Here is a 72,089-nt window from a genome sequence, read left to right on the forward strand (position 1 = left end):
TGGAAAGAAGCCTATCTGGCTTAGATCAAGGGTTGGTTAACTTGTACAAGGAAGGGCAAGATTCCAAATATTTTCAGCTCTTTGAGGTGCACAGTCTGTTATAAGGACTCCACTTGGCTGGTGTAGTATCAAAAGCAGACACAGAAACAATGAGGCAGATGAGCACAATTGCATTCCTGTAAAGCATGGTGTATAGACAGTCAGATTTGAATTACATTTGACTTTCATGGGTCATGATGATGGCTCAGTGCTATAGAACCCCGCTGCCAATGCAGGAGATATAAGAGATATAGGTTCAATCCCAGGATTGGGACCATGCCTTGGAGTAGGGCATGGCAACCCACTCTAGTATTCTTACCCAGAGAATCCTATGAGCAGAGCAGCTTGGCAGACAACAGTCCATAATGTTGTAAAGAGTCAGACGTGATTGAGCGACTTCCACCCACCTCTCCTCTCCTCTTCCACCCAAATTCTCCTGCTCTGAGCCACCACCATCTTTCTTCTGCAGCCCTCTGAGCATTATTTATACATAGCAACCTTGGAAGAAAAGTATGACCAACCTAGATAGCATATTCAAAAGCAGAGACATTACTTTGTCAAAAAGCTCTATCTAGTCAAGGCTATGGTTTTTCCAGTGGTCATGTATGGATGTGAAAGTAGGACTGTGAAGAAAGCTGAGCACTGAAGAATTGATGCTTTTGAACTGTGGTATTGGAGAAGACTCTTGGGAATCTCTTGGTCTGCAAGGAGATACAACCAGTTCATTCTAAAGGAGATCAGTCCTGGGTGTTCTTTGAAAGGAATGATGTTAAAGCTGAAATTAGTATTTTGGTCACCTCATGTGAAGAGTTGACTCATTGGAAAAGACTCTGATGGTGGGAGGGATTGGGAGCAAGAGGAAAAGAGGACAACAGAGGATGAGATGGCTGATGGTATCACGACTCAATGGACGTGAGTTTGAGTAAACCCTGGGAGATGGTGATGGACAGGGAGGCCTGTCATGCTGCAATTCATGGGATCACAAAGAGTTGGACACAATGAGTGACTGAACTGAACTGTAGTTAGAGGTGATTTTTGTGTGTGTGTGGGGGGGAAATAAAAGGGATATAAAGAAGTCTGCAGATGAATAAGAACTGTGAGAAATAGAGGACCTGAAGCAGAACCAAGTGAAGTGAAGGTCGCTCAGTTTGTGAAAAACTCTATATAGTCCATGGGATACTCCAGGCCAGAATCCTGGAGTGGGTAACCTTTCCTTTCTCCAGGGGAATCTTCCCTACCCAGGGATCAAACACATGTTTCCCATTTTGCAGGTGGATTCTATACCACTGAACCACAACAAAGGCCCAAAGTCAAGCAATTTATCCTGGGGTTACTAATGAGAATAGTGTAGTGTGTCACCATGCCCTCCTCCAGGGAATTTTCCAGACTCATTGATTGAACCCATGTCTCTCGTGTTGCAGGCAGATTCTTTACCAAATTGAGCTACCAGGGAAGCTGGAAGAAGGACCAGCTGGTCTGTTTATCAGTTACAGAAGACCGGAGGAGGAGAGAACCTTTTCTGAGTGAGGCAATCAAGTCTGGCCTGCTCGGTAAGAATTTTGTGAGAAAATTTTCCCTGGGTTTCCAGGCTGTGTGGCATTGCTTAATGAAGTCTTCCCATTTGTAGGGGTCCAGCGGGTGAGGACAATGAAGAGTGAGGCAGCATAGAAGGTTCTTATTTGACTTGGAGGCAGAGAGAGAAGCCAGGTTTTGTAGATGCCTTTCGAAGGCCATGGGGAGGCATTTTGTTGAAAAGCAAAATAGCATGACTTCACAGTGAGGGCCAGTCAGCCTACCCTGGAGCGATAACGTGAATGCCTGGGGAGAGCTTTAAAGTTCAGGTTCTGATCCTGTAGTTCTGAGTGGGGCTGAGATCCTCCACCTGTTTTATTTATTTTCCTTTCTTTTATTTTTAGGCTTCCCTGGTGGCTTTGAGAGTAAAGAAATTTTCCTGCAATATGGGAGACCTGGGTTTGATCCCCAGATTGAGGAGATTCCCTGGATGAAGGCCTGACAACCCACTCCAGTATCCTGGCCTTTGTTTTCTTTTCTTTCTTTCTTTCTTTTTTTTTTTTTTTTAATTGAGGTGTCATTGACTTACAATAGTGTCCTACTTTCAGGTATACTACACTGTGATTTAGATATTTTAGCAGTCTATATCATTCATTATAGGTTATTACAAGATAGTCAACATAGTTCCTTGTGCCATAGTTTTTTTTTTTTTTTTTATTAAAAGGAGGAAAAAAAATTTTTTTTTCAAGGATAGTGGATTTACAAATGTTCTAGCAGGGACCCAAGCGCTTCCATGGTGGTGCTAGTGGGAAGAAACCCACCTGACAATGCAGGAGATGTAACAGACATTGGTTCAATTCCTGGATCAGGAAGATCCACTGGAGTTGGGTCTGGCAAGCCGTTTCAGTATTCTTGCCTGGAGAATCCCATGGACAGGGGAGTCTGGCCCCTGGACAGGGATACAGTCCTTAGGTAGTCATAAAGCATCAAAGATGACTGAAGCAACTTAGCACACACACATGGAAGGGAGTGAATCTTTTTCTTTCTATGTATCAAGTGTGGGATTTTAATTCCTGTAGCAGGCATTGAACCTGGGCCCTTGGCAGTGAAAACATAAAGCCTACTGGACCACCAGTGAATTCCCCTCTGTATGCTGTAACTAAAAATCCTTGTTGTTTATCTATTTTAAGCATATGTGTGTGTGTGTGTGTGTGTGTGTGTGTGTGTGTGTGTGTAGTTTGTACCTTTAATCCTGTGCCCAAACCTGCATTTCTAAGAGGATCCTAGGTGACGCTGACTCTGCTGGTCTCTATAGAAAGCCAGGGACTAAGCTTTAATTTTTTTTTTTTTTGAGGTGGAATTTACATAAGCTAATGATTTCAGGGTGAGCAATTCTTTGGCCTTGAGTACATTCACAGCATTGTGCAAACTTGGAATTGTGCAAGGTTTAATACACTCATACGTTGCACATGTGTGCCAAGTCACTCAGGCAAGTCCTACTCTTTTCAACCCCATAGACTAGCCCATCAGGCTTCTCTGTGCATGGGATTCTCCAAGCAAGAATACTGGAGTGGGTTGCCATTCCCTTCTCCAGGGGATCTTCCCCATGCGGGGATCAAACCTGCATCTCTCAGGTCTCCTTCATTGGCAGGCGGTTTCTTTAATACTAGTGCCATGTGGGAAACTCAGGTACAAACCACTACCTCTAAGTAGATCCAAAACATTTTCATCACCTCCAAATTAAACCCTGTACCCACTAGACAGTCACTGTCCTCTCCCCTTCCCTAAGCTTCTGGTTACAACCAGTCTGCTTTCTGTCCTCAAGGGTTTGCCCCTTCTGCATATTTCATCTAAATGGAACCATAGAACATTTGTCTTTTATGTCTGGTTCCTTTCACTTAGCACAATGTTTTCAGAGTTCATCTACACTGTGGCCTGTGACACTATTTTTTTTTTTTTTTTAATGTCTGGCTAATATTCTATTGTATGTATAATGCACGATTTGTATATTCATTCATCTTTAAATGGGTATTTGAGTCATTTGCACATTTTGACAATTGTGATTAGTGCTGCTCTGCATGTGTGTAAAAATGGCTCATATTTCTATGCTTAGAGAGTCATTGTTTCTGCAAGTTACAAGTTTGTTTGGGAGTAACTGATTGGAGGAGACTTACCCAAGGTTTGACACTCTACTATTCCAATTCAAAAATGAGTTTTAAGAACAGATTTCCAGATGTTCTAAATTTTTTATGTGATGAACAATCTGCTTTGGAAAACAATAACAACAAATATTCCAGTTGTTTGTTCAGGAACCCTGGGGTTTCAGGCACAAAAGGGATGGTGAACAGAGCTGTGTGTAATGTCACAGGAGATCAAGAGAGATTTCTTCTCAGAATTCTTTCAAACATTCCCCTGGCTTCAGTGACAGCTGCATTTGTGCCCCACATGGAGCTGACTGCATGGCTGTGAAAAGTACAGTTTGAAGAGTCTCTCTCTTCCCCTCTGACTTCCCAGGTAGCTCCATGGTAAAGAGCCCCTTTTCCAGTGCAGGATATATAAAAGACACAGATTCGATCCCTGGATCAGGAAGATCCCCTGGAGGAGGGTGTGGCAATCCACTCCAGTATTCTTGCCTGGAGAATGCCATGGACACAGGAGCCTGGTGGGCTGCAGTCCAGGGGGTCACATAGAGTTAAAAGCATGTGGAAGGTCAGCCACACTGAAATGGTACATAAACACACACCTATCATCTTGGGACCCAGAGAGGCATCAGTACTTTTCTGGAAATTTGGTGCATGTATCTGTCTTACAGCTATACTGTCTTTTTCAAGCAACAGGGCTAATCTGCTCTGAGATATCATCAGGCCTCATCAGCTAAAGTCTGAAAGGGGCACAGTGTTAGGTGATGCTCACCCCAGACTGAACCCTGTGATTAAGATTCATCCTTGATTTTCTGCAGAGCCTCGGTTCCCATCTGGCCCAGAATTGGCCCCATATGGCAGGGCTTGTCGGCGGGGCTGGTGGGACTGTGTGCCCCCCTCTGTTGTGGTTATGGGCAGTGTGGGGAGGGTGTACAGATACCGAAAGCCCATCCAGGATGTTGTGGTGAGGTGGCTCATCCAGCAAATGGCATTGAGAGGAATCTTCAGGGGACTCCCCTGGTTGCCCAGTGATTAAGGCTTTACGTTTCCAATGCTGAGGACAAGTAGTGGATTCAATCTCTGGTCAGGGAACAGATCCTATGTGCTTTGTGGTCCAGCCAGAAAGGAAAATAATTGAAAAAAAAAGGGCGGGGGGGAATGGGAGGATCTTGGAGATTGAATGTGGAGTGTAGTCGAGTCAGAACCAGGGAGCTTGAGACCAGGGGGCGGTATCGGAGGCTGAGCTTGGACATGGACCACTTGCACCAGGACCAATTAATTCTTGTGCTTTGTCCTTGCAGCTTCCTGGCTGGAAGGTCCTTGGAGAGCAAGGCTGGAGTGTGGGAAATGCTGTCTTCTCACTATATGGACACCATCAAGTGAGTAGAGATGGTTGACTGCACACATGGAGATATTTGGATGCTGTACTTAGCATTTCATGGAATCATTCCAAGTCTCCCATGTAGAGACCTGGGGAAGTCATTTCAAGCCGGATGGATTTGGGCATATGCATTCTTGATTAGGGGCTTCCCTGGTGGCTCAGCAGTAAAGAACATGCTGGCCAATGCGGGAGACCCAGGTTCAATCCCTGGGTTGGCAAGATCCCCTGGAGAAGGAAATGGCAGCCTACTCCAGTGTTCTTTCCTGGGAAAACTCATGGACAGAGGAGCCTGGTGGCCTACAGTCCACAGGGTCCTAAAAGAGTCAGACATGTCTTAGCTACTAAACCATCACCATCACTGCATTCTTGGTTGGACAACTTGGGTTAACCATTCCTCCTTACAGGAGAGCATTTAAGACAGGAGTGATGAGAACCATTACAAATAAAAAGTGGTCTGAGTTCTCCTTGATGATGGTAAGGCTGAGGTTTACATTTGAAAAGTGTGTGGTTGCCGGTCTTAACTGTAGCCCATCAGTCTTCTTGGTCTCCTGAATTGCAGGCAGATCTGTTACCAGCTGAGCTACCAGGGAAACCCAAGAATACAGGAGTGGGTAACCTATCCATTCTCCAGCGGACCTTTCCAATCCAGGAATCAAATTGGGGTCTCCTGAATTGCAGGTGGATTCTTTACCAACTGAGCTATTGACTACATTTGTTGATTTTTAAAATGTATTTATTTTTAATGGTAGGATAATTGCTTTACAGTGTTGGGTTGGTTTCTGCCAAACATTGACATGAATCAGCCGTAGGGATACCTATGTCCCCTCCTTCTAAAACCTTCCTCATGTCTTCCTACCCATCCCATCCTTCTAGGTCGTCTCAGAGCCCCAGTTTGAGTTCCCTGTGTGAAGTCAAGTGAAGTCGTTCAGTTGTGTTTGACTCTTTTTGACCCCATGGACTGTAGCCACCTTCCTGGCTCCTCCCTCCATGGGATTTTTCTAGGCCAGCAGAATGGAGTGGGTGTCCATTCCCTTCTCCATAAGATCTTTCTGACCCAGGGATTGAACCCAGGTCTCCCGCATAACAGGCAGATGTTTTACCATCTACTTCACAGGTGATGATGTAAGTTTCCATGTTAGTCTCCCCATATATCCCAACCTCTCCAATCTAGCCAGGACTTCCTGCAGTGCAGGGTTATGGGTCTCCTCTTTGACAGCATAGCTGCATGGTTATTTTGCTCTAGTCTTCAGTGGCTCCCAGTTCACACATCTCAGGACGGTACCTCCACGGTCCCCCACTGTTGCAGCGACCCCACCCCCACCCCCAGCTCCTGATGGGACCTGGGACTGGGGTGATGCTGGTGAGCTTTCTCTCTTCTGCCCCAGCTTTAGCAGACTCCCCTTTCACTCACCTCTAGCATTAATACTCACAGGGCATCCATCTCTGCCTCGTTTCCCCAGTTACAGGTAATTAGCTCTTGGCTTCTCCAAGCTAGAGCTGGAAATTGCATCCCTACATCTGCCTTGTTATGAAACCACACAGCTGCCTCTAGACAAAACATCTTCTAAATGGGATTTGTTCTCAAGTTATCTAGATGTGTGGGGAGGAGGCAGCAAACCCAAACATTAGGGGTGGGAGATCTATCTGATGTGGAGAAATAAACCGCATGGCTGAAAAATGGTAACTGGTAAAGCTACGAATTCAGTATATCTTGATACAAGAAGCAGGATTAGGGAGTAAGTGTTTCTCTTTTGAACACTCCTTTCAGAGGTGGGGTGAGCCGTGTAAATTTTCATAGCAGTGATTTGTATATTTTATGATTTCCTCTCCTGGTGCTTTGTGTTTTCCAGCTCTCCAAGAGACAGGCTATTTGCCTTATATTACTGGCTTATTTAAACCTGTGCAGTTCAGATATGATTCTTTTAAAAAATAAATAAATAAACTTTAGTTTGTCACACATCCAGGGTCTCATTCTGGCAAAGGCCTTTGGTGTATAGCACTCTACTAACATTCCAAACACTAAGATCTGGAAAGGACTAGCTGTCTGCAGGCCATAAAGATTTTGTCTCTCATGTTTCCAGACCTGCAATCCAGACTTTATGGGAGATTGATTAGTACATCGGTGCCAAGTTCTGATGTAGGTTCTGATCCCAGCAGAGGTGGAGGGTAAAGGGGGCCGGGCCTCTTGGCATAATCCAGTCTGTCCTCATCTTCACTTTCCCTTCCACAAGTGGCTTTCCTGTCCCCTCTCCAGTCCACACCTGTCTCCCAACCACCTCTCCACTTGCTAGATTAAAAAAAAAAAAATTAAGTTTACATTGATAAGTGATGGATTCAACCTTTATAGACATACATAAAATTAGATGTGGTTTTAAAAAAACGTTTTATTTTATATTGGAATATAGCTGATGAACAAGCTTCCCTTGTGGTGCTAGTGGTAAAGAACCTGCCTGCTGATGCGGATCTTTCCTAGTTAGGAAAGATCCCATGGAGGAGGGCTTGGCAACACACTCTCTCAGTATTCTTGCCTGGAGAATCCCCATGGAAAGAGGAGCCTGTTCCACCACATGATGTCAATCCTTACCTCTGAGAAACAGACACTTGGATGTTATAACAACGTAAGAGAGGGCTATCTGAAAATTCAAATTCAAATGCGTCACCGACAATCTGATCCTCATTATCTTGGTCCTCTGCTCCTGGAGGATTTGCCAAAACATTAAATCCAGCCTTAATATTTGGTTCTAATAAAAATTAAAATAAGGTGGTCAATAAACTTTATCAGAATTTCAGCTGCCAATAATTAAATAGATGTAAATAAAAACATAATTTCCTAATGATCCCTGCTTATAGGACCTGACCCATCATCCTCTCACCAGAGGCGAGGTAAATATTCTATAACTCATTTACTCCCCAATGAGCTAAAAAAGAAAAATGTTTCTTACCACATACAGAGCTACCATAGAATTCCCAAGGGTGATTGAGCTCATAATCACTATAACTCTTTAAATAATCTAGAGAGGGGAAACAAGTTTAAAAAACAAATAAAATATTAAGTGATTTAGGCAGAACTGCAAAATATATAACATACAAAAATAAGTTGCAATTTTATTAACTAGGGCTTCCGTGGTGGCTCAGAGAGTAAAGCATCTGCCTGCGATGCGGGAGAATTGGGTTTGACCCCTAGGTTGGGAAGATCCCTTGCAGATGGAAATGGCAACCCACTCTAGTACTCCTGCCTGGAAAATCCCATGGACAGAGAAGTCTGGTAGGCTACAGTCCATGAGGTTGCAAAGAGTGAGACACGACTGAGCGACTTCACTTTATTAACTAACAAATAATTAAAACACAACTAAAACAATTCACAGCACTAAAGGATAGTCATGAATAAACTTAAAAACAAAGAAACAAAGACTTTTGCACTTAAAACTACAAAACACTGCTGAAAGAAATCTAAGGAGATTCAGATAAATGGAGAGATTCCATATCCACAGACTAAACAGATTTTATTGTTAAAATATCCCAATTACTCAAAACAATATATGAACAAAAGGCAATCTTTCTTAAAGCCCTAGCCTTTTTCCTTTTTTTCTTTCCTTTTTCAAAAATAGAAAAGTCTATAAAATTCACATAGTCTGTTAGGGATTCTATGTTCCTGTGCAATCCTAAAAAAGAAGAAAGTTGGTGGCCTCACTTTCTCATTTCAAAACATAACACAAAACAGTATAATATTGGCATAGACACATCAGCCTCCTCTGTCCATAGAATTCTCCAAGCAAAATACTGGAGAAGGTTGCCTTGACCTCCTCCACTTTATCTTTCTGAACCAGAGATTAAACCCATGTCTTTTACGTCTTCGTCACTGGGAAATCGGTTCTTTATCACTAGCACCAGCTAGGAAGCTCAAAATACACTGTTAAATAATACACAATATTTAAAAATACACTGGTAAATAATCTTTCACAAGGTAACAAAGGTAACACATGGAGAGAAACAGAATCTTCAAGAAATAGTGCTGGGAAAATTCCTGGGCCCTAGTTGTCTTGATTTTATTATTTACTTCCATACACAGGTTAAATCCCTGGTCTGGAGACACAGAGTGGGGTCAAAATAAAAACAAACAAAACAAAACATGTTGGAAAAACTGTTTCCAGATAGGAAATACAACAGATCAAAAGAAATTACAAGAAGCAACTTTATGCCAATAAAATGGATAACTTGGAAGAAGTAGACGAATTATTGGAAAAGTATAACGTTCTGAAACTGCACAAGAAAAGAAATAAAAATCTTAGCAGACTCATCACAAGCACAGAAATGAAACTACCACTAATCTTCCAACAAACAAAAAGCCCAGGACCACATGGCTTCACAAGTGAATTTTTCCAAAAATTGAGAAAATTAGATTTCTTTCAGCAGTTTTGTAGTTTTTAGTGCAAAGGTCTTTGTTTCTTTGTTTTCAAGTTTATACATGACTATTCTTTAGTGCTGTGAATTGTTTTAATTGTTTTTTAAATTATTTGTTAGTTAATAAAGTGAATTTTCTCCTCCAGAAAATTGCAGAGGAAGGTAAACTCCCAAACTCATTCTATGAGGCCTCCATACCCTAATACCAAAATCAGACAAAGATGTCACACAAAAAAGAAAACTATAGGCCAATATCACGGAAGAATATAGATGCAAAAATTCTCAAAAAACAAAATTCTAGCCAACAGATTCCAATAACATTTTAAAAAGATCATATATCATGACCAAGTTGGATTTATCCCAGAGATTCAAGGGTTATTCAGTATTAACAAATCAATCAATGTGATACACCATCTTAACAAATTGAAAGGTAAAAACCACATGATTATCTTGACAGATGCAAAGAAAGCCATTGGAAAAAAAAATCAACACCCATTTATGGTAAAAATTCTCTAGAAAGAAGGCATAGAAGGAACATATTGCAACATAATAAAAGTCATATACAACAAACCCACAGCAAACATTGCCCTCAATGGGGAAAATTGAAAGCATTTCCTCTAAAACCAGCAACAAAACAACAGTGAGAACTCTCACCACTACTATTGAACATTGGTTTGGAAGTCCTGCTGCTGATGTTGCTAAGTCTCTTCAGTCGTATCCGACTCTGTGTGATCCCAGAGACGGCAGCCCACCAGGCTCCCCCATCCCTGGGATTCTACAGGAAAGAACACTGGAGTAGGTTGCCATTTCCTTCTCCAAAGAATGAAAGTGAAAAGCAAAAGTGAAGTTGCTCAGTCATGTCTGACTCTTCACTACCGCATGGACTACAGCCTACCAGGTTCCTCCATACACGGGATTCTCCAGGCAAGAGTACTGGAGTGGGATGCTGTTGCATTCTCCTAGCCACAAGCAATCACAGAACAAAAAATATAAAAGGAATCCAGATTGGAATATAAGTAAAACTCACTGTTTGCAGATGGCACAGTCCTCTACAGAGAAAACCATAAAGATACCACCAGAAAAATAACCAGTGAATATAGTAAAGTTGTATATTATAAAATTATCACACAGAAATCCCTTGCATTCCTATGCACTAAAAATGAAAAATTAGAAAGAGAAATTAAGGAAACAACCCCATTCACTACTGCGACACAAATAATGAAATACTTAGGATATATTTGCCTAAATAAGCCAAACACCTACATATAGAAAACTGCATAACACTGATAAAAGAAATCAAAGATGACACAAGCATTTGGAGAAATATACCATGTTCATAAATCAGAAGTATCAATATAGTGAAAATAAGTATACTACTCAAAGCAATTTACACATTCAACATAATCCCTATCAAGCCACTAATGATAGTTTTCACAGAACTAGAACAAATGATTTCACAATTTTTATGGAAACACACACACACACAAACTGGAATAAACAAAGAAATCTTGAGAAAGAAGAATGGAACTGGAGGAATCAACCTGCCTGACTCTAGACTACACTACACAGCAGCAACAGTCATCAAGACGTTATATTCCAAAGAAAAATATAGACCAGTGGAACAAAACAGAAAGCCCAGAGATAAATCCACACACCTTTGGACACATTATCTTTGACAAAGGAGACAAAAATATACAATGAAGAAAAGACAGTCTCTTCCACAAGTGGTGCTGGGAAACTGGCCAACCATATGTAAAAAAAATGAAACTAGAACACTTTGTAATACCATACACAAAAATAAAATCAAAATGTATAAAATATGTAAATTTGAGACAAGAATTTATAAAACTCTTAGAAGAAAACATAGGCAGAACACTCTCTGAGCAAGATCCTCTATGACCCACCTCCCAGAGTAATGGGAATAGAAACTAAAGTAGACAAGTGGGGCCTAATTAAACTTAAAAGTTTTTGCACAATAAAGGAAATCACAAGCAAGATTAAAAGCCAGCCTTCAGAAAGGGACAAACTAATGGCAAATGAAACAATTGATAAAGGATTGATCTCCAAAATATATAAGCAACTAATGCAGCTCAATATTAGAAAAAATAATGAGCCAATCAAAAGTGGACCAAAGAACTAAACAGACATTTCCCCAAAGAAGACATAAGGAGGTCTAATACACACATGAAAATATGTTCAACATCACGCATTAATGGGGAAATGCAAATTAAAACCTCAATGAGGTATGCTGATTCACGCACATGTCAGAAAGGCCACCATCAAAAAGCCTACAAAAATAAAGGCTGGAGAAGATTTAAAGAAAAGAGAACCATAACACACTGTTAGTGGGAATGCAAACTGGCAAAGCCACTATGGAGAACAGTATGGAGACTCCTTCAAAAAGCTGGAAACAGAATTGCCATACAACCCAGTAATCCCACTGCTGGACATAGACACCGAGGAAATCAGAATTGAAAGAGATACATGTACTCAATGTTCATTGCAACTTGAAAGCAACCTAGATGTCCCTTGGCAGACGAATGGATAAGAAAGCTGTGGCACATATAAACAACAGAATACTCAGTTCAGTTCAGCCACTCAGTCGTGTTCGACTCTTTGTGACCCCATGAATTGCAGCATGCCAGGCCTCCCTGTCCATCGCCGAATCCTGGAGTTCACTCAAACTCATGTCCATTGAGTTGGTGATGCCATCTAGCCATCTCACCCTCTGTTGACCACTTCTTCTCCTGCCCCCAATCCCTTCCAGCATCAGAGTCTTTAGCAATGAATCAACTGTTTGCATGAGGTGGCCATAGTATTGGAGTTTCAGCTTTACCATTAGTCCTTCCAAAGGACACCCAGGACTGATCTCCTTTAGAATGGACTGGGTGGATCTCCTTGAAGTCCAAGGGAGTCTCAAGAGTCATCTCTAACACCACAGTTCAAATGCATAAATTCTTCGGTGCTCAGCTTTCTTCACAGTCCAACTTTCATATCCACACATGACCGCTGGAAAAACTATAGCCTTGACTAGACAGAACTTGGTTGGTAAAGAAATGTCTCTGCTTTTGAATATGCTCTCTAGGTAGTTCATAACTTTCCTTCCAAGGTGTAAGCATCTTTTAATTTCATGGCTGCAATCACCATCTGCAGTGATTACTCAGTTATAAAAAAGAATGCATTGAGTCAATTCTAATAAGGTGGTGAAACTGGAGTCTATTATACAGAGTGAAGTAAGTCAGAAAGAGAAACACCACACAGTAACTAATACACACAGATGTGTGTCTCTTTTGCTGCCTTGCATATAAAGTCGTTGTTACAAACTTTCTAATATATAACAACACATATATGCATTAATATATTGTATGGTGTTTATCTTTCTGACATACTTCACTCTATATATTAGGCTCCAGTTTCATCCACCTCATTAGAATTTATTCAACATGAATAGCATTGAAACATGTGTATTACCATATGTAAACGAAATGACTACTGCAAGTTCAATACATGAAGCAGGGCACTCGAACCTGGTGCTCTGGGACAACCCAGAGGGATGGTGGGATGGGGGGACACACGTCATCTGATTCCTGTAGCTGACTCCTGTCAATGTATGAGAAAACCACCCCAATATTGTAAAGTAATTATCCTATTAAATTATTTTTTTAAGTATTATGTTTGGATATTTAAATCCAGATAGTAAAATGGACATCAATCTGACAAGCATTCTCGCAAACCGTTGTTAGCACCTATGTGAATTGGCCATGGGAAGATGCTGAATGATCACAATTATTAAATCTATTTTTACTATAAAAATAAGATAAAATACAATGTACAAAAATATGGTAAAAAATACTGCAGGTCATATATCTCATGTGGGGTTTTTAATCAGGACAAATTAAGGAACTCCTCAACTCAACAAAAAAGGAATAATCTAATTTTAAAGCAGGCAAAGAATTTGAATAAACATTTTTCCAAAACTCTATAAATGGCCAGTGAGCACATTTTTCATTAGTTAGTAGAAAGCAAACATAAGCTATAAGATACCACATCAATTAGAACAACAAAAGAATGTTAGTGAGGATCGAGACAATTGGAAATTTTGCAAATTACCAACAAGTTTTTAATTTAAAATGTTTGTTGAACTTGGTCATTATCATTCCTTGAACTTACCTTCCTGCCAGAAACATCTCCATAAGCTTGTTCTGTGTCTCATCCATGATGGTTCTACCTGAGTAAGTATTGAAAGTGAGGTCAGCATGATAGGAGAGAAGCAGGCAAAAGAAATCTTCAAGTTCAGTTAAGTTGAGTACAGTTCAGTTCAGTTCAGTTCAGCCACTCAGTCGTGTCCGACATTTTGGGACCCCATGAATTGCAGCACGCCAGGCCTCGCTGTCCATCACCAACTCCCGGAATTCATTCAAACTCATGTCCATTGAGTTGGTGATGCCATCCAGCCATCTCATCATCTGCTGTCCCCTTCTCCTCCTGCCCCCAATCCCTCCCAGCATCAGAGTCTTTTCCAATGAGTCAATTATTCACATGAGGTGGCCAGAGTATTGGAGTTTCAGCTTTACCATCAATCCTTCCAAAGAGCATCTAGAACTGATCTCCTTTAGAATGGACTGGGTTGATCTCCTTGCAGTCCAAGAGACTCAAGAGTCGTCTCCAACACCACAGTTCAAAAGTATCACTTCTTTGGCGCTCAACTTTCTTCACAGTTCAACTCTCACATCCATACATCAGTTCAGTTCAGCCGCTCAGTCGTGTCCGACTCTTTGCGACCCCGTGAGTTGCAGCACGCCAGGCCTCCCTGTCAATCACCAACACCCAGAGTTCACTCATATTCACGTCCATCAAGTCAGTGATCCCATTCAGGCATCTCATCCTCTTTCGTCCCCTTCTCCTCCTGCACTCAATCCCTCCCAGCATCATAGTTTTTTCCAATGAGTCAACTCTTCACATGAGGTGGCCAAAGTACTGGAGTTTCAGCTTTAGCATCATTACTTACAAAGAAATCCCAGGGTTGATCCCATTCAGAATGGACTGGTTGGATCTGCTTGCAGTCCAAGGGACTCTCAAGAGTCTTCTCCAACACCACAGTTCCAAAGCATCAATTCTTCAGCACTCAGCCTTCTTCACAGTCCAACTCTCACATCCATACATGACCACAGGAAAACCCATAGCCTTGATTAGATGGACCTTTGTCGGCAAACTAATGTTTCTGCTTTTGAATATACTATCTAGGTTGGCCATAACTTTTCTTCCAAGGAGTAAGCATCTTTTAATTTCATGGCTGCAATCATACCTGCAGTCATTTTGGAGCCCCCAAAAATAAAGTCTGACACTGTTTCCAGTGTTTATCAATCTGTTTCTCATGAAGTGATGGTACCAGATGCCATGATATTCATTTTCCTAATGTTGACCTTTAAGCCAACTTTTTCAATCGCCTCTTTTACTTTTCATCAAGAGGCTTTTTAGTTCCTCTACACTTTCTGCCATAAGGGTGGTGTCATCTGCATATCTGAGGTGATTGATATTTCTCCTGGCAATCTTGATTCTAGCTTGTGTTTCTTCCAGTCCAGCATTTCTATGATGTACTCTGCATATAAGCTAAATAAGCAGGATGACAATATACAGCCTTGATGTACTCCTTTCCCTATGTGGAACCAGTCTGTTGTTCCATGTCCAGTTCTAAATGTTGCTTCCTGGCCTGCATACAGATTTCTCAAGAGGCAGGTTAGGTGGTCTGGTATTCCCATCTCTTTCAGAATTTCCCACAGTTTATTGTGATCCACACAGTCATACATGACTACCAGAAAAAAACCATAGCCTTGACTAGACTGATGTTTGTTGACAAAGTAACATCTCTGCTTTTGAATATGCTATCTAGTTAGGTCATATCTTTCCTTCCTTATCTTTTAATTTCCTGGCTGCAGTCACCATCTGCAGTGATTTTGAAGCCCCCCAACATAAAGTCTGACACTGCTTCCACTGTTTCCCCATCTATTTCACATGAAGTGATGGGAGCAGATGCCATGATCTTCGTTTTCTGAGTTTTGAACTTTAAGCCAACTTTTTCACTCTCCTCTTTCATATTCATCAAGAGGCTTTTTAGTTCATCTTCACTTTCTGCCATAAGGGTGCTGTCATCTGCATATTGAGGTTATTGATATTTCTCCTGGCAATCTTGATTCCAGTTTGTATTTCTTCCAGCCCTAGTAATCATTCTCAGCTGCCTCATGAAGAGGCCTAGGAAGAGATGTAGAGTGGAATTAAAGCATGTGCAAATAATTATTTTTGAAGCAGTTTAACAAGAAAGTATGCAATTTCAAACCATTCTACAGCAGATAGTGAAAGTGAGGAATGACGACTGAGCCAAGATGAAATAATAAATTATTCTTAGTTCTATACAAGTGATTTAAAGGAGGGATTAATGAAAATTTTCAGAAATAATTCTCAAATGAAAATCTATTTTAACCCAAGGCTTCACTGAAGACAATGATGAGAATATTTTCAAAGAATTTAACCAGTGACAATACTGTTTAAAGATGAGTTCAGAAGGAAAAAAGAAATCCAACAATATGGAAACCCAATACAAGTATCAGTTGTTGCAAAAACTACTCCATTTTTAGAAGAACCAGGATACAACGCTGAGGGAGAGGTAGAAATTTATCCTGGAACCTGTACCCTAGGAATTTAAGAGAATAATTATTAAAATTCTGCTCCAGAAACTCAGTAAGTGATAGGAAGAAAAGAAACAGGACCCAAAGTCAGCCCAGAATCAGAGTCATTAGGGTGAGTTTTCATTAAGATTCAGAGTCTTCAGATCCTTTTCCACAGGGGATAAAATACGACCTGCTTTCCAACCCGAATGAATACACTTTTGAAACTATAAAACACCATACACATTTCAGTTTTGCTGTCAGAACACTCCTAGTATATTGCTGTTGATAGCATCTCATGCACCTAAGCACAGGCTTGGACCTCAGGCCAAAAAATTGTGATCATGTTGGGCATGGAACCAACTCTGAAGATGGGGTTTATGACAGCAAGGTGTACACAAAGCCATCACAGGTCTGTACTCATTACTGTTTGAACTTGTAACTCATATGTATTTTGAATGCAATGATTCAAAATTTAATACCACTATTTATTCATATAAAGCTTGGGACGATTTCAGGGACTAACCTAGAGCGGCATCACACAACTGCCGAATATTTCTTTTATTGGCTCAATTAGCTGGTTAAGGAGAAGAAATAACCACACAATTAGGAAGAAGGAATACTGCTACTGGCCAATAAATGTCCAAGTGCCAGCTCCCAAATAAAGGCTGTAGTGAGAACTTGGAATTACTGACAGAACACACATAAAGCCAACCAAGTCTGATAGATTAGGGAGTTGCTTCTGCTGGACACAAAGGAAAGCCATGCAAATTCAGGAGGAAAAAGTGGCCAAAATAATGTCCCATCATCCTGTATTATTTTTATTGGTTTAGAATACAAAAATACCCTAATTACTGCTTTTTAGAACAAAAAGTATGGAAAGACCACAAGATACAGGAAAAAAATAAAAAGATATTTAAAAACAATAAACAACAGCATTATAGAATGAAACAATGAAATAAGTTCAAGTCTATCACTGTAATATACCAAACTAGGCTGCACATGCCTTCATGTGAACATACACGAATTTATCAACTAGAAATTATAATCAATGTTATGAAAGTATTTTTTAATAGAATCCTTTTTATTAACTCCTGGTTAGATAACAATTTTCAAATATTGTCACCCATTCTTTTCACACTTGTTGATGTATCTTTTGAAAAGCAGATGTAGTACTTCTTATGCATTTTCCTTTTATTGATTATACTTTTGATGTCACATCCAAAAAAGCAGTACTGAGTCAAATGTCATAAACTTTTATTCCTAAGTTTTCATCTTAAACCTGGGTCTCCTGCATTGCACGCAGATTCTTTACATATGAACATCAGGGAAGCCTATTTGGTCTTATAAAATTAAATGCTAATTTAATCTTTATATAGAATGTAAGGTACAAATACACCTTCATTCTTTTGCATACAGATTAGCAAGTATCCTATCCTGAAGAAATGTCTATAGTATAAACGACCTGGGCACACTTGTAGATGGTCATCTGATGATGCATGCAATGTTTTATTTCTCTATTTATTCCATAAAATATGGGCAATATATTTTTATTTATGCTAGTCACATGCTGCTTTCCTTACTATGGCTTTATACTAAATTCTGAAATCAGGAGAAATGTGCTTCATTGGGATTTCATATAAGTTTTAGGATGGATTTTTCTGTCTCTTCAATAAATACTAGTGGTACTATCATAAGACTTCATTAGAATTATAGAACTAAGTAACATCAACAAGACAGAGGAATCAGAACCTTAGGCCATAACTTCCTCTACCCAGAAATACTGACTTCACGATATACAGTCCTTATGATAATATCAGAGGTCAGTTAATAGAGGTATTCTTTGGATGCTGTATTAATCTGTTCAGGCTTTTTAAATGAATAATGTGAACTGTGTGCTTTAAATAAGAAAAATTGAACTTCTGGAAGTCAGCAAGTACAAGATTAAGGTTCTAGTTGATTTACTTCTGGTGAAGACTATTTCTGATTTGCAGGCTGCTTCCTTCTCATTTGAGCATGAATTTAAGCACACTCCTGGAGATACTGAAGGACAGGGAAGCCTGGCGTGCTGCAATGCATAGGGTCTCAAAGAGTCAGACATGACTGAGTGAATAAATGGCAAATTTTCCCCTGGTTTCTCATTAATCCCTTTCAATCTCTCAAAAGACTCCTCTATTAATAAACCCATCTCTCAAAAGACTATTCTTAAGCTCACAGGCCTACTGTATTTGATCCCTTCTCTTTCTTTTATTCATCTATTGTTTTTTAGTACTTGATTACCATCACAATTATTATTTACAACTTCAAGTTTTACCGTATCAAAAATGGATGAACTGAGCTAATTTTTTAAACATCAAAAAATTGAGATTTCTTTAATCAAATAAAATAAAAATGAGAAACTATTACAACTGATGCTACAGACGCAAAAAATAAAAAGAAACAAATTTCTCTACAATTATTTAATATAAACAGCCACAAATAGAATAGCCCAGAAAAAAGTCAAACTCCTAGAAACATCCAATAGGAAATTTGAACAATAAATAATGAATGATCAAAAGTTTCCCAAGAAATAAAACCCCACAATCATATGAATTCACTGGAAAATATCAAACATTAACACCATACTCTTAAACTACTTTCAGAAAATAATGGAAACGAGGGGTCTGTTCCAAACTCCATGGCCCAGCTCTACATAATCAGGAAAACACAAGCAAACTTAAGACTTCTTCCATGATACAAAGGTATATCTTATTCATTCAAGGTATAAAAAGACCTCAGAATCTATAGCAGGATAGATTACAATTGTCCAATGGTTTCCAACATGAAAACCACAACACAAATTTCCAAGTAACATGAAATCTCAATGATCTCACCAATCTTCTAAGTAACCAACCTGAAGACAAGAAAAAAATCTACTATGAATTAAAGAATTCAGATAAGCTAGTTAAGGAAACTCAGTAAACTGTAAGAAAATACAGAAAATAATTAAATGAAATAAAAATAAAATACAAAAATGTGAAATATATGACAGAAATCATAAAAAGAATCACAGTTCTGCATCTGAAAAATTCAATAAATAGAATGAAAAAATGCAATGCAAACTATCAAACTCAAAACAGACCAAAGAAAACAGAGTCAGTCAGAAGGACTCAAAGAAAGGGCGGGGGGGGGGGGGGGGGAGAAAAAAAAAAAAAAAAGAGAAACAGTAACATGATCAAAGGGCCACCATAAAACCAACAACAATATTCAAATCACTGGAAAACTAGAAAGTTTAATATTGAATTACTATGCTGTACATCTGAAAATAATAGTATTTATCAACTATGATTTGAAGAATAAATGAAAGGCCAAGAATATCCCAAAGGTTGGATTGGGGGAAATTTGAAATTCAAAATAATGAAGACAAACATCACCCTATCATTTCAATCTAAGTCATCTTATCTGAGAAACATTCTAGTAGAGAGTGAAAAGTCTATTTGAAAGAAGGCATATATACATATATATATATAATAAGATCATTCCGTCGCTTTTGAGACCACCCAAGTACTGCACTTCACATACCCTTTTGTTAACCATGATGGCTACTACATTTCTTCTAAGAGATGCTTGCCCACAATGGCAGATATAATGATCATACAAATTAAATTCACCTGTTCTGGTCCATTTGAGCTCACTACTTCGTAAAATATCCATGTCTTGCCATCTCCTATTTGATCATTTCAAATTTACCTTGAATCATGGACCTAACATTCCAGGTTCCAAAGTCATATTGTTCTTTTTTTAAAAAAATTAATTTATTTATTTTAATTGGAGGCTAATGATTTCAAACATTGTAGTGGCTTTCGCCATACATCAACATGAATCAGCCAGGGGTATACACGTACCCATTTTGAACCACCTGCCCCCCTCGCACCCCATCCCTTAGTGCACACCAGCCCTGACCCTGTCTCATGCATTGAACCTGTACTGGCAATAAATTTCACATTTCTTTACAGCATCAGACTTTACTTTCACCAAACTGTGAATCCAAAACCATACTCAATAATGCAAATATAAAATTTGCCTCTAAGATCTGAACAAGAAAAGGGTACCCTCCTCACTTCTTCTATTCCATATAGTATTCTAAGTCACATTCAGATCAATTAGGCTAGAAAAATAGATAAATTGGAAAGGAAGAAGTAACATAGTCTCTGTTTGTAGATGACATGAGAACCTGTACAGAAAACCATTAAAACTTGTTCAAAAACACATCAACTAACTTGTTGATTCATTTCAGAATGAAAAAATCAACCTGGAAGTATCAGTACAGGAGACACGGGTTTGATCTCTGGTCCTGGAAGAGTAAACACCCTGCAGAGCAAAAAGCCCATGCAACACAGCTATTTCATTTGTGCTCTAGAGCCCAGCAACCACAGTTAGTGAGCTCGTGCAAGTTAGAGCCCATGGACTCTGCACCAGGTGTTTCTCTTCAGCTGCCGTGTTATGCATAAAATAATTATACCTGCTTCTACACTCACTCACTTTTTTTCACTGTTTTTCCTCATATTTATTGAGATATAGGGTAAGTTTAAGATGTACAGTGTGATAATTGCCATACAAGTATATATTTTGAAATGTTTCCTGGAATATGTAATTGCTACATTCTTCACATCACATAATTAGAACTTTGCTGATTTCATGGTGAGAAGATTAAGGTTCTATTCTCATAGCAACTTTCATTTATACAATTGAGTACATTTAAATATTGTCCCCATGCTCTATATTGGGTCCTTGTAACTCTCTCATCTTCAACTGGAAGTTTTTACCTTTTGATGAGCATCTCACCATTTTCCACCACTGCAGCCCCACATGCCCATTTTCTTTTATATGCTTAAATGGTCACTCTCCTCTCATCATAATTAATGCATCTTTTGCATTTTAAAGTATGCATACATTTCTCATCAAGATTTAGATTTATTAATTTATTCATTTTCTTTATCTATTTAGTAAATAGACTTATTTTAATAATTGACCAATGATCTCTCCCTGTCAATATTTACTTTGATGTGAGCATTTTTCATACCTTGGACAGTGGGGACCTCTTAAGCTGGTTTCTCTGTTCTTTCGATATCTCTCCATTTCTTTGAAAAATCTGATGCTTTTCCTACAAGATGTTCCAGGTTCATTTTATAATTTCCCAGTGCTAGGCATGGAATAAACAATTTCTCAGAGAATGCCCAATTATTTTTAGTGGCAGATGGCATTTAGAATCCAATACATGTATCTTACAGTTCAGTTAAGTTCAGTCATGGAGTCATGTCTGGCTCTTTGCGGCATGACTCTCATGCTAGGCCTCCCCATATATCACTAACTCCCAGAGTTTACTCAAACAATGTCCATTGAGTCAATGATGCCATCTAACCATCTCATTCTGTCATCCCCTTATCCTCCTGCCTTCCATCTTTCAAACATTTTTTTTTTCATTTTCCTTTCATTAAAGAGGCTTTTTAGTTCTTCTTCACTTTCTGCCATATAGGTGGTGTCATCTGCATATCGGAGATTATGGATATTTCTCCCCTCAAACTTCATTCCAGCTTGTGCTTCATGCAGCCCAGAGTCTCTCATGAAAAGTCTCTCATGATGAGTCTCTCTGCATATGAGTTTAATGGGCAAGGTGACCATATATAGCCTTGACATACTTCTTTCCCTAATTGGAAACAGTCTATTGTTCCATGTGCAGTTCTAACTGTTCCTTTACTAGCATGTGAAATGACAACATTTGTGTGGTAGTTTGAGCATTCTTTGGCACTCCCTTTCTTTGTGATTGCAATTGAAACTGATGTTTTCCAGTCCTATGGCCTCTGCTGAGTTTTCCAATTTGCTGGCGTATTGAGTGTAGCACTTTCACAGCATCATCTTTTAGGGTTTGAAATAGCTCAACTGGAATTCCATCACCTCCACTAGCTTCGTTCATGATACTTCCTAAGGCCCACTTGACTTCATATCCCAGAATGTCTGGCTCTAGGTGAACGATCACAATGCCATCACCTCAGGTGATTATCTGGGTAGTGAAGATCTCCCTTGTATAGTTCTTCTGTGTGTTCTTGTCACCTCTTCTTAATATCTTCTGCATTTGTTAGGTCCATACCATTTCTGTCCTTTATCAAGCCCATCTTTGTAAGAAAATTTCCCTTGATATCTCTAATTTTCTTGAAAAGATATCTAGTCTTTCTCATTCTAATGATTGTCCCTCTATTTTCTTGTATTGATCTCTGAGGAAGGCTTTCTTATCTCTCCTTGCTATTGTTTGGAACTCTCCATTCAGATCGGTATATCTTTCTTTTTCTCCTTTGCCTTTTGCTTCTCTTATTTTCATAGCCATTTATAAGGCCTCCTTAGACAACCACTTTGACTTTTTCATTTTCTTTTCCCCTAGGGATGGTTTTGACCATTGCCTCCTGTACAATGTCACAAACCTCCGTCCATAATTCTTCAGGCAATCTGTCTATCACAGCTAATCCCTTGATTCTGTTTGTCACTTTCACTACATAGGTGTAAAGGATTTGGCTTAGCTCATATCTGAATGATCTAGTGATTTTCCCTACTTTCTTCAATTTAAGTCTGAATTTTGCAATAAGGAGCTCATGATCTGAGCCACAGTCAGCTCCCAGTCTTGTCTTTGCTGACTGTATAGAGCTCCTCTGTCTTTGGCATGCAAGGAATATAGTCAAGCTGATTACATTATTGACCATCTGCTGATAACCATGTGTAAAATCTCCTTTTACGTTTTTAGAAAAGGATGTCTGCTATGACCAGTGTGTTCTCTTGGCAAAACTCTATTAGCTTTTTCTCTGCTTCATTCTGTTCTCCAGGGTCAAATATACTCATTACTCCATGTATTTCTTGAATTCCTACTTTTGCATTCCCGTCCCCTTTAGTGAAAATGACATCTTTTCTGGGTGTTAGTTCTAGAAGGTCTTGTAAGCCTTCATAGAACCATTTAACTTCAGCTTCTTCAGCATTACTGGTTGAGGCTCAGACTTGGAGTACTTTGATTTTTGGGAGATTATCTTTAAGTGTCCTAGGAAGTGATCAGAGATTATTCTGTCATTCTTAAGATTGCTCCCAAGTACTGCATTTCTGACTCATTTTTGGCTATGAGGGCTATGCTGTTTCTTCTAAGGAATTCTTGCCCATAGTAGTAGATATAATGATCATCTGAGTTAAACTCACCCATATCAGTCCATTTTTGTGTGCTAATTCCTGAAATGTCTATGTTCACTCTTGCCATGTCCTGTTTGACCACATTTAATTTGCCTTTATTCACGGACCCAACATTCCAGATTCCTATGAAATATTGCTCTTTGAAGCACTGGACTTTACTTCTATCACCAATCACATTCACAGCTGGGTGTGGTTTTTGCTTTGCTTCCATCTGTTCATTCTGGAGTCATTTCTTCACTGATCTCCAATAGAATATTGTGCACCTACCAGCATGGGGAGGTCGTCTTTCACTGTCTTACCTTTTTGTCTTTTCAAACTGCTTATTTGGTGAACTATCTAGGAGCATAATTGGTTTATCATACGATATGACAATGCTTAGCTATGTATGAAATTGCTTCCACATTGCCTGTATCATTTTGCATTCCATGTGAACAAGAATAACAATAAATAAGAATTCCTGTTGTTCCTCATTTTTGTAGTAATTGGTATTGTCAGATTTTTGTTTTTAGCCATTTCAGTGAGTGTTTAGCGGTATCTCACTGATTTCGCCAATCTATTCTAGAAAATCTTATTTCCATATTTCGACTGTAGTATTCCATTACATTTTACATAAAACCCTCAGGTGTTTTATCTTCATTCTGGGGTTTAAATAGATCTCCTGCTGCCGATGTTAATAACATCACTTAGTATTTTGCTAAATTTCCTATTATCTTTTTTCATGAAGGACTCATATCTTCAGATCGCACATATTGGAAATTATTAATTTTTAATTTAACAATACTGACCACATTTTCTTTTTCTGATAGTTGCTTTGGCAACTAGTGTTTAGTGCCTCCACAGAAAAGTTTCAATTCAACATTAATGTCTCTCTTTTTTTTTTCTTTGATTCTCTTAAATACTTTCTCATTTTAATCAAACCTGTTATTACGAATTCCAGCTGTACATTTACTCTGAAAAATAATAGTTACTTTATCAGAATAAAATAACTAGTTTATTTTATGGGTTGGTTTTATTATGTGCCTCCTTTAAATTATATTGAAAAGCAAATGCTCATTTTTTCAAGCAATTTTTATAGGCTGTGACTCTTATCTACTGAGACTAAAATGAATCAGCTATATAATATTAGAAAGAGGGAACAATCATAAGATATGTTGCTATAGTTACTGAAGGAAATATATTTTTAAAAGTGTAGTAAAGAAACTAATTGCTAGTTGCTAGAAAAATGATAACTTTTCTTAGTGTCTTTTGTAATTATGAAAGTCCAAATGCTCTTGAATATAGTCTTAAAACACAGATCAGTTAAAAAGACTCTCAATCAAACATAAATTAATAGATAATGTTCAGTTGTAACTAGTTTAACACAAAGTCTAGTTATAGTTCAGTTAAGAGCATCCTTTTTCTCTCTGTTAAAGAAAATCTGTAGTTCTCTGGGAGGGAACATTAGTTTAATATTTTCCAATGATTTTTATTTTCAAGATGAAATAGATACTTGCTTATCTAGTGTCTAGTACTGTGCCTAATGAATATTTTGTAGTTAATATGTTGTCATTATTAAAACGTGCATTCTGCTTTCATCCAACACTGATTTAAAGTGGCTTATGTGCCCCCCCACAAAATAAAATCTGTTACTGTTTCCATCGTTTCCTGATCTATTTACCATGAAGTGATGGGATTGGATGCCGTAGTCTTCATTTTACAAATGTTGACTTTTAAGCCGGTTTTTTCATTCTTCTCTTTCACTTTCATCAAGAGGATCCTTAGTTCCTCTTTCCTTTACGCCATTAGGGTGGAGTCATCTCCACATCTTACTTACTTAAACCAGCAATCTTGACTCCAGCTTATGATACATCTACTCCAGAATTTTACAGGAGGTACTCTGCATGTAAGTTAAATAAGCAGGGTGACCATACAAAGCCTTGATGTATTCCTTTTCCAGTCTGTTTCTTTTCATCTCTGGTTCCAACTGCTGCATACAGTTTTCTCATAGGTGAGATGATCTAGTATTCCTATCTGTGTAACAATTTTCCAGTTTGTTGTGATCCCGTTGAAGGCCTTAGCATAGTCAGTGAAGCAGAAGTAGATGGTTTTCTGGAATTTATTTCCCTTGCCTATGATCCAAAGGATGTTGACAATTTGATCTCTTGTTCCTCTGCCTTTCCCAAATCCAGCTTGAACATCTGGAAGTTCTTGTCCTGTTTTTTCATGTCCTGTTGAATCCTAGCTTTGAGGAGTTTTAGCATTACTTTGGAGAAGGCAATGGTAACCCACTCCAGTACTCTTGCCTGGGAAATCCCATGGATGGAGGAGCCTGGTAGGCTACAGTCCATGGGGTGGCGAAGAGTTGGACAAGACTGAGCAACTTCACTTTCACTTTTCACTTTCTTGCACTGGAGAAGAAAATGGCAACCCACTCCAGTATTGTTGCCTGCAGAATCCCAGGGACGGGAGCCTAGTGGGCTGCCATCTACGGGGTTGCACAGTCAGACACAACTGACGTGACTTAGCAACTTAACAGCAGCATTACTTTGCTAGCAAGAAAAAGACTGCAACTCTCCAGTTGTTTGAACATTCTTTGACATTGTTTTCTTTCGGATTGGAATGAAAGCTGACGTTTTCCAGTTCTGTGGCCACTGTTACGTTTCAGTTTTGCTGGCATATTGTTCAAGTAATGCTTCCTAAGGCCCACTTGACTTTGCACTCCAGAATGTCTGGCTCTAGGTGAGTGATCATACCAGAGTGGTTATCTGAGTTATAAGGATTTTATTTTATTTTTTTTTTTTTGTACAGTTATTCTGTGCATTCTTGGCGCCTCTTCTTAATATCCTCTGTTTCTGTTAAGTCCATACTGTTTTTGTCCTTCATTGTATCCACTGTTGCACAAAATGCTCCTTTGGTATCTCTTATATCCTTGAGCCTCTAATTTCTCTAAATTTCTAATTTTATCTAGCCTTACCCATTTTATAGTTTCCCTATACTTTCTTCACTTCACTTAGGAAGGCTTTCTTATTTCTCTTTCCTTTTGGGACTCTGCATTCAGATGAGTGTATCTTTCCTTCTATTCTTTGTTTGCCACTTTCCTTCTTAGCTACCTGTAAGATCTCCTCAGACAACCATTTCACCTTTTTGCACTTCTTCTTCTATATGAGGGTTTGACTATTGCCTCCTGTACAATGTTAGAAACTCCATCCATGCTTCTTTAGGCCTATCATATCTAATTATTTGAATTTATTTGTCACAAGCTGTATAATCCTAAGAGATTTGACTTAGTTCATACCCTAATGGTCTAATGTATTTCCCTACTTTCTGCGATTTAAGTCTGAATTTGGCAATAAAGAGTTCATGATCCGAGCCACAATCACCTGCAAGTCTTTTTTTTTTTTTTCCTGACTAAATATAGCTTCTCCATCTTTGGCTGCAAAGAATATAATCAATCCGATTTTGGAATTGATCACCTGGTGATGTCCAGGTGTAGAGTATTCTCTTGTGCTTTGGAAGAGGGTGTTTGCTAAGACCCATGTGTTATCTTGGCAGAACTCTGTTAGCCTTTGCCTTGCTGCATTCTTTACTCTAAGGCCAAACTAGCCTGTTACTCCAGGTATCTGTTAACTTCCTACTTCTGCATTCCAGTCCCCTATAATGAAAAAAGCAGGGCCTTTTTGGTGTTAGTTATAGAAGGTCTTGTAGGTCCACATAGAACCATCCAACTTCAGCTACTTCAGCATTCTTTGTTCTGGCACAGACTTGGATTACTGTGATACTGAATGGTGTGCCTTGAAAACAAAATACGATCATTCTGTCGCTTTTGAGACCACCCAAGTACTGCACTTCACAGACACTTCTGTTGACCATGATGGCTACTATATTTCTTCTAAGAGATGCTTGCCCACAATGGCAGATACAATGATCATCCGAATTAAATTCATTCATTCTGGTCCATTTTAGATCACTACTTTCTAAAATGTCTATGTCTTGCCATCTCCTATTTGGTCATTTCCAATTTACCTTGAATCATGGACCTAACATTCCAGGTTCCAAAGTCATATTCTTCTTCTTTTTTAATTAATTAATTTATTTTAATTGGAGGCTAATTATTTTAAACATCGTAGTGGATTTCACCATATATCAACATGAATCAGCCAGGGGTATACACGTACCCATTTTGAACCACAACCCCCCCAGCCCCGACATCCCATCCCTCAGTGCACATCAGCCCCGACACTGTCTCATGCATTGAACCTGGACTGGCAATTAATTTCGCATTTCTTTACAGCATCAGACTTTACTTTCACCAGCAGACACGTGTGCAACTGGGCACTGTTTCCACTTTGGATCAATCTCTTCATTCCTTGTGGTGCTATTTCTCCACTCATCTCCAGTAGCATATTGGGCACCTGCCAACCTGCAGAGTTCAACTTTCAGGGATATATCTTATTGCCTATTCATAGTGTTCATAGGATTCTCAAGGCAAGATTGCTGAAGTAGTTTCCCATTCCCTTTGTCTGTTGACCACATTTTTCAGAGCTCTCCATCATGACAAATCCATGTTTGGTGTTCCTACAAGCGATGGCTCGTGGGTTCACTGAGGTAGACATGATAAACCACTTAGCGATATTTAAAAATTTAAAGATGTTTTTAAAACACCTAAATCTGGTACAATTTTTAGTTCAGTTCACGTCACTTCAGTCACTCAGTCGTGTCCACTCTGTGGCCACTTGAGCCACAGCACACCAGGCTTCCCTGTCTGTCACCAACTCCTGCAGTCCACCCAAACTCATGTCCATTGAGTTGGTGATGCAATCCAACCATCTCATCCCCTGTCTTCTTCTCCTTCTGCCCACAATCTGTCCCAGCATCAGGACCTTTTCCAATGATCTTTTCCACTCTTCATATCAGGTGGCCAAAGTATTAGAGTTTTAGCGTCAACATCAGTCCTTCCAATGAACACCGAGGACTGATCTCCTTTAGGACAGACTGTTTGGATCTCCTTGCAGTCCAAGAGACTCTCAAGAGTCCTCTCCAACACCACAGCTCAAAAGCATCAATTATTCTGTGCTCATCTTTTTTAATACTCCAACTCTCACATCCATACATGACTATGAGGGAAAAAAATAGCCTTGACTTGATGGGCCTTTGCTGATAAAGTAATGTCTCTGCTTTTTAATATGCTGTCTAGACTGGTCAAAAATTTCTTTCCAAGGAGTAAGTGTCTTTTAATTTCATGGCTGCAATCACCATCTACAGTGATTCCAAAGCCTCCCAAAATAAATTCAGCCACTATTTCCCCATTTGTTTTGCAGTGAAATGATGGAACTGGATGGTGTGGTCTTAGTTTCCTGAATGTTGAAATTTAAGGCAACTTTTTCACTCTCCTCTTTCACTTTCTTCAAGAGGCTCTTTAGTTCTTCTTCACTTTCTTCCATAAGGGTATCATCTGCATATCTGAGTTTATTGATATTTCTCTCAGCAATCTTGACTCCAGCTTGTTCCTTATCCAGCCCAGCATTTCTCATGATGTACTCCACATATAAGTTAAATAGACAGGGTGATAATACACAGCCTTGACAAATTCCTTTTCCTTTTTGCAGCCAGTCTGTTGTTTCACGTCCACTTCTAACTGTTGCTTCCTGACCTGCAAACAGGTTTTTCTAGAGGAAGGTCAGGTGTCCCAGTATTCCTATCCCTTTAAGAATTTTCCAGTTTATTGTGTTCCACACAGTCAAAGACTTTTGCATAGTCAATAAAGCAGAAAGAGATGTTTTTCTGCAACTCTTGCATTTTGAAGATCCACAGGATGTTGGTAATTTGATTTCTGGTTCCTCTGCCTTTTCTAAAGCCAGGTGAACATCTGGAAGTTCATGGATCATGTATTGCTGAAGTCTGGCTTGAAGAATTTTGAACATTACTAGCGTTGTGAGATGAGTGATATTGTTCGGTAGTTTGAGCATTCTTGGCATTGTCTTCTTTTGGGATTGCCATGAAAACTGACCATGTCCAGTCCACTCTTAAGCTTTCCAAATTTGCTGAAGTATTGAGTGCAGCACTTTAACAGCACCATCTTTTAGGATTTTAAGTGGCTCCACTGGAATTCCATCACCTACACTAGCTTCGTTTGTACTGATGCTTCCTAAGGCCCCCTTGACTTCACATTCACGATGTCTGGCTCCAGGTGAGTGATCACACCATCATGATTATCTGGGTCATGAAGATCTTTTTTTGTATAGTTTTTCTTTGTATTATTGCCACCTCTTCTTATTATCTTCTGCTTCTCTTGAGTCCATACCATTTCAGTCCTTTATTGAGATCATATTTACATGAAATGTTCCCTTCATATCTCTAATTTTCTTGAAGAGAGCTCCAGCCTTCCCCATTCCATTGTTTTCCTCTATTTCTTTGCACTGATTTCTGAGGAAGGCTTTCTTACCTCTCCTTGCTATTCTTTTGAACTTTGCATTCAAATAGGTATGCCTTTTCTTTTCTCCTTTGGTTTTCATGTCTCTTCTTTTCACAGCTATGTGTTAAGGCCTTCCCAGACAGCCATTTTGCCTTTTTGCATTTCTTTTTCTTGGCTCTCATCTTGATCCCTGTCTCCTGTACAATGTCACGAACCTTCGTCCATAGTTCATCAGGTACTCTAGTCCCTTAAATCTATTTCTCATTTCCACTGTATAATCATAAAGGATTGGACTTAGGTCATACTGGAATGATCTAGTGGTTTTTCCTTTTTTTTTTCAATTTCAGTCTGAATTTGGTAATAAGGAGTTCATGATCTGCAATAGAATCAGCCCCCAGTCTTGTTTTTGCTGACTGTACAGTGCTTCTCCAACTTTGGCTGCAAAGAATATAATCCATCCGGTTTTCATGTTGACCATCTGGTGATGTCCATGTGTAGAGTCTTCCCTTGTGTTGTTGGAAAAGGGGATTTGCTATGACCAGTGTGTTTCCTTGTCAAAGCTCTATCAGCTTTGCCTTGCTTCATTCTATACTCCAAAGCCAAATTTGCCTGTTACTCCAGGTGTTTCTTGACTTCCTGCTTTTGCATCCAGTCCCCTATAATGAAAAGGATATCTTTTTTTGGTTGTTAGTTCTAAAATGTCTTGTAGGTCTTCATAGAACCATTCACCTTCAGCTTCTTCAGCATTACTGGTCTGGGCATAGGCTTGGATTACCGTGATGTTAAATGGTTTGCCTCTAAACGAACAGAGGTCACTGTTGTTTTTGAGATTACATCCAAGTACTGCATTTCAGACTTTTTTGTTGATTATGATGGCTACTCCTTTTCTTCTAAGAGATTCCTGCCCACAGTAGTAGATATAATGATCATCTGAGTTAAAATCACCCACTTCAGTCTATCTTAGTTTACTGATCCTTACAACGTAGACATTTACTCTTACCATCTCCTGTTTGACTATTTAGGTTTCCTTGATTTATGGACCTAACATTCCAGGTTCCTATGCAATATTGCTCTTTACAGCATCGGGCCTTGCTTATAATTTTTTTTTTAAGAACATATAATACAGGGGTGTGATCCTAAGGTGGTGGAGGAATAAGACAGGGAAAGCACTTTCTCCCATACAAATTAATTGAAAGATCATTTGAATGCTGATCAAATACCACAAATCAACTTCTGAACACTGGGGGAGGACACCAGACACAAAAAAATGGCAGCCCATTGTGTTTAAAAGGAGATAGGCCAAAAATAAAAAGATAAAAAAAGAGACGAAAGATTTAGGGACAGAGACCCATACCAGGGAGGGAGTCATAAAAGAGGAGAAGTTTCCAAACACCAGGAAACCCTCTCACTGGTGGGTCTGTTGGGAGTTTTGGAATCTCAGAGGGCAACATGTCTGGGAGGAAAAAAATAAATAAAGAAAACCCACAGATTGTGAGCCTAACTGCAACTCGGAGTGGAGAAGTAGCCCAGATGCTCGTGTCTGCCACCAGCAAGCAGGGACTGAACAGGGAGGCATGGGCTGCATTGCTTAGGGTAAGGACCGGGCCTGAATACCCTGAGGGCAACCTGAGGACACTAACATGAAATAGCAACCCAAACCGTGGGATAGCCAGAGAGGGAAAAGGAAAAAAGGGGGAAAGAGAGAGAGAGAACTTTCCTGTGAAAAGCTCTAACCTAAGGCTCTGCTGGGCCCGCTCACAGAACAAAGGACTGAATGAATAATACCAGAAGAGACCTAGCCAGCTGCAGACTGGCTCACCCCCCACTGGAGGCAGAGAGGCAGTCAGGCAACAACCAGGGTCAGAAGGCAAGGAACTAACTCGGCCCCAGAGGCAACATCCCCTACCAAACTGTGAGCAGGCCCCCAGTTGCTAACCCAGTCTTCCTGGATAGTCGATAGCCACCAGGAGGGTTGCAGCCAGGGATCAGCTTCCCAGAGGAGACACATGGCACATCTGAGTCGGTGCTCCCGCTGGGTGCCCAGGAAACTGAGCGCCTGGGATGGGGGAGGCGATAAGATGCAATGCACCTGGGGAGTGCGTGCTCACCAAGCACCTGGTCGCCTGAGCTGCTTGGACCTGGGAAGGGCACAAAATGCAGGCCCACTTGAGTCTGTGCCTTTGTGGAGTACCTGAGAGATGAACCTGAGCTGTGAAGACCTGGGAAGTGCATGCAACCCAGGACCCCACTTAAGACAGTTCCCTGGCAGAGCAACCTAGAGCCTGAGCAGTGTAGACCGGTAAAGCACACATAACATGAATGGGTGCAAACTCAGTCCCAGTTGTGGCCAGATGCTGCGAGCACTCCCCACACACACCAGTGGTATTTGTTTGCAGTGTTCCTCCCTTTCTGCAGCACAGTTGAACAAGCAAGTCTAAATAAATGAACATCATCGTCCCCTTGTGTCAGGGCGGAAGTTAGATACTGAAGAGACTTGCAAACAGAGGAAGCCAAAATAAACAAAGAAGAGGGAAAAGCTTTGGAAGTAACATGTGCAACAGATGAAAGCTCTGTAGTTAGCACTGACTACTTTGGAAGGGACTTGTAGACATTGAGAAGAAGTATAAGCTGGAACAAGGAACTGTCTGAAACTGAACTGACCCCACACTGCCCTCAACATCTCCAGTGAAATTCCTAGATATGTTACTATTCTCATTTTTTTTTAATATTTAAATATTTATTTTAAGTTCTTTACTGCTCCTTTAATTTTCATTTTTAAAACCTACTGTTACCTTGAAAAAGACCCTATTTTTAAAGCAAATTTCATATTTTTTATACCTTTGTGATTTTGTTTTGTATTTTTAATACTGTATTTTGAGAATCTAACCCCTACCCAAGACTTCCAATCATAATTTTTGGTATTTGCTATCAATTTGGTACCTTGAAGAATCCAATCTTCAGAACCCAATTTTACTTAGGAGTGTGATTACTGGCTTGATTGCTTTCTCCTCTTTTGACTCTCCTTTTTCTCCCCTGTCAGGAAGCATTTAAAGGGATGCTCCCTGTCTGTTGCTTTGGATCTATCATGAATCATCTGTTCCTTACAGAGTGGCAAACCGCTCCTGGGACGGAGGAATGCATGCATTTCCTTCGCTGTTTTTTCCATACGGTGATAAGTAAATATTTACGACCCTCTTCCTTTTTATGAACCATATGGTAAAAAGTGATAATTACAATCCTCTGTCTTCGATATGGATTGCCTTATGTTTCCTTAATAATTTGTAAGTCTGGACTTTTGATCTTTAGCTTTGCTGAAAGTAGCTACCTTGTAAGACAGTATACATGCCCACACTATGTTGAATAAAACACCTTTGCTCCATCAGAGCTTGGGTCCCCATGTCTTTTGTTATCTCTTGCTGGCTACTTCTCTGGAGTGTAGAAACCCGTTGTGCTCAACCTCCAACCCAGCCTTCAAAGACCGTCTCAAGAAGGTGCACTGTGCCTTCACCCCTTTGAGAGGGTGCCTGGGACCTTCGTGAGAAACGGAAACCCTGTGTCAAGGACTTTATTGGCTTTCTGCGTAAACCAGCGAATATCAGCCTCTCTCTCTCTCTCTTTTACTTTCTTATCATCAACTCTGGACCACCAGGTTCTGGTCCGTTAAACGACCTCAACAAGTGGTGCCAGAACAGGGGCCTCGTACATGTGACAGATTTGGATGGAGTGACTCCAAGGAATTACTGAGGTTGGTAAGTACTAAAACATGGGTCAAATGGCTGGAAAGCCCCATCACATTTCTAGTTTACTCCACCACTTTCAGTTTCATGCCAGCGAATAGAGGCTTGCCCTCAGAGAGTGGTTGAATGTAACACTTCGTTCCCTGCTGAAGTTAGTTTTTATTTAGAAATTTGGCATCAGGTCAAAGAGATTGTTGAATGAGCTGCAAGGCAGGGGAAAAGTATTCTGATAGATTTCTGGCCCCTAAAGGCAAAATGATAGAATACTGAAAGAGGTACTTCCCAGGTCAGTAGGTGCCCAATATGCTACCGGAGGTCAGTTGAGAAATAACTCCAGACAGAATGAAGGGTTAGAGCCAAAGCAAAAACAATACCCAGCTGTTGATATGTTGGTCATAGAAGCAAGGTCCAATGCTGTAAAGAGCAATATTGCATAGGAACCTGGAATGTCAGGTCGATGAATCAAGGCAAATTGGAAGTGGTCAAACAGGAGATGGCAAGAGTGAACGTCGACATTCTATGAATCAGTTAACTAAAATGGATTGGAATGGGTGAATTTAACTCAGGTGACCATTATATCTACCACTGCTTGTAAGAATCCCTCAGAAGAAATGGAGCAGCCATCATGGTCAACAGAAGAGCCCGAAATGCAGTACTTGGATGCAATCTCAAAAGCGACAGAATGATCTCTGTTCGTTTCCAAGGCAAACCATTCAATATCACAGTAATCCAAGTCTATGCCCCAACCAGTAACGCTGAAGCAGCTGAAGTTGAATGCTTCTGTGAAGACCTACAAGACCTTTTATAACTAACACACCCAAAAGATGTCCTTTTCATTATAGGGGACTGGAATGCAAAAGTAGTAAGTCAAGAAACACCTGGAGTAATAGACAAATTTGGCCTTGGAATGCAGAATGAAGCAGGGCAAAGACTGATAGAGTTTTTCCAAGAAAATGCACTGGTCATAGCAAACACTCTCTTCCAACAACACAAGACTCTACACATGGACATTACCAGATGGTCAAAACCGAAATCAGATTGATTATATTCTCTGCAGCCAAAGATGGAGAAGCTGTATACAGTCAACAAAAGCAAGACTAGAAGCGGACTGTGCCTCAGATCATGAACTGCTTATTATCAAATTCAGACTGAAATTGAAGAAAACAGGGAAAACCGCTAGACCATACAGGTATGTCCTAAATCTATTCCTTTATGATTTTACAGTGGAAGTGAGAAATAGATTTAAGGGTCTAGATCTGATAGAGTGCCTGAAGAACTGTGGAATGAGGTTTGTGACATTGTACAGGAGACAGGGATCAAGACCATCCCGACGGAAAAGCAATACAAAAAAGCAAAATGGCTGTCTGGGGTAGCCTTTCAAATAGCTGTAAAAGGAAGAGAAGCAAAAAGCCAAGGAGAAAAGGAAAGGTATAAGCATTTGAATGCAGAGTTCCAAAGAATAGCAAGAAGAGATAAGAAAGCCTTCTTCAGCGATCAATGCAAAGAAATAGAGGAGAAATGAATGGGAAAGACTAGAGATCTCTTCAAGAATATTAGAGATACCAAGGAAACATTTCATGCAAAGAAGAGATTGATAAAGGACAGAAATGTATGGAGGTAACAGAAGCAGAAGGTATTAAGAAGAGATGGCAAGAATACACAGAAGAACTGTACAAAAAGGATCTTCACAACCCGGATAACCACGATGGTGTGATCACTCATCTAGAGCCAGACATCCTGGAATGTGAAGCCAAGCGGGCCTTGGAAAGCATCACTATGAACAAAGCTAGTGGAGGTGATAGAATTCCAGTAGAGCTGTTTCAAATCCTGAAAGATGATGCTATGAAAGTGCTACACTCCAGATTCCAACAAATTTGGAAAACTCAGCAGTGGCCACAGGACTGGAAAAGGTCAGTTTTCATTCCAATCCCCAAAAACAGCAATGCCAAAGAATGCTCAGACTACCGTGCTATTGCACTCTTCTCACATGCTAGTAAAGTAATGCTCAAATTTCTCCAAGCCAGGCTTCAGCAGTCCAGGAACCATGAACTTCCTGATGTTCAAGCTGGTTTTAGAAAAGGCAGAGGAACCAGAGATTAAATTGGAAACATCCGCTGGATCATGGAAAAAGCAAGTGAGTTACAGAAGATTATCTATTTCTGCTTTATTGACTATGCCAAAGCCTTTGACTGTGTGGATCACAATACACTGTGGAAAATTCTGAAAGAGATGGGAATACCAGACCTCCTAACCTGCCTCTTGAGAAATCTGTATGCAGGTCAGGAAGCAACAGTTAGAACTGGACATGGAACAACAGACTGGTTCCAAATAGGAAAAGGAGTCCGTCAAGACTGCATATTGTCACTCTGCCTATCTGATTTATATGCAGAGTACATCATGAGAAACGCTGGACTGGAAGAAGCACGAGCTGGAATCAAGATTACTGGGAGAAGTATCAATCACCTCAGATATGCAGATGACACCTCCCTTATGGCAGAAAGTGAAGAGGAACTAAAAAGCCTCTTGATGAAAGTGAAAGAGGAGATTGAACAAGTTGGCTTCAAGCTCAACATTCAGAAAATGGACATCATGGCATCCGGTCCCATCACTCCATGGGAAATAAATGGGGGAACAGTGGATACAGTGTCAGACTTTATTATGGGGGGCTTCAAAATCACTGCAGATGGTGACTGCGGCCATGAAATTCAAGACGCTCAGTTCTTGGAAGAAAAGTTTGGAGCAACCTAGATAGCATATTCAAAAGCAGAAACATTACTTTGCCAACTGAGGTCCGTCTAGTCAAGGCTATGGTTTTTCCAGTGGTCATGTTTGGCTGTGAGAGTTGGACTGTGAAGAAGGCTGAGCACTGAATAATTGATGCATCTGAACCGTGGTGTTGGAGAAGACTCTTGAGATTCCCTTGAACTGCAGGAAGGTCCAACCAGTCCATTCTGAAGGAGATCAGCCCTGGAATTTCTTTGGAAGGAATGATGCTAAAGCTGAAACTACAGTACTTTGGCCACCTCATGCAAAGAACTGACTCACTGGAGAAGACTTTGATGCTGGGGGGAATTGGGAGCAGGAGGAGAAGGGGACGACAGAGGATGAGATGGCTGGATGGCATCACGGACTCGATGGACGTGACTCTAAATGAACTCCGGGACTTGGTGATGGACAGGGAGGTCTGGAGTGCTGCAATTCATGGGTCCACAAAGAGTCAGATACGACTGAGCTGAACTGAGCTGAATTTATGGGCTCTCATTAAACCTGTGATTCTGCCATTTCAATGTAATTCTAGCCCTCCTGATATTCAGTAAAAAGCAGAACACTTATTACATAAATATGAATTAGATGATGAAACCTTACAAAAGGCCCAACTAGAATAACATAAATTTTTTCAGAATTTTCTTACAAACCCTGCCCCTGTTGCTCCAAGCACTCCTCCCCTGCCAGTGGGCACAAATTCCAAAGCCTCTCCCTTGCTAGAACCCAAGGATTCTGGCAACGACTCCCCTTAGATTGACATTAAAACTGAAAAACACCTTTCTGAATAACAACAATGTTTTTACCACATACTCTTAATTGTAATAATTTGCTACCTACTCACTCTCTGAATTGATGGCTTTGCCATCACAAGTCTCTGAAGCCGATGGTTTCTCTGCCTTTCCAGTTTTTAGAAATCCTGACCCTAAAGGGCACATATTACCTCATTATGAGGCTATTAACTTTCTTTTCACGTGAAACAAATTTAAAAACCTATAACTATGTACAGCCCACATTCACCTTTTACTAAAGCACTTCTAAATTCCATAACATCCTCTATTCAAAATTTTATTCCTCATGATTGGTGAACTTTAATAAAAGCTTTCCTTAAACCAGGAGAATATTGTCAATGGATAGTGTGGTTTCATGATATAGCCAGAGATCATGCTAACAGAAATACTCGAGCTGGCATTCCCCAAAATCAAATTACTTTTGAGATGCTAACTGGTACAGGACAACTTGACACTATAGAAGCTCAAATACAGTGCCCTCCTTTGTTATATGAACAATTAAAACAGTGGCCCTTGAAGCTTGGGATCGAATCACTCCTCAAGGGGAACCTACAGATAGCTACACTAAAATATTACAGGGACCCGGTGAAATGTACGTTGATTTTTTAGCTAGCTTAGAAACTGCTACTTCCCATACTGTAATTGGAAAAGAAGCCAAAAGGCCACTGGAGAAATTACTTGCTTATGAAAATGCAAATCAGGACTGTCAAAAGGCTATAGCTCCAATTCATGAGACAGGGACTAGGCTTGTGCAATCTAGGATCCAAAACTCAAAGGATGCAGATGCTAGCTGAAACAATGGTTGCTGCCTTAAGAGAGGGAAATGAAGAATGCTTTACATGTGGAAATAAGAACCATTTTAAAAGGGACTTCCCTAAGAAAGCTAATAATAAAAAATAAAATAACTTGCCCTCACTGCCGTAGAGGAATGCATTGGGCCAAAGATCATAAACGTGAATTTGACATTGAAGGGAAACCTATTCCGGGAAACTCCAAGCAGGGGACCTCCCTCCCCCACCCTTCCACACCCTACCCCCATCAATCCCCTTCAACAAAAACCAGGGGCAAATTCTGTCTTCTCCCTCAAACTCTCAACATCCTGCAGTGCTGCCATTGATATACCAGCCCTAAATGACTTTCTCTTTTACTTTCAAGCAGTCCCCTCTAGAATACCTACCAGACATTTTGGACCCCTGCCGTCATGCACCTTCGGTCTTTTACTTGGTCGATCTAGTTTGACTTCTAAAGCAATTACTGCCCATCCTGGAGTAATTCATTCAGATTATAAAGGAGAAATTCAAATATGATGTCGTCTCATATTTTATGGCAATTCAATAAGGGGGATAAAATTGATCAATTACTTCTTTTACCTTCAGTTCAGTTCAGTTCAGTCACTCACTCGTGTCCGACTCTTTGAGATCTCATGAATCACAGCATGCCAGGCCTCCCTGTCCATCAACAACTCCCAGAGTTTACTGAAACTCATGTCAATCGACTCAGTGATGCTATACAGCCATCTCATCCCCTGTATTTTAGCTTACATTTATCTTAACTCCTCTAATGATGTACAGATGGGCGGATTTGGCAGTACAGATCAAAAACAGTTCTTTTGTACCTCATTAGTATCTGAATTTGCCCAGCTGACTAAAAACATCATAATTAATGGTAAAAGATTTTCTGGTCTTCTCAACACTGGATCTGACATTACTATTATTCCCAAACATTTATGGCCCAAATCCTGGCCTGCACAAAACATTTCTTGCCAAACTGCTGGGATTTCTCAAACCAAAGTACAAGAGGTTTATCACAGTACTCAGATTTATCCACGTGAGGGACCAGAAGGCCAACCTTCAACATTAAGAGCCTAACCCCTTGATGTAATAGGAAGGGACTTACTTATGCAATGGCAAACCCAGATATACATTCCACATTTTCCTTAGAGGCCACTGCTCATTTAACAAACAATACAATTATTAAAATAACTTGGAAGAATGAGAAGCCTATTTGGACGGAGCAGTGGTCCCTAATGAAAGAGAAATTGCAGGCCTCTAAGGAACTTATAGATACACGACTGGAATTAAAGCATACCAAGGAATCCTATTCTTGGAACTCTCCTATTTCTGTTATAAAACAAGAAATCTAACAAATAGTGTCTCCTGACAGACCTTAGAAGTGTTAATGCACCTGTGAAACCTATGGGTACATTACAACCAGGAACCCCATCACCTACCACTATTCCTCAAAATTGGCACATTACTATTATTGATTTACAAGACTGCTTTTTTAAAATATACCTTGACACCCTTTAGACCGAGAGAGATTTGCTTTCTCTCTCCCTTACCCTAATCATATTGGACCTCATAAATGGTACCAATGCACTGTACTGCCACAAGGGATAATGAATTCTCCCGCCGTGTGTCAGTATTACATAGCCAAAGCCCGTGAGCCCATGAGAAAGTGATTTCCTAACTTTGTTGTTCACTATATGGATGCTATACTGTTTTCAGCTCCTTCTATCTTAGAAACTCAACATATGTTTGACAAGCTCAACTATCGTGACACTGTAGAGGAGACAAAGATCAAGACCATGCCCATGGAAAAGAAATGCAAAAATGCAAAATAGCTGACTGGGGAGGCCTTAGAAATAGGTGTTTAAAGAAGAGAAGTGAAAAGCAAAGGACAAAGGGAAAGATATAAGCATCTGAATGAAGAGTTCCAAAGAATAGCAAGAAGAGATAAGAGAGCCTTCTTCAGCAATCAATGCGAAAAAAATAAAAAAAAATAGAGCGAAACAGAAGAATGAGAAAGACTAGAGATCTATTCAAGAAAACTAGAGATACCATGGTAACATTTCATGCAAAGATGGGATCAATGAAGGACAGAAATGGTATGAACACAACAGAAGCAGAAGATATTAAGAAGAGGTCGCAAGAATACAAAGAAGAACTGTACAAAAAGGATCTTCACGACCCGGATAATCACGATGGTGTGATCACTCATCTAGAGCCAGACATCCTGGAATGTGAAGTCAAGTGGGCCTTAGAAAGCATCACTACGAACAAAGCTAGTAGAGGTGATGCAATTCCAGTGGAGCTATTTCAAATCCTAAAAGATGATACTTTGAAAGTGCTGCAATCAATATGCCAACAAATTTGGAAAACTCAGCAGTGGCCACAGGACTGGAAAAGGTCAGTTTTCATTCCAGTCTCAAAGAACAGCAATGCCAAAGAACGCTCAAAATACTGCACTATTGCACTCATCTCACATGCTAGTAAAGTAATGCTCAAAATTCTCCAAGCCAGGCTTCAGCAATCCAGGAACCATGAACTTCCTGATGTTCAAGCTAGTGTTAGAAAAGGCAGAGGAACCAGAGATCAAATTGGAAGCATCCACTGGATCATGGAAAAAGCAAGAGAGTTCCAGAAAAATATCTACTTCTGCTTTATTGACTATGCCAAAGCCTTTGACTGTGTGGATCACAATACACTGTGAAAAATTCTGGGAGAGATAGGAATACAGGCCACCTGACCTGCCTCTTAAGAAATATGTATTCAGGTCAGGAAACAACAGTTAGAACTGGGCATGGAACAGCAGACTGGTTCCAAACAGGAAAAGGAGTCCGTCAAGGCTGTATATTGTCACCCTGCTTATTTGACTTATATGCAGAGTACATCATGAGAAACGCTGGACTGGAAGAAGCACTAGCTGGAATCAAGATTGCCGGGAGAAGTATCAATCACCTCAGATATGCAGATGACACCTCCCTTATGGCAGAAAGTGAAGAGGAACTAAAAAGCCTCTTGATGAAAGTGAAAGAGGAGATTGAACAAGTTGAATTAAAGCTCAACATTCAGATAACGAAGATCATGACATCCGGTCCATCCCTTCATGGGAAAAAGATGGGGAAACTGTGGATACAGTGTCAGATTTACTTTTGGGAGCTCCAAAATCACTGCAGATGATGACTGCAGCCATGAAATCCAAAGACGCTTACTCCTTGGAAGAAAAGTTATGAGCAACCTAGATAGCGTATTCAAAAGCAGAGACATTACTTTGCCGACTAGTCAAGGCTGAGGTTTTTCAAGTAGTCATGTATGGATGTGAGTGTTGGACTGTGATGAAGGCTGAGCGCTGAAGGATTGATGCTTTTGAAGTGCGGTGTTGGAGAAGATTCTTGAGAGTCCTTTGGATTGCAAGGAGATTCAACCAGTCCATTCTGAAGGAGATTAGCCCTGGGATTTCTTTGGAAGGAATGATGCTAAAGCTGAAACTCCAGTACTTTGGCCACCTCGTGCAAAAAGTGGACTCATTGGGAAAGACTCTGATGCTGGGAGGGATTGGGGGCAGGAGGAGAAGGGGATGACAGAGGATGAGATGGCTGGATGGCATCACTGACTCAATGGATGTGAATCTCAGTGAACTCCAGGAGTTGTTGATGGACAGGGAGGCCTGGCATGCTGCTATTCATGGGTTCTCAATGAGTCAGACACGACTGAGAGACTGAACTGAACTGATGCTTAATAAACTCTGGATTAATCATTCCCCCTGAAAAAATTCAAACCTCTACACCTTATTATTACTTGGGGTTTGTTGTTAATGGACAATGTATTACTCCCCAACTAACTCAAATCCATACTGACAATTTATCAACCTTAAATGATTTTCAAAAGCTCTTAGGTGATGTAAATTTGGTTAGACCTTCCTTAGGCATTGCTAATTATCAACTAAATTACCTATTTAATATTTTAAAGGGAGATCCCGACTTAATAGCCCTCGTTCACTTTATCAAGAGCCACGAGAGGAACTCTATTTAGCACAAAATAAATTACAAAAACAACTTCTTACTCGTATCAAACTAGATTCACCTCTTGAATTATTTATACTTCCCCCTCTCTTCATTCTCCCGCAGGACTTCTTGACACGAATACCCAGTAGAATGGATCTATATCCATTTTAGTGGAATAAAGTCACTTACACCTACCTTGATTTAACTGCTCTAATCATCATCAGTGGAAGAAATAGGACTAAAATTCTAACTGGTTCTGATCCTCATAAAATTGCAATGCATATCAATAAATCTCAATTTTGAGAATGCATTGCAAACTTCTACCAGCTACCAAAAAGCTTTTCTGGAATATTTTGGAGAAATTTATTTTCATTATCCTTCTGGAAAGCTGTGAAACTTCTTCAAAAATACTGAATTTATTATTTCTTGCATTATCAGCTCACAGCCTGTACCACAAGCGGAGGGTTTTTTGTTTGTTTTTTAATATGGGTGGGACTAAAAAGCTTCATTCTAGTCTCTTAAGGAAAATAAAGTATTTTACGCTAAATTTTATTCTGCTCAACAAAATGAATTATATGCTCTTATTCAAGTTATTTGCCTACATCCTTACCCATTAATATAGTCCCTGACTCTTTACATTCAGTTTTTGTATTAAAAAGCATATAAACCTCCACCATAAAATCCAATCAACCTATTATTCAACAACTCTTTCTCAAAATACATCTGTTGTTTGAAACTGCAATTCTCCCACTTACACTACACATTTTGGAGCACATTCTTGCCTTCCCAGCACCATGAATCATGGTAATGAGCGGGCTGATATACTGGATTCCTTTGCTACTCCGAAGGAACAGCATGTTCTGTTGCATAACAATGCTGGCTCCCTACACCAGCTGTGGAGACTCCCATACCACCAGGCTAAAGAAATTTTTAGTAATTGCTCTACTTGTAGACCCCTACGTCTTCGACCCATTGCATAAGGTACTAATCCTCGCAGTTTGCTACCTAATGAACTATGGCAAATGGATGTAACTCATTCCCCTGAACTTTCTCCATTTTCTTTCTTGCCTGTCTGTATTGACACTAATTCTTCTTTTATCTGGGCCACAGCTCTTCATGGTGAGGCTACAAAACATGTTATAACTTACTTATTAGCTTGTTTTGCTGTAATGCAACCTCCCAGTTCTATAAACACAATGACCCTGCCTATATTTCTAGACACTGTAAACAATTTTCAGAATCTTTTTCTATTAAGCATATTACAGGTATTCCTTATAATCCACAGGCCCACGGCATAGTCGAATGAGCACGTTACACACTAAAGTTGCAAATAAAAAAAAATTAAAAAGGAAGAATAGACAGGAACACTACTGTCTTTCTTATCTAAAGCAGACTAGAGTCCAACATAAGATATTTTATAAATCTATAACTATTGTTAATACAGCTTTATTTATTTGTTTTAAATTTTTTACACTTACCACAGGAAGATATCTTAACAAGAGCATAAAAGCATTTCGAGGAATTGAAGGACACTTCTCTTCCTCTGCCCATTTGGTACTAAGACGGGTTAATGAAACAATGGGAGTCTGGGGAAATAATCTTACAGGGAAAGTGGTATGCTTGTATTTCCCCAGATGAATCCAACGAACTCACGTGGCTTCCTCTTCAGAAGATTCGACCCAAGGGGGCCCCTGGCCTTCAAATGGAGACAGGACAACAAGGACACCAGGAGGAAGAAATTCTAATATGGCCCATGGCGGCTTTGAAAATCTGGCAAGTGCCACCCTCGGCGGCATCAACCCTATGATCTCCCCACTTGGGGACAAATGAAAACTCTTATTGATCAAGCTGAAAATTTGGTCTCTCAACAGGGAATGTCTTGGAGTCCTGAATACATTCTCCTGGTAATGCTCAGTCTCTTGGCCTGTGCCTCCCCTGTTCAAGCTGTAACTAATCATACTTGTTGGGCTTACATACTCAACCCCCCTCTACTACAGGTGGTTGAATGGATGAAGAGAGGACCAAATATTTCAACTAATGACTCTATACATATGCCTTCTTCCTGGAGCATTATAGGGCCCTCACACCCTGAAGAAGAAGGAAAACTAATTAATATTTCTCTGGGTTATGAAGTCCTTCCTTTGTGCATGGGCCCAGTAGAATTATGCATAAACATTAGCAGACAAGCTTGGGGTTCTGCCCTGCCTCCCAAAAAGGATTTTTGGACATTGCTTAGATTATTTACTGCCCTTTCTTTGTCTGCGAACCACGTTTATACTACTGAGACTTTACGGAAGGAGTTAGGGAAAGAACAAAGAACATTATGCAAAGGGTTTACTTATAAGAACTTTACATATACCTCTGTTCGTTGGGACAAATGTCAAGCCAAATCAGGAAAATTAATGTTTGTGGCTAATCATACAATTTTTGATTTGAGACCCGATGGTATGTGGTTATCAAACTGCTCAGAAGATGTTAACAGCACTGTGTATGACTATGCTACTCAAGTGGCATGGGAAATTAATGACACTATGATGGAGCATTACCATGACAAAGGACTTCTTGGGTGGCTTGACAGTGGATTAGCCCCACCTCATCCTAGGATCATCCTCGATAAACACAGTGGGCCTGAACAAAGGGATAGTTGGAAACTTTCTTCGAGCACTGAAGAACTTGGAACTTGGACCGGACATTTCACAGGGACCAGTAGTAGTCACAGTAACTATTTCTTTCACTATAATCAATCATATTTTATACAGGCCTGTGTCGCACTTCCTTTTGTTATAGATATAACAAAATTACAATTTAATAAGACTTTACATTCTGTAACTTGTATTAATTGCCCACTATATACTTGTCTTAACTCTATTTCTTAAAGAAATGATTCCCTTTTGATTCTTTGATCTCAATGTAATTTTTGGTTACCAATAAATCTTCAATGACCCTGGGAAGAAGGCCCCATAGCAGGACTTGCTTCTAGATTACTTACCAAATTGCTCCAAAGATCTAAACAGTTAATTGGATTGGCTGAATCTTGGAGCATTTTGAGAGTCTTAATTAACATAGGGCTTTTTCTTCTTATTGAGTCAATGGTTGCCACCAGGCCTCCATATCCTTAGGCACCTGGGAATATATTAATCAATGTATTTGGAATATAGCAAAGGAAATAGAGTAGTTTTTGATGTCAGCAATACTAGACTTTTTGAGTTAATGGATTTTCTCTTTCATAATAGATCGCTATACTTTGTTACAAATCACTGTGTCCTTGCTATGTAAAAATGTAACTTTATCATATCTTAAGACTAAATAGATCTTAAGGGGAGCATTGGTAAAAGGATTTTCATTTGTTGGGCTGATGTTTGCTGCTAAATCTCCATGTTCCCTACCCTTATAATGAATATAACTAACATATAGGAGAAATAAGTATTAAACTTTAAGCATATAGGAGAAGTAAGTATTAACCTTTAAGGCTAATCATGTTAACCTTGGGTTAAATAAATTCCTTTCTTGATTGTAACTCACTACATCATCACCCTATAGGAATGTAACTTTATTTGGAGGGTGGTCCTTGGTGTACGAAAAAAACACCCTTGGAAGAAATAAATTTTTTGGTTATCAGAAAGAAAGGATCATAAAATGTCAGCAGGTCTCACTCATGGCCAGAAGATGATGTACCTCTTTTATACATTTATGTGAAGCACCTGATTTTAATAAAGGTCAGGACTGATGGCTTGGGACAATTTGAGTATTTTCTTTGGCTGTCTTTCAGCCTGAGCATCTGATGAGGTGTAAAAGGAGGTGTGAGCAGGATACCCGGAGCCTGTGGGTTCTATGTAATTGTATACCATATTGCCCTGGAGTTGGTAAGAGAACAGAGCCATTCACTTCTCTGCCCCAAAAGTTCGCCTGGACATTGAGAGGCTAGAGTGAGCACCATGCCTTCTTTCAGTTCAGTTTCGGCTTCCTTCAACTAAGCTTTTGGGACTTGTTTCTGCTTGGCTTTCAGCAAAGGGTCTTCTGGAAGCTCTTCCACAGTGTCACCTGAGACACTGTGCTTCTGTCCAGCAAGTGAGTGAGGTTATGAGGCATCTTCAAGTCCATCTGGTTGGATGGTGTCTCACTTTCAGGCTGCCTGTCTATCAGGTCCTTCTTCACAGGAAGATCTCTGTCCTGAGGGAACTTGAAGAGATCCTGTTTTTTTCCTAGTGCTACACTCACCTGGAGAAGGGAGACAATAATACAAAAGTGAAGGCCCAAAAGTCACGAGGAGAATGGAGGATCTGGGGAGCAGATGAAAGAACCCATATTAAATGACAATGCCTTATCTCCTATACTGACCAGATCTGTAACTATCATTTTTATAGCTGGGGGCTTGAAAACAAGAAAAGAACGTGAAGTGTCCATTGTATTTGGTCCTTTCCTTTCACAGCAAAATCCTACAAAGACAATACTGATCTAAAAATCTGTATGAAGACATGCTGAACTTCACATTTTGTAATGAGTGAAGGCTGATGTAATAAAGAGGCCAATTATTTACCAAATATGAGCTACAGTGCCAGGGTCCAGCCCTGGTGGATCCAGGGAATTCGAAGATGGGGACGGAGTTGGCGTCCTTGGAAAAATACATATTTAATTACAGATATATAGAGAGATTAGAAACGGATAGTGTAGTAGGAAAATTAGTGGAGAAAAAGAGGCTGAATAACTTGGTTTATGTGGAATAGCATCCATGCTCCAGATGTGAATTCAGCTAGAAAAATGGGGAGGAAGAAGGAAACAACATGGGGGAATCAGTTGTGTTTTTTTTTTTTTTTTTTTTTTTTTTTTGTGGAAAGTGATCCAGTTTCTCAATTTTTGGGTTTGCTTATACACCTTTTGTTACACATAGGGATGAATACAGAGTCACGTGGGGGTCAGCAGTCCTGACCTTTATTAAAATCAGGTGCTTCACATGAAAAGGTCTTAGGGATTTTACGTCATCTTCTGGCCATGAGTGAGACCTGCTGACATTTTATGATCCTTTCCTTCTGATAACCAAAAAACTTATTTCTTCCAAGGGTGTTTTTTCTTAAACCAGGCACCACCCTCCAAATAAAGTTACATTCCTATAGGGTGAGGGGGTAGTGAGTAAATTAGAAAGTAATTTATTTAATCAAAGGCTAACATGATTAATCTTAAAGGTTAATGCTTATTTCTCCTATATGCTTTAAGGTTAATACTTATTTCTACTATATGCTAGTTATATTCATTATAAGGGCAGGGGATATGGAGATTTAGCAGCAAACATCAACCCAACAAATGAAAATCCTTTCACCACTGCTCCCCTTAAGATCTATTTAGTCTTAAGATAGTCATAAAGTTACATTTTTACATAGCAAGGACACAGTGGTTTATAACAAAGTACAGTGATCTATTACAAAAGAGAAAACTCATTAACTCAAAGAGTCTAGTATTGCTAACATCAAAAACTACTATATTTCCTTTTCTATATTCCAAATGCATTGATTAACATATTCCCAGGTGCCTAAGGATATGGAGGCCTGGCGGCAATCATTGACTCAACAATGAGAAAAGCCCTATGCTAGTTAAGACTCTCAAAATACTCCAAAACTCTGTGTGCTGTTTACAGTTAAGAGGTAGTAAACAATCATGTGGCAGGAGTATGGATAATCCTGTCACATAAGCTAGTCTGTCAATAGAGAGGTTTGACCTGAGACACCCTTGTCCCACCCAGGGCAGAGAATTAGCAGGGATTATTGGCACAACAAATGAAAAACCCTTCACCAATGTAATTCCTAACCAACCTTCTATACTAATAATTTCCAGCTCCCCAAAAGAATTTGCCTTTAGTAAATCTAAAACATCTCATGCTGCTCAGATTGGGAGGCTGTAAACAATCACATGTGGCTGGATGAACCTATACAGGTGGGCTAGATAACCTTCAGAGGAGTCCATAAGCTGAAACACTCTTGTCACACCCAGGAATTTTTATTGACTAGAAGCTGCAAGTTAACTCCTTCTCTGAGAGAAATGGTGATGGGGCAGAGTCCCCCGTAAAATCAGAGGTGTAGGTGACAGCATAAAACAGACTCTGGTTTTTGGGTAGATGCTCAGGAACAGGGGCTGTCCTGAGGCTTGATCATGCCTTTGTGTATGCCAAGCCTCGTTCCTCATGACCTTTGCCATGGGCAGAGTTCCTCACGCTGGCCCCCGGCACTATAGAAAGAAAACTGGTAATGTACTTGGTTCAACTTGGGAAATTATGAAGAAAAAAATAAATCATGGATGGAACTCTTTAGCAAAGTTTCTAATTGTATCTACAAAATTCACAGGCAGCGTCACAGCAGTCAATCTGATTACAGTGAAATTCTCTGTCCGCTTTTCTCTCAAACCTTTAGGGGAAATTTTTATTACTGAAACCATGTAACTCCTCTCATTTCCTGTGCAAGAGGAATTTTCTTCATACCTATGCATGTAACACCATGCCTGGCATTCTTTCCGTATTCCTGAACATGCAACTACTTAAACGTATCCCAAAGAAAAATTTCCATCCTTTCGTTGTCACATATGCCCTCTGATTCAATGCAGTTTCAGATTCCAAGTCTGCATTTTACATTTCAACTTCAAGTGTCATGTAGTTACCTATCATATAGTTGCTGCTATCTCTGTTAACAGTTTCAACCGTGTCTATATAGCCTTTATTCTCAAAGAGGAGGTTTTCTCCTTAAGGTTTCACTTTCATTCAAACTTAGTAAAACTGAAATTAGTTTATATTTCACCTGCCTGACTAGCGTCTTCTACCCACAGAAAATATCCAGGGGATTTGTGATAACTTATTTCATACATGTTGGCAAAGAGATTCACTGGTGCAGGGTGGAGGGAGGGGACCTTCATCTTCCTGTTCCTCACTAAACAAGAGTACTTCTAAAAAGTGAGCCATCTCCCTGTCTTCTTCAGGCTTCCCATCTAGTAAGAACTGAAGGAATGCAGTGGTGCTTCATCATCCTCTATGCCTAGGAGCATGCAGCACATGTGTCACCATTCCCACTCAGCCAGATTACCTCCTGACTTATTCTCAAGGACAGAAAGGATGAAATCCGTGCTTCCTCACTTTGAACTATGATCAGATAATCTGTACTGCTAAAGTCATGGTCCACTGAAACAACAAAGCCATACCCATAATTTGTGCTCTGTCCTTGGAGAAGGCAATGGCACCCCACTGCAATACTCTCATCTGGAAAATCCCATGGACAGAGGAGCCTGGTAGGCCGCAGCCCATGGGGTCTCAAAGAGCCAGACACGACTGAATGACTTCACTTTCACTTTTTGCTTCCCTGCATTGGAGAAGGAAATGGCAACCCACTCCAGTGTTCTTGCTTGGAGAATCTCAGGGACGGGGGAGCCACCAGGCTGCCATCTTTGGGCTTGAATTGTAGCCTGCTAGGCCCTTCTGTCCATGGGGATCCTCCAGGCAAGAATGCTGGAATGGGTTGCCGTGCCTTCCTCCAGGGGATCGTCCCAAGCCAGGGATCAACCCCAGGTCTCCCACACTGCAGGCAGATTCTTTACTGTCTGAGCCACCTGGGAAGCCCACCCATAGTTAGTTGTTTTCTTTGTTTCACAAGAGGATCTTTTCCCAAACTAGATCCATCCATCCTTTCACCCAACGCAAAGCAATATGAGAAACAAATATAAAATAACTGACACCTTTTCAGTACTGCCTTCTCAGATCAAAGATTCCGATTCTCTTAAATGAAGCCTCCCGAGGTATTTCTCATTATCCTCCTGAAGAACATATCTGACTATCAAGTTAACAGGCTATCTGAACTGCTTGGAAGAGAAGCTGCACAGCACATTTCTGCAGATCTCAATTTGGACTTTTGTAAATGAGGTCATTTCAACCACTATCCAAATGACTCCAGTTGAGGACAAAGAGATATGCAGGAGTACTGACCATGACAATCTGTCATTGTTGCTACTTTTCTAAGTATAGAGAATCACATCTCCTTTGCCTTACAGTCTAGGCTGAGGTGATCATGTCTATGTTTTAACGCTTTCTGCAGCACAGTCATATGACTCACAGCACATATGTCTGATAATTCATCATGTTGTACCATACAATTACCTCATGAAAGGATCACCGCGGTGACACTTATAATTCTTCATAGAAACAAACCAGCACAGCAACCTTTCTACTATTGAGCCACTCCCCGTTAGATGGAAACAAAATGGAAAAGTACTGATTAAGACTACCCAACGATTTAAAATCCCAACAATGCAGGTGATTTTAGAGACCCCAGCAAATCCTAACTTTGTTAAAAATTTATATCCTTTGCAAAAGAAGTACCAGCACTCTCTGTTCAAAACTCAAATGTACAAAACATACACATGGTCTTATGGAAGAGAGGTTTCCTGACCACGAAGCTTCATGAAGCTCTTTGATTTAGTCTTTTTCCAATTCCTGCCCAGGCACTTCTATTGAGCAGGTCCTAGGTTTGCTCAAGAAAAAGGGTTGGCATAGGAGACCATAACTGCATTTTTCAAAAAGAAGGTATGAATCTACTCTGGCAGTTCAGCTAATGGTTCCTATTTGTGCATTTACTAGTTTAGTTAACATAATTAATCTGCTGACTTCTAAAGTGAATTTTTTATTCAACTGCCCGCATGCAGGAAGCTCAGGCTTCCCTGGTGACTTGGATGCTGAAGAATTTGCCTGCAGTAAAGGTGAACTCGATTTTATCCCCGAGTTGGGAAAATCCCTTTTAGAAAGGCATGACGTTTTTTCTTTCTGGCTTACTTCACTCTGTATAATCGGCTCCAGTTTCATCCATCTCATCAGAACTGATTCAAATGGAATTTAGAAAGATGGCAATGACGACCCTGTATACAAGACAGGAAAAAAGACACAGCTGTGTATAACGGACTTTTGGACTGAGAGGGAGAGGGAGAGGGTGGGATGATTTGGGAGAATGGCATTCTAACATGTATACTATCATGTAAGAATTCAATCGCCAGTCTATGTCTGACGCAGGATACAGCATGCTTGGGGCTGGTGCATGGGGATGACCCACAGAGATGTTATGGGGAGGGAGGTGGGAGGAGGGTGCATGTTTGGGAACACATGTAAGAAGTAAAGATTTTAAAGTCAAAAAAAAAAAACTAAACTAAACTAAAAAAAAAAAGAATTGATAAAAAAAATTTAAAAAATTAAAAAAAAAAAAAAAGAAAGAAACTGTTCAATGTTATGTGGCAGCCTGGATGGGAGGGGATGAAACTATTACAACATCGTTAACTGGCTGTACCCTAATATAAAATGAAACATTTACAAAGGCAGTGTAAAATAATATGCATTGAAAATCATTTCAATAAAATTAAAATTTAATACAGTAAAAAAAAAAAGGAAAGAAAGAAAGTCCTGGCAATCCACTCCATTATTCTAGTCCGAAGAATCCCCATGGACGGAGAAAGCCAGCAGGCTTCCATCCAAGGGGTCGCAAAGAGTCAAACACAACTGAGGGACTAAGCACACTTATACACTCGCTCACAGAATAAATGAAAATCTTCAGCACTGTATTTTCTAGTATAGTTTTTTTTTTTTTTTTTTTAGGCACCTGCCACAGAGATGTACCTGGAGATGTACTACGCAGATTTTTTTGTAACTTCAGAGTCGGTGCTTCTCTGAAAAATGATGTGTCTCAAGAACCTCTTTTGGGGGCACAATAAAATTCAAAGAGACCATCAGTTCTTCATTCTACTAACTGAAGGAGCAAGGTATTTTCCCTTGCAGGCACTAAACTGAAACTGAACTTGTTTCTCTCACTTCTCTCAACTCTGAGAATAGAGTCAAACCTGTTCTCATAGATGTGGTATTACAAAGTACTTATATCTCTCTGTGTCATTCCGGTCAGCAATGACCTCCAAGGCTACCAACTTCAGCTTTTTATCCGGATTTTCATTCACTTTTTACCAGGTAAGAGGGCTGAACTTACAAATTTCAGAATCTTTGGCTTCAGACTGGCTTCACTTTCTATCATCTCCAACTGTGGGAACCGCATCATTGAATGCATGAAAGAAAATAAATACAGACCCCCACCCCTTCCCCCCCTCCCACACACAGAAAAACATATCAAAGCTATTTTAGGTGCCTTATCTTTAGGGTTGAAGAAGAAAATGGCAATCTACTCCAGCACTCTTGCCTGGAAAATCCCATGGATGGAGGAGCTTGATAAACTATAGTCCATGGGGTTGCAAAGAGTCAGACACGACTGAGCGACTTCATTTTCACTTTCACTATCTTCAGGGTAGTATCTTCCAAAAAAAAAAAAAAAAGCCTGACGCCAACAATGATTTATGAAATAAAGTTGTTCTATCATATACTCCTCATAAATTTTGGTATGAAGGTATATATTCTATGTGAACGTACACTCAGTGAATACACTTGCAAAAACATTATTTTTTTCAGATAAATAGAAAAGAACAATCAAATATAAAAGAGAGTAGTAAGAAGTGATGCACAAGGAACAAAGGTGAACATAGGTATAAAATTCCCTTAAACTATTTGGCAGTAAAATTTAACTCTAAAGGTTTATGTAATATCATAATAAAAATAATTTGTAAGAATAAAATTTGGAAAACTATCTGATGATAAGCAGCAGGTAGACATAAACACTGTCCTTCTGTAATCCTTATGTAATTAAGGATCAGGTATATAACTCTCAAATTTCATAAACATGAGCTAACATTTTTTCATGATATTACAAAAATAATTTGGCTTTATTCATTTTTCAGATAATGATAAAAGTCTTGGTAAATTCCTGTATGAATCATAATTCACTACTATGTAAGAGGTGTGTTCTTACGTGGATGTGCGAATCCTGCATAACTACCAGACTTGTGGCTGCTACACATTTTCTCCAAATATCACATAACACATTCTGAACATCAATGCTAACATACGCTAACAGCATAGAAAGCAAAATAACTGATAAACATCATGAAACCTTTAAATATCCTCTGCAATTATTAAAACTTCTGGTATCAGCATTCAAGTGAAGTTTTTTAACCTGAAGGCTCTAAATTCTACTATATAGTTTCCTTTATTGGACACACTTCATAATAATTTTAAGCATTTAAATTATTATAAGCTTCATTAACCAAATCTCCCTGTTGCCCTACCATACAATAACCCCCCATTCCTCTTCATGCATTTGAAAAACTGGCACCTGGTCAATTTGCTGCAATTCAGGTGGAGGGCTCAGCTGCAATGCCTGCTGCTCCTGGCTGGACTAGAATAAACATTCAGCCTTGTAGTGATACACTTGAACCAGTCGTCCAGATAACCAGCAGAGTTAGCAATTCTCTTTGCCAGCCTAGACAGCTTTGGTTTCAGAACTTTGCTACTGGTTGATTTTGCCTCGTGAGCTCAATCTTTGGTATTGGTGGAGGTGATATCCACACTTGGTGGGACACCAGCCATGCAAAAGGGTTTGGGTACCTTTTTTACCAGAAGTTACAGCAAGGCAATCATTTCCCAGAATTGGCTACAGGAACAGTGTCAAGACTGGCATTTCTCAGTTCTCCCTGTTGTGTCCCAGTGGAGCATTCCCTTTGTTAAAGCTAAAGACTGAGGGGTCTGGAGTGTGTTTGAAAGCATAGGCTTCATCACTGATGCCCCCCCCCCCAACTCCTTCAGAGTAATTAAATCCTGGTAAGGCTGGAGCACCGGGTCAGTCAGGGGTTTGGTGCCCTTGGCACTCTGGCGGAGACTCAGTTGTAAAACTGGCTATATCTCTGCATTATATTTTTCATCTGGCTCTTCCTGCAGAAGAGCTACATATAGAAGGCTGTCATTTATGATGACAGTTTTCCCTTGATTCTACATAGGGCTTCCATTTAGGTTCTTGTCGCTGGAGATCTCCGAATGTAACATGGTTCTGTTAGCTCCAAACATCTCAGAAAATTTATTTTGACGGCTTGTGTCCTCATAGGAGGATCTGTCATCAGAGCAGGATAACTTCTCTGATTCTTTAGTGATCTCTACAGGAGTCCAACCAATGTGCCTTAATTTGTCACAAACTCTGGAAGTCCCATGGGTACCTTGGCTTTGGAGCAAGATGGCTGGGAAAGAGAGTACTGTTTAGCAACAAAACTGGATGAGCGTGCACAGGTTTCTTGATATGATATGAGAGAGGATTTAGAGGTATGGTTTCATGTGCTGAGTAGGGAAGGTAACTCCAATGGTAGGAAATTTGTGGGGATGTGAACACCTCCATTGGAGACAGAAATGCCAAATTCGGTTCTAGCTTTGATGCCTTTGCTGCCAGTGTCATTGCTTTGTTTGACAGGTTTGATCAGCACCTGACCCATATGTTGATTAAGAGATGCTCTGAACCCATGGAACTCCTACTAGCTTTGGTGACATCCACACTACTATTTGGGACTGACAACACAAAGGCTGGGTGGCCCACACTCAACTTTGACCCCAACACATCATTGACCATGGTAACTGTGTTTCACATTCAGGAACAAAATGAACTGCACTGCTGGGGGATGGCCCAGTCCAAACTCTCGTTCTTCAGAAGCAAGCCTCTACCACTTTTCTCTTCATTAGAATTTGGCCCATGCACCAACGAGAATGAGGGGGTTCTGCTAACGATGTCAGATCTATAGACAGCACAATCATTTCCTGGAGGGAATAGAGTTTCTTCTGGAATCTCACTTCTGGAGAACACTAAGCCACTTCCAGCTCGGCTATGAGCCAAGACTTCAGGAGCCATCTTCTTCATGTGGTCAGTTTTGGAAGCATCGACATCCACCATTTCAGAAGACAAGTCTAGCGGCTTACTGGTGACACCTTTGGTAACCATCTGCTTCTCCAATAGAGGAGGTGAGCTGCCATCCTTTCTTTCATGATCCATTTTTTCCCCCAAGTGTCCCCAGGAACCGGCTGCGTGCTTCCATCTCCCTCTGGATACTTGCTGCTGCAGGGTCTGGCCATGAGGCACTTGCTGCTGATCTTCATGCATGGCTTCAACAAGATGATGGAGGGTGAGGCGGAAATCTTGGCATAATGCTTATTGATTTCAGAGCAGATGTTTGCAGTGGGCTGAGAAGGAAAGAGGAGCCTTGGTAAAGGCCAGGGTGACAGTGGTAGAAGACCGGTGTCCCCCAGCAGGCCAGTGGTGACTGCCTTCGCAGAAGGTCCCTAGGCTGCTCATTATTCCAACAGTGGGAATTAACCTGGTTCCCATGACTGGCACCAATCTTCCAGTACAGGCTTTAGTCTGCACAGAGCACATGTGGAGTGCTTGGGGATGATGAAGGTATTAAGAGCCTCACAGGAGAAGCAAGAGATGATACCATGTGAGGATTCACAGACTGAGGCGGTGGCAGGCAAAGAAAGTGCTCCTCGTTCGTACAGACTGGACACCACATTGGCTGAGCTATCCTGTAGGACTGAGGTGGCAGTGCCTTGTATATGTTCACTGATACTTATATGTTGAGATGGCTGCATTTGTCACTGGAAGACCTACCTGAGCCCAATGCTGCTGCTGTAGGGACAGCACTTTTTTCTGTGTTCTAAGTGGTGTTTTGTACACACCACTGAAGTTATCAGGCAGTTTTCCAGACAAGTGGAAGCCTCCAGTGTTTTGGATGTCTTCAGTTTGAACTCCACCTCTGGATTTCTTTCTGAAGAAGACTTAGCTCCACTTAAAGAGCTCATGACACTCTCCTGACCTTTCTCTGAGGCCAGTACCCACCAGCCAGAAGAGACAATACCTTCAAGGACACAGATGTCCCTCTGGATGAGGCCAGTGCAGTCCGTGCTCAGCTCTGCAATGCCATCAATCCAGTGGACAGCAGCCATATCCACCTTTACAGAAAAAGAACATGACTTGTGTATTATTTTTCATTCTTTCAAAGCAGAAGTATCTAACTCAAAGAAAGTCCTTAGATTAATTTTCCATGACAGCAGCCTAATATTAGAGCAGACATAGTTGAAGATGAAATTAAACTAAAATATCCATGGGTCCCCATTATTCCATTTCCCTTCTCCACTCTTATATATTTTCACTTCTATCTCATAGTACTTAAATGGGCTTCCTGCATTTCTTCACCACTCAATTAACCAGCATTCTAAAAGCATGCAAAATTTTATATCCTTTTAGAGTTAATATTTATTAATTAAATTATTAAATGAGTGAGAAGAGACAATAATTTGGACTTATAAATAATAAAGATATTATTGTCTTTTAATTAAACTGTTAAAATAACTAATAATTAAAATAAATTATTATTGTATTAAATAATAAAAAAAATAATAAAGACTTAATAATCTGCATTAACCCTCCCCAGACCTGTCAGTGTTGTATGTGGATCTTTTCCTGGACACAGAAAGGGATGACTTAATATAACCAAAAATCTTCCATGAACAACTGGGAATAGAACTTCATTCCTAAACTAACAGAGCATCTAAGGGTCAAATTGCTGTTGCATCTTTCTCCTCTTCTTCCTGGTATCTGATGACAGAACTGTGTTTCATATTCACTGGTAAAAGATACACCAAAAGTGCCTACAAAAGGCTGAAAATTTATTCAGATTCCACCACTGACAGAAAACAAAGCTGGAAACAGGAAAGCAGTGAGAGAAAACTGACTCACATATATATGCAGACTTATTTAAAATTGCTAAGACTTTTTAGCAGAAATAGTGCAGGAAACAAAGCATTAGATAATAAATTAAAAGTGTGACAGAAAACAACTGTTAACCAAGATTACAACATCTGTAAAACTGTATTTCAAAACTGAAAGAGAAAGTAAGAGTTATCCCAGATTAAGAAACACTAAAGAAATTCATTATCACCAGAAATTAATTTCTTCCTTAGAAGAAATCCTAACTGGGGTCAAATTAAAACAAACAAACAAAAAAGATTCCATAGAAACACAGAGTCATATGGATCACAGTACTTTCCCATAAAGTCTGTCACAGTTTCCATTATTTTCCCATCTATTTTCCATGGAGTGATGGGACTGGATGTCATGATCTTATCTTTTTTAATGTTTATTTTTAAGCCAGCTTTTTCACCCTCCTCTTTACCGGGGTACAGCCCGGTTGGATCCAGGGATATCCTCAGGGTGACGGCATCAGTTGGGGGGTGGGGGTGGGATGGGGAGAAGAATAAACGAAAGAATGAATGTTGCAGTTAAGAAAATAGAGGAGAGAGAGAAGTTGATATTCCTTGGTTTACACAGAAAGCCAATAAATCCCCAGAACAGGACTTGCACTGTTCACGTAGGCCACAGGCACCCTCTGGAACAGCTGAAGGTGCCTCACCTTGGGCATCTTCTCGAGTGAGTCTTAGAAGCCTGGGCAGGAATGTGAACTCAGAGGGCCCCAGCACTCCAAGGAGTCAAACTGAAAAAGAAAGAAGACAAGAACGACACGGAGAGACCAAGCTTCGGTGAGCACAGCACACAACTTTATTTTCACAGGGAACTTTTATACCTTAAGTTGTACATAGAGAATAATGGAAGATGCAGAGTCATGCACGGTCAGCAGCCCTGACCCCTATCAGAACCAGGTGTTCTTTCTGTATACCTATTTGTATACACAGGTCTTAGGTGATTTACATCATCTTCTGGCCAGGAGTCCTGCCAACATTTTACGACTCTTTCTTCTGATAAAGGTTAGTTAACCAGAAAGCTTATTTTCTCTTAAAGTGTTTTTTTTCTAGAGTCAGGCATCATTCTCCAAAAGCACTAGATAAAGTTGCATTCCTATAGGGCAAAGGTGCAGTGGACTATAATAGGGAAAGGATTTGTTAACTCAAGGTTTAGTGTTGTTAATATCAAGGCCACTACTTATATTTCTATATATCAATTATGTTAATTAATGCTCACAATATGAAAACTTGGCAGCAAATATTGGCTCAACAGTGAGACCCTTCACCAGTACCATTCTAATAATTTTAACTCCTCAAAAGGCTTTATTTAAGCTCCCCATGCCTCTCACAGTTGGGAGGCTGTAAACAGCCACAGGTGTAGTTGTAAAAGTCCAGCTAAACCTGTCAGGCAAATTAGAGAGCCATCATAGGGGTTTGAATGCATTAAGCTCAAGTGGCTGGAACCAGCGCACTATGCGCAGCCAAGAGGAGCTACTCCACATCCCAAGTCAGGGGCAGAAGCTGGGAGAACCCCATGTCCAAAGGGTGGGGGCCAATAGGAGTTACCCCATGTCCGAGGTTGGAACAGTGGCCGAGGGTGCCAGGTTGTGACGGCACAGGAACAGCCTCGAGGAGCCACATCCGAAGCCAGGGGCAGCTGCCGGGAGGACCCAACCCATATCCAAGGAGCAGTGGCTGCGTGGGCGCAGGAGGGTCTAGAGGAGCTATCCCATGTTGAAGGTCAGGAAGGGCGGTAGTAAGGAGATACCCCTCATCCAAGGTAAGGAGCAGCAGCTGCGCTTTGCTGGAGCAGCCTTGAAGAGATACCCCATGCCCGAGGTAAGAGAAACCCAAGTAAGATGGTGCAGATTGCAAGTGGGCATCAGAGGGCAGGCACACTGAAACCATACTCAAAGAAAACTAGTCAGTCTAATCACACTAGGACCACAGCCTTGTCTAACTCAATGAAACAAAGTCAGGCCCATGGGGTAACCCCAGACAGGTGGGTCATAGTGAAGAGGTCTGACAGAATGTGGTCCACTGGAGAAGGGAATGGCAAACCACTTCAATATTCTTGCCTTGAGAATCCCATGAACAGTATGAAAAGGCAAAATGATAGGATACTGAAGGAGGAACCCCCCAGGTCAGTAGGTGTCCAATAAGCTACTGAAGATCAGTGGAGAAATAACTTCAGAAAGAATGAAGGGATGGAGCCAAAGCAAAAACAATACCCAGCTGTTGATGTGACTGGTGATAGAAGCAAGGTCTGATGCTGTAAGAGCACTATTGCATAGGAACCTGGAAAGTCAGGTCCATGAATCAAGGCAGATTGGATGTGGTCAAACAAGAGATGGCAAGAGAAATGTCGACATTCTAGGAATCTGTAAACTAAAATGGACTGGAATGGGTGAATTTAACTCAGATGACCATTATATCTACCGCTGCGGGCAGGAATCCATCAGAAGAAATGGAGTAGCCATCATTGCCAGGGTCCAGCTCCGGTTGATCCAGGGAATTCGAAGCAGGAATCGCGTTGGCGAGGAAAAATTTATTTATTTAATTTGAAATATAAAGAGATGAAGAACAAATAGTATAATAGGAAATTTTAGTGGAGAAAAGAGAATGAATAACTTGGTTTCCATGGAGAACCAATGAAGTTCCATACAAGGAACTTGCACCATCTATGTTAGGCCGCTGGCGTCCTCTTGAATAGCAGGGGGTGCCCCACCCTGGGCTCCCTCTCTCGTGGATCTTAGAAGCCGGAGCAAGTAAGTAGACATGGCGAGCCTCCATGCCCCAGATAGGAATTCAGCCAGAAAATAGAGTGAGAAAAGAAGATAACAGAGAAACCAGTCTTTCCAATGACTGGCCCAGCCTCTATTGTCTAGAAAGGCCTTTTATACCCTTTTGATTGTACATAGAGATCAATGGGTAATAAAAATTTATGCAACATTAGCAGCCCAGACTCTTATCAAAACCAGGCTTTTCTCTTTGCATACCTAGTTGTATACACAAGTCTTAGGTGATTTATATCATCTTCTGGCCAAAAGGGCCAATTAACATTTTGCAGCCTTTTTTCTGATAAGGGTTTGTCAACCAGAAGACTTACTTGTTTTCATCTTCCTGAAGTGGGTGTCACTCACAGAAAACACTAAATAAAGTTACATTCTTAATAGCAAATATGCAGCAATTTATAACAAGTAAAAGGAGTACAGTGATTTAAGACAAAAGAAAAGTATTGAACTCAAAGGTCTAGATTTGCTAACATCAAAACTATTGTATATCCTTTCCCATATCCCATTTACATTGATTAACTTCCTACCAGGAGCCTAAAAGATAAAGAATATGGAGGTCTGGCAGCAATCATTGAGTCAACAGTGAAACCCTGTCACCAATATGATTTTTAGTTCATTAAAATAGGCTCTGTATCTTTAAGATGCTTTTAAGCCTTGTGCCTTTTGTGGTTGGGGGGCTGCAAGCAGTTCACAAGCAGTAAGAGGTCCGGGGGAAACTATTAGGCATGTTAGAGAGCTATCAGAGGGCGTTTTAAGCAGAGACATTCTTTTGCAGGAAACTGAAGCCCTGAATTAACTTTTTCCAGAGAGTGTCAGAAGAGTGGTAAAGTACAATATAATAAGGCAGGCAGATTTTTATTTTGAGGGTACATATCCAGGAAATACCAGGGGGAAACCCTGAGGCCTGACTTGCCTTGCCCATCAGGCCTCTGCCACATGACCTTGTCACGGGTGAAATTCCTCACGTTGGCTCCCGGCACATCATGGTCAACAAAAGAATCGGAAATGCAGTACTTGGATGCAATCTCAAAAAAGACAGAATGATCTCTGTTCATTTCCAAGGAAAACTATTCAGTATCACAGTAATCCAACTCTATGCCCCAACCAATAGTACTGAAGAAGCTGAAGTTGAATGGTTCTATGAAGACCTACAAGACCTTTTAGAGCTAACACACAAAAAAGATGTCCTTCAGGATAGGAGACTGAAATGCAAAAGTAGGAAGTCAGAAAACACCTGGAGTAACAGGTAAATTTGGCCTTGGAATGTGGAATGAAGCAGGGCAAAAACTAATAGAGTTTTGCCAAGAAAATGCACAGGTCATTGCAAACACCTTCTTCGACAACTCAAGAGAAGACTTTACACATGGAAACCATCAGATGGTCAACACGGATATCAGATTGATTATATTCTTTCCAGTCAAAGATGGAGAAGCTCTATATGGTCAACAAAAACAAGACCAGGAGGTCATATGTGACACAGATCATGAACTCCTTATTACCAAATTCAGATTTAAATTAAAGAAAGTAGGGAAAACTACTAGACCATTCAGGTATGACCTCAATCAAATCCCTTAGGATTATACAGTGGAAGTGAGAAATAGTTTTAAGGGCCTAGATTTGATACATAGAGTGCCTGATGAACTAGGGAATGAGATTCATGACATTGTACAGGAGACAGGGATCAAGACCATCCCCATGGAAAAGTAATGCAAAAAAGCAAAATGGCTGTCTGAGGAGGCCTTACAAATAGCTGTGAAAATAAGCGAAGTGAAAAGCCAAGGAGAAAAGGAAAGGTATAAGCATTTCAATGCAGAGTTCCAAAGAATAGCAAGAAGAGATAAGATAGCCTTCTTCAGTGATCAATGCAAAGAAATAGAGGAAAACAATAGAATGGGAAAGACAATAGATCTCTTCAAGAAAATTAGAGACACCAAGGGAACACTTCATGCAAAGATGGGCTCGACAAAGGACAGAAATGGTATGGGCCTTACAGAAGCAGAAGATATTAAGAAGAGGTGGAAAGAAACCACAGAACAACTGTACAAAAAAAATCTTCATGACGTGGATAATCACGATGGTGTGAGCACTCATCTAGAGCCAGCTATCCTGGAATGTGAAGTCACTTGGGCCTTAGAAACATCACTATGAACAAAGCTAGTAGAGGTGGTGGCATTTCAGTGGAGCTATTTCACATCCTGAAAGATGATGCTGTGAAACTGCTGCAGTCAATATGCCAAAAAACTTGGAAAACCCAGCAGTGATCACAGCACTGGAAAACGTCAATTTTCATTCCAACCCCAAAGAAAGGCAATGCCAAAGAATACTCAAACTACCACACAATTGCACTCATCTCACATGCTAGTAAAGTAATGCTCAATATTCTCCAAGCCAGGCTTCAGTAATACATCAACCGTGAACTTCTTGAATTTCAAGCTGGTTTTAGAAAAGCCATAGGAAACAGAGATCAAATTGCCAACATCTGCTGGGTTATCGAAAAAGCAAGGGAATTGCAGAAAAACAACAACAACAACAACGTGTGTTTCTGCTTTATTGACTATGCCAAACCCTTTGACTGTGTGGATCACAATAAACTGGAAAATTCTGAGAGAGATGGGAATACCAGACCACTTGACCTGCCTCTTGAGAAATCTGTATGCGGGTCAGGAAGCAGCAATTAGAAGTGTACATGGAACAACAGACTGGTTCCTAATAGGAAAAGGAGTACGTCAAGGCCATATATTGTCACCCTGCTTAGTTAACTTATATGCAGAGTACATCATGAGAAATGCAGGACTGGAAGACAAAAACTGGAATCAAGATTGCCGGGAGAAATATCAGTCACCTCAGATACGCAGATGACACCACCCTTATGGCAGAAAGTGAAGAGGAACTTAAAAGCCTCTTGATGAAAGTGAAAGTGAAGAGTGAAAAAAATGGCTTAAAGCTCAATATTCAGAAAAGGAAGATCATGGCATCTGGTCCCATCACTTCATGGGAAATAGATGGGGAAACAGTGAAAACAGTGTCAGACTTTATTATTTTGGGCTCCAACATCACTGCAGATGGTGACTCCACCTATGAAATTCAAAAACGCTTACTCCTTGGAAGAAATGTTATGACCAACGTAGATAGCATATTCAAAAGCAGAGACATTACTTTGCCAACTAAGGTCCGTATAGTCAAGGCTATGGTTTTTCCAGTAGTCATGTATGGATGTGAGGGTTGGACTGTGAAGGAGGCTGAACACTGAAGAATTGATGCTTTTGAACTGTGGTGTGGAAGAAGACTCTTGAAAGTCCCTTGGACTGCAAGGAGATCCATGCAGTCCATTCTGAAGGAGATGAACAGTGGGATTTCTTTGGAAGGAATGATGCTAAAGTTGAAACTCCAGTACTTTGGACACTTCATGCGAAGAGTTGACTCACTGGAAAAGACTTTGATATTGGGAGGGTTTGGGGGCAGGAGGAGAAGGGGATGAGAGTGGATGGGATGGCTAGATATCCCACTGACTTGATGGACGTGAGTCTGAGAAAACTCTGGTAGGCGGTGAAGGACAGGGAGGCCTAATGTGCTGTGAATACAGGATCACAAAGAGCCAGACACTACTGAGTGACTGAACTGAACTGAACTGAACTGAACTGACTGAACTCCTATTATGCCCAAGAGACTTATTAACTAGAGCCCTAAGTTCATTTTCTTCAGAGAAACGTGGTCGGGGGTAGCCCCCCATTTGTATCAGAGGAGTTGGTGGAAGGCATAAATGGTAAGACAGACAGACTCTGGTTTTGGGATAGTGCTTGAGCAGATCTAAGGCGTCCCTTGAGTCCTGATATGCCTTTCCTGTCAGGTCTCTTCCACATGACCTTGTCATGTGTGGGATTTCTTGTCCTGGCTCCTGGCACCTCTTTCACTTTCATTAAAAGAATCTTTAGTTCCCCTTCATGTTATGTCAGAAGGGTGGTGTCATCTGAGGTGGTGTCAGCCTTAACCAATTTCTGAAGTTATTGATGTTTCTTCCAGCAATCTTGATTCCAGTTAGTGCTTCATCCAGCACAACATTTCACATGTACTCTTATACGTACTCTGCATATAAATTAAATAAACACGGTGATAATATACAGGCTTGATGAACTCCTTCCCCAATTTGGCACCAGTCTGTTGCTCTAACCATTCTGTTCCTAACCACTGCTTCTTGACCTGCATACACATTTCCCAGGAGGCAGGTAAGGTGGTCTGGTATTCCTTCCACTTGAAGGATTTTCCAGTTTGTCATGATCCACACAATAAAAGGCTTTGGCATAGTCAGTAAAGCAGAAGTAGTTGCTTTTCTGGCAATCTCTTGCCTTTTCTATGATCCACTGAAGTTTGGTAATTGATCTCTGATTCATCTGCTTTTTCTAAATCCAATTTGAAGATATAGAAGTTCCTTGTTCACATACTGTTGAGGCCTCACTTCCAGGTATAATCTAAATCAAATCCCTTATGATTATACAGTGGAGATTAAACAAATAAACAAACAAACAGATTCAAGGCATTAGATAGCGTGGAGTGAAGAACTATGGATGGAGGTTCATAATATTGTACAGGGTTGGTGATCCAAACCATCCCAAAGAACAAGAAATGCAAGAAAATAGCATGGTTGTCTAAGCAGGGCTTACAAATAGCTGAGAAAAGAAGAGAAGCAAAAAACAAAGGAGAAAAGGAAAGATATACCCTTCTGAATGCAGAGTTCCAGAATAGCAAGGTGAGATAAAGCCTGTTAGGTGAACAATGCACAGAAACAGAGAAAAACAATAAGACTAGAGATCTCTTAAAGAAAATTGGAGACACCAAGGTAACATTTCATGCAAAGATGGGCACAATAAAGAACAAAAATGGCAAAACTGTGAGAAGCAGGAAAGATAAAGAAGAGATAGCAAAAACACACAGAAGAATTTGCAAAAAAAAAAAAAAAAAAAAAAAGAAAAGAAAAAAGAAAAAGCACTAATGATTCAGATAATCACAATGGTCCCTAGAGCCAGATATCCTGGAGTGTAAAGTCAAGTGGGCCTTAGGAAGCATTACTACAAACAAAGCTAGTGATGGTAATGGAATTTCAGCTCAGGTATTTCAATCTCAAAAAAAAGATGATCCTCTGATAGTGCTGCCCTCAATATGCCAGCAAATTTGGAAAACTCAGCAGTGACCACAGGACAAGAAAATGCTGGTGTTCATTACAATCCCAAAGATGCAGAATGTGAAAAAAAGTTTCAAACTACCACACAGTTGCATTTAATTTACACACTACCAAAGTAATTCTCCAAATCCTTCAAGCTAGGCTTAAAAGTATGTGAATTGAGAACTTCCAGATGTACAGCTGAATTTGGAAATGGAGAGGAACCAGAGGTCAAATTGTAAACATTCACTGGATCATATAAAAGTCAAAGGGATTCCAGAAAAATTATCTACTTATGCTACACTTACTATGCTAAAGCCTTTGTGTGAAAGCGAAGTCTCTCAGTCGTGTTCAACTCTTTGTGACCCCATGAACTGTATCCTACCAGGCTCCTCTGTCTATGCAATTTTCCAGGCAATAGTACTGGAGTGGATTGCCATTTCCTTCTCCAGAGGATCTTCCCGACCCAGAGATCAAACCCAGATCTCCTGCTTTACCGTCTGAGCCACCAGGGAAGCCTTTGTGTGGACTATAGAAAATTCTTAGAGATATAAATATGAGACAACATTATCTGTTTTCTGAGAAGGCTGTATACACGAAAGAAGAAACAGTTAGTACCTGACATGGACTGTTCAAAACTGGCAAAAAGAGTACCTCAAGCCTGTATACTGTACTCTGTTTATTTAACTTACATGCAGAGACCAGTTCAGTTCAGTTCAGTCACGCAGTTGTGCCCGACTCTTTCGACCCCACTAACCACAGCATGCTAGGCATCCCTGTCCATCACAAACTCCCACAGACCACCCAAACCCATGTCCATTGAGTCAGTATATCATCCAACTGTCTCATTCTCTCTCATCCCCTTCTCCTCTTGCCCTCAAGCTTTCCCAGCATTGGGGTCCTTTCCAAAGAGTTACTCTTCATATCGGGTTGCCAAAGTATTGGAATTTTGTCTTCAACACAAGTCCTTCCAGTAAACACCCAGGACTGACTTCCTTTAGGATGGACTGCTTGGATCTCCTTGCAGTCCAAGAGACTCTCAAGAGGCTTCTCCAACACCACAGTTCAAAAGCAGCAATTCTCAGCTTTCCTTATAGTCCATCTCTCACATCCATACATGACTACTAGAACAATCACAGCCTTGACTAGACAGACCTTTGTTGACAAAATCATGTATTTGCTTTTTAATATGCTGTCCAAGTTGGTCACAACTTTCCTTGCAAGGAGTAAGCATCTTTTAATTTCATGGCCGTAATCACCATCTGCAGTGATTTTGGAGCCCCGCAAAATAAAGTCAGCCAGTGTTTTCACTGTTTCCCCATCTATTTAGCATGAAGTGATGGGACTGCATGTCATGATCCTAGTTTACTGAATGTTGAGCTTTAAGACAATTTGTCGCTCTGCTCTTTCACTTTCATCAAGAGGCTCTTTCGTTCTTCTTCCCTTTCTGCCATAAGGATGGTGTCATCTGCATATCTGAGGTTATTGACTTCTCTCAGAAATCAGGATTTCAGCTTGTGCTTTCTCCAACCCAGCAATTCTCATGATATACTGCTCTGCATATATGTTAAATACGCAGGGTGTACTTAAGCAGACAGCCCTGGTGTACTTCTTTTCCTGTTTGGAACCAGTCTGTTGTTCCATGTTCAGTTCTAATTGTTGCTTCTTCACCTGACTACAGGTTTCTCAAGAGGCAGGTCAGGTGGTCTGGTATTCCTATCTCTCTCAGAATTTTCCAGTTTATTGTGATCCACACAGTGAAAGGGTTTGACATAGTCAGTAAAGCAGAAACACATGTTTTTCTGGAACTCTCTTGCTTTTGGAAGTGGTCAAACAGGAGAAGACAAGACTGAACTGCAACATTCTAGGAATCAGTGAACTAAGATGGACTGGAATGGGTGAATTTAACTCAGATAAACAGTATACCTACTATTGTGGGCAAGAATCCCTTAGAAGAAATGAAGTAGCCATTATAGTCTACAAAATGGTCAAAACTTCAGTTCTTGGATGCAAAAATCTCAAAAACGACAGAGTGATCTCTGTTCGTTTCAAAGGCAAACAATTCAATATAAGATAATCCAAGTCTATGCCCCAACCAGCAACATTCAAGATGCTGAAATTGAACGGTTCAGTGAAGACCTACAAAATCTTCTAGGCCTAAAAACCAAAAAAAGATGTCCTTTTCATTTTAGTGGACTGGACTACAAAAGTAGGAAGTCAAGAATCACCTAGAGTAACAGGCAACTTTGGCCTTGGAGTATAGAATGAAGCACAACAAAGGCTAATGGAGTTTTGCCAAGAGAATGTACTGGTCATAGCAAACAGTCTCTTCCAACACAAGAGAAGATGGTACACATGGACATGAGCAGATGGTCAACACTAAAGTCAGATTGATTATATTCTTTACAGCCAAAAATGAGGAAGCTCTACACAGTCAGCAAAAACAAGACCAGGAGCTGACTGTGGCTCACATAATGAACTCCTTATCACTAACTTCAGACTGAAATTGAAGAAAGTGGAGAAAACCACTAGACCATTCAGGTTTGACATAAATCAAATCCCTTATGACTATATAGAGGGCGTGAGAAATAAATTTAAGAGACTAGATATGACAGAGTGCCTGATTGAAATAAATAAATAAATAAAAATAAAAAAATAAAATACTTAGGAACAAACTCAAAGAGGCCAATGATTTGTACACTGAAACAACAAATCGTTCAAGAAAAGAAGTACATAAGGTACAAAATATGGAAAGATATAAAATGTTCATGCATTGGAAGACTTAAACAAATTTTTTGCATACTGTCCAAAGCAACCCACACACCAAAGCAATCTCTCTAAAGATTCCAATAGGATTTTTGCAAAATAATTTAAAAATCCTAAAATTAAATAATTTCTCAAAACACTTCAGAAAGCCAAAATAAATGTAAAAACAAGGAAGAAAGTTAGAGAAGTCACACCTTGTGGAATCAAAACATATAGCATTGCTGGGGTAATCAAATGAATGTGGCACAAGAACACAGAGATACAGACCAACCAAAAGAGGAGACAGCAAGCCCAGAAACAAACCCTCATATGTGTTATTTCCGCTGATATTCAACAACAGTGTCAAAAGCACATGAGGAAGCAGATACTCTGCTCAGTCAGTATATAAAAAGAGATATACAATTCGACAAAGTAAACAGAGTCAAGAAACAAATCCTCACATTTGTATGGTGCACTACTTTCAACAGTATCAAAATCACCCTGGGAACAATACAGTATCCTCAACAAATGATGCTGAGGAACTAGACTTCACATGCAAAATAATACAACTAGACCCTTATACCTTTGTTTTAAAATTAAAATATTATGTTGATATATGGCATAAACCAACACAGTTATAAAACATTAATCCTTCAATTTAAAAATAAATTTTAAAAAACTGAAAAAAAAAAGATGAAAATAATTCTGCAGGTGAATGGTGGTAATGGTTGCACAACATTGTGGATATACTTAATACCATTAAGCTGTACACTTAACAATAGAAAAAAAAATGAATCAAATGGATTGGACTTCCCTGGTGGCAATAATTCTCCTGCCAATGCAGAAGACCTAGGTTCAATCCCTGATTCAAGAGCATCTCACATGCCATGGAGCAACTAAGCCCATGCACCACAGTTACTGAGACTGTACACTAGAGCCTGGGAGCCACAACTATTGCAAACTTTAGAGTTTGTGCTCCACAAAAAGAGGAGCCACTGCAATGAGAAGCCTGCATACCGAAACAATGCAGCAGCCTCTGCTCACTTCAACTAGAGAAAAGCCTGCAGGGCAACAAATAGCCAGCATGGCTAAAAATAAATAATAAATAAACAAATACTTTTAAAATAAAATGAATTAAAGACTTAAGTGTAAAACCCCAGACCATAAAACTCCTAGAATAAAATATCGGAAGGCTTCCTAAGATTTAATGATGGTCTCCTGCACCTGCAACAAAACAGATAAGTGTAACCAAAAGAAAAACATCTTTGCATCAAAGGACATAGCCAACACAGAGAAAAGGAAACCAATCAAATGGGACAAAATATTTGAAAACTATATATCTGAGAAAGGGTTAATATCCAAAATGCAAAATGAACTTCTATAAGTTAATAGTACAACAACAAAGAGCCCAATTTTAAGATACAGAACAAAACTATTCCTCCAAAGTAATGCACAAATACCTCAATGCCACAATGAGCTATCATTACACATCCATTAGGAGGGCCATTAAACAAACAAACAAACACACACAACAACAACAACAACAACAACACAGAAAATGACAAATGTTGGTGAGGATCTGGAATAAACTGGAACCCTCCTACACTATTCATTAGAAAGTAAATAAGGCAGTTTCTATGGAAAATATGTGATGGAACTGGTAACCCACTCAGTATCCTAGCCTAGAGAAACACCATGGACAGAGAAGCTTGGCAGGTCCCTAGGGTCACATGAGTTGGACAGGACTTAGTGACTAAACCACCACCACCACCGTGATAAATATGCAGGTTCTACAAAATATTATAATTAAACTTCTAGATAATCTAGCAATCCTATATCTGAACACAGAGCTGAAAGAACAAAAAGAAGTAAGCCAGAAAGAAAAACACCAATACAGTATAGTAACACATATATATGGAATTTAGAAAGATGGTAATGATAACCCTGTATGTTAAACAGCAAAAGAGACACAGATGTATAGAACAGACTTTTGGACTCTGTGGGAGAGGGAGAGGGTGGGATGATTTAGGAGAATGACACTGAAACAGGTATACTATCATGTAAGAAATGAATTGCCAGTCTAGGTTCGATACAGGATACAGGATGCAGGGGGCTGGTGCACTGGGATGACCCAGAGAGATGATATGGGGAGAGAGGAGGGGACGTAGGGGTGGTTCAGGATTGGGAACTCATGTACACTCATGGTGGATTCATGTCAATGTATGGCAAAACCAATACAGTATTGTAAAGTAAAACAAATAAACAAACATTAATTAAAAAGTAATTTTAAAAAGACATGTGCACAACTATTGTCATTAGAGCATTATTCACAATAGCTAAAATGAGGAAACCATCCACTTACTAGCAGATGAACAGATACTCTGCAAAATGTATTATATACATATATGAACTTTTGCACATACATGAAGCCTCAAAAAACAAAAGCTTTTCATGTTATAAAATGGATGAACTAAGTGTACTAAGAAATAATTCAGACATAAAAGACAAAATACTACATCATTCCACTTGTATGAGGTTTTTATAAAGTGTCAAACTCATGGAAACAGAAAACAGAATCAAGGCGACCAAAATTTTAAGGATGCAGAAATGGAGAGTTGTGTTTGATCTGTACATATTTTCAGTTTGGGAAGATTTGTTAAATTCTGGAATATGTTCATTATAACTGCATTGTATCTTAATACAGTTGCGACTATGTTCTGCTGTGCAGCATTTCCACAATAAAATCTATTTTTAAAAATAAATAAAAATATAAATAAATTTAAAAACTACAAAATAAATAAATAAAATAATCAGAATTTGTAAAGAAGTGTACTAAAGTGAAGATGGGCCAGGAAGTTTGCACACACAGAAAAAGGAGTTTCCAAATTTAAAGATGACCCACTAGGTTTCTGGCCATATGCTAAGCTGTGCATGTAAAGTGCAAGAATCTTGAAGATGGGCAAAGAAAATTTTCCAGGAGGGATACTGAAGAAGAGTGAAGAAGAAGGTGAAAAATATGGTGTTCCTGACTAGCCAGAGCAGAATAACTTTTTGGGCTTCCGAGAACAAATGTAAGTCAGGTATACAGTACAATGAAATCTATTAAGTGTGTAATATGAATGTTAAAAAAAAAAAAAAGATAAACCTTAATTAAAATATTTTATTGCTAAAAAGTGCTAACCTTTTGAGCTGGCTAACATATAAGCTTCCAGTGAGTTATAATCTTTTTGCTATTGGAAGTTTTCACGCTATTGTGAGAATTACCAAATGGGACACAACGTAAGGAAATGATGTTGGGAAAAATGGTACTTAAGGACATGACAGGGTGGTCACAAACTTTCAATTTGTAGAAAAAAAAAAAAAACAATATCGGTAAAGCATAATAAAGAAGCAGGAGTTTAAAAATATCTATTTTACATTTGCACAAAATATTTCCAATTCAAGTAACTACAAAGGGACTGACGTTCAGAATACACAAATGAACTCTTAAAACTCAACAATACAATGACATGATTTAAAAACAGGGAAAAGTTTAAGATGTTAACCTAAACACACCATGTTTACAAATGCATAAATTACATGGATGTTTCATTTGAGCCATAAACCACAAATTACAGTGAATATAAAAAAGAAAAGGACAAATCCATACAGGTGACCAACACTCACATGAAATGATGCTCAATACTGCTAATTATTAGGGACATGCAAATCAAAACTATTATCAGGTAAGAGATATGGTCACTTTCTAATGATCATAATTAGAAAGTCTACAAATGATAAATGCTGGAGAGGGTGTGGAGAGAAGGGAACCCTGTAACACTACTCATGGGAATGTAGACCGATACAGCCATTTGGAGAACAGTGTGGAGAAAACCTAGGAGTAATATGCTAGTGTACAACCAGCAATCCCACTAGTAGGCATATACCCCAAGGAAATCATGACTGAAGGGAACACACGTACCTCAGTATTCACTGAAGCACTATTTACGATATTTAAGACATGGGAGCAACATAGATGTCTAACAGAAGATGAATAGAAGGAAGCTGTGGTTCGTTCACGTGTACAATAAAATTTTATTGTCATTAAAAAGAATGAAACAACGTCATTTGAAGCAATATGTATGCACATAGAAAGTGTCATACTGAGTGAAGTAACTCAGAGAAGAAGAAATATCCTATGACACGATATCCAAAATGTCCATATACATTATAGGAAGAATCTAAAAGGAAATGGCATATCTTGCCTACAAAATAAGAGACTCACAGACTTAGAGAAAGTGAGGAAAGGGACCAAAGGAAGGGATAGGTATTGAGTTTATGATGTTCAGATAGTGCCAAAATAATGGAAAAAAAAAAAAATCACACGGTCACTCAGTCAGTTCAGGTCAGTTCAGTCGCTTAGCCATGTCCGTTGCTTTGCGACCCCATGAACTGCACCACGGCAGGCCTCCCTGTCCAACACCAACTCCCGGAGTACACTCAGACTCACACCCATTGAGTCCGTGATGCCTTCCAGCCATCTTATCCTCTGTCGTCCCCTTCTCCTCCTGGCCCCAATCCCTACTAGCATCAGAGTCTTTTCCAATGAGTCAACACTTTGCATGAGGTGGCCAAAGTACTGTAGTTTCAGCTGTAGCATCATTCCTTCCAAAGTTATCCCAGAGCTGATCTCCTTCAGAATGGGCTGGTTGGATCTCCTTGCAGTCCAAGGGACTCTCAGGAGTCTTCTCCAACACCACAGTTCAAAAGCATCAACTCTTTGGCACTCAGCCTTCTTCACAGTCTAACTCTCACATCCATACATGACTACTGGAAAAATCATAGCCTTGACTAAAAGGATCTTAGTCGGCAAAGTAATGTCTCTGCTTTTGAATATGCTATCTAGGTTGGTCATAACTTCTCTTCCAAGGAGTAAGCATCTTTTA

The 72,089-nt window shown here is 39.9% G+C and overlaps 1 pseudogene; it reads right to left on the reverse strand.

The window, feature by feature from the left end:
• Positions 1-7,191: 7,191 nt before the first annotated feature.
• On the reverse strand, positions 7,192-57,149 carry LOC108634803 (annotated as a pseudogene).
• Between the last annotated feature and the right edge of the window lie 14,940 nt (positions 57,150-72,089).

Source organism: Capra hircus, unplaced genomic scaffold (assembly GCF_001704415.2).
Source record: "Capra hircus breed San Clemente unplaced genomic scaffold, ASM170441v1, whole genome shotgun sequence".
NCBI lineage: Eukaryota > Metazoa > Chordata > Mammalia > Artiodactyla > Bovidae > Capra > Capra hircus.